Source organism: Schistocerca nitens, chromosome 8, assembly GCF_023898315.1.
Source record: "Schistocerca nitens isolate TAMUIC-IGC-003100 chromosome 8, iqSchNite1.1, whole genome shotgun sequence".
Lineage (NCBI taxonomy): Eukaryota > Metazoa > Arthropoda > Insecta > Orthoptera > Acrididae > Schistocerca > Schistocerca nitens.
Window position 1 is genome coordinate 213,004,624 of NC_064621.1, and position 72,089 is coordinate 213,076,712.

General features: G+C 41.7%; 1 long non-coding RNA gene across 1 annotated transcript; it reads left to right on the forward strand.

Moving 5' to 3' along the window:
• The first annotated feature begins 24,025 nt into the window (after positions 1-24,025).
• LOC126199210 (uncharacterized) lies at positions 24,026-28,780 on the forward strand. The gene is made up of 3 exons (XR_007540131.1): positions 24,026-24,184; positions 26,257-26,371; positions 28,677-28,780. It is a non-coding gene; the product is annotated as an uncharacterized LOC126199210 (long non-coding RNA).
• The last annotated feature ends 43,309 nt before the right edge of the window (positions 28,781-72,089 follow it).

The following is a 72,089-nucleotide window of genomic DNA, read 5'->3' on the forward strand; positions in this document are numbered from 1 at the left end:
ACGACCACGAGATGCGGGCCGTCTTTTATGTTTATAAACATTTTAGTTATGACAGCCCTTTTGTAATGTGCTGTTATTTTATCCACATGACAACCTGGCGTGAGGTCCAACTTAAAATAAAGATCACAAAAGATTTTTCAAGACCTGAGGCTGACAGAAAAGTCTGTCGAAACCAGTTAATAAAGAAACATTTATGCGAGCTCGGCTTTAGAATATTTCTTCATGTAACGGAATTAACTACACTACTGACCATTAGAATTGCTACACCACGAGGGCGACGTGCTACAGACGCGACATTTAACCGACAGGAAGACGATGCTGTGATAGGCAAATGATTAGCTTTTCAGAGCATTCACACAAGGTCGGCGCCGGTGGCGACACCTACAACGTGCTGACGTGAGGGAAGTTTCCAGCCGATTTCTCATACACGAACAGCAGCTGACCGGCGTTGCCTGGTGCAGCGTTGTTGTGATGCCTCGTGTAAGGAGGAGAAATGCGTACTATCACGTTTCCGACTTTGATAAAGGTCGGATTGTAGCCTATCGCGATTGCGGTTTATCGTATCGCGACATTGCTGCTCGCGTTGGTCGAGATCTAATGACTGTTAGCAGAATATAGACTCGGTGGGTTCAGGAAGGTAATACGGAACGCCGTGCTGGATGCCAACGGCCTCGTATCACTAGCAGTCGAGATGACAGGCATCTTATCCGCATGGCTGTAACGGATCGTGCAGCCACGTCTCGATCCCTGAGTCAGCAGATGGGGACGTTCGCAAGGCAACAACCACCTGCACGAACAGTTCGACGACGTTTGCAGCAGCATGGACTATCAGCTCAGAGACCACGGCTGCGGTTACCCTTGACGCTGCATCACAGACAGGAGCGCCTGCGATGGTGTACTCAATGACGAACCTGGGTGCACGAATGGCAAAACGTCATTTTTTCGGATGAATCCTGGTTCTGTTCACAGCATCATGACGGTCGGATCCGTGTTTGGCGGCATCGCGGTGAACGCACATTGGAAGCGTGTATTCGTCATCGCCATACTGGCGTATCACCCGACATGATGGTATGGGGTGCCATTGGTTACACGTCTCGGTCACCTCTTGTTCGCATGGAACAACTGACGTTACATTTTAGATTTGTTACGACCCGTGGCTCTACCCTTGATTCGATCCCTGCGAAACCCTACATTTCAGCAGGAAAATGCACGACCGCATGTTGCAGGTCCTGTACGGGCCTTTCTGGACACAGAAAATGTTCGACTGCTGCCCTGGTCAGCACATTCTCCAGATCTCTCATCAGTTGAAAACGTCTGGTCAATGGTGGCCGAGCAAGTGTCTCGTCACAATACGCCAGTCACTACTCTTGATGAACTGTGGTATCGTGTTGAAGCTGCATGGGCAGCTGTAACTGTACACGCCATCCAAGCTCTGTTTGTCTCAATGCCCAGGCGTATCAAGGCCGTTATTTCGGCCAGAGGTGGTTGTTCTGGGTACTGATTTCTGAGGATCTATGCACCCAAATAGCGTGAAAATGTAATCACATGTCAATTCTACTATAATATATTTGTCTAATGAATACCCGTTTATCATCTGTATTTCTTCTTGGTGTAGCAATTTTAATGGCCAGTTGTGTAATTTTCATACAAAAGAAGTTTGGCTATGTAAATAAGGTAAAAAGAGAGAAAGCAGCTCTTTGTTTTGGTTTGTTCTTTTGATGCGTTGCCAGAATGGCGACGAAGGATGGAGCGGATGGGGCAGTGCGAGCACAAGCCAAAGGCGTTGGCCGGGCAGCAGATGGCCGGCACTCTACAGTATCCGGTCGCAGTGATAAAGAACATTAGTCAAGACCAACAGTGGTGGGGCCGAAGAAGGGTCGGCAGGTGCGACGAACAGGCGTCGCAGGCGGCTGCAGCACTCACAAGCGGAGGCCACGACGTTAGGAACGCGGATTTACTTCGAACTTCGTACACTCGTAGTACTCCAATAGGACAACAAAATGCGTAAGCAGTAGCGTGTACTTCTCAAGCGTTATTGAGTAAATCGCAAGATAATTTCGGTCGTCAAATATACACCTGTGCGTGGCCATGCATACCATGAACCGGCGGCAGCCGACTGTTTCCGGCACGGTAGCTCAGCGTGTTCGGTCAGGGAACTGGTTGGCCTCTATAGTAAAAAACTGAGTGGAAAGTTCAACACAAGAACTTTAACGGATGTCATGTGACGTCCGCAACGACCAAACAAAAGAATCAACAACGAATCAAATTAAAAAAAAAAGTGGTTAGCGTTCAAGCCTCGTAATCGCTGGATCGAGTCCCGTTCGTCAGTTTTTTTTTTATTTCTAACACAGTGATTTTCCTTACTATTTATATTACAATTGATTTAATGGGAAAATACGTGTAATCGGATGAACTTTTATTATTTACAATGTTTTTGTCAGTCTACTAATTTTTACTGTCACAAATAATATAATATTCATAACTATCGACTAGTAAACGACCAAACGCATAAAGTGATACTGAAAATGTATGCTTGTCCGTGTCTTCAAAGCTGTTCGTATTTAATCGAATGAGAACGAGAAATTGTTTCTCGGAAGACGCTATTAAAATACACTCGATACTGTGTGACTAATTATCAGTGACGATATTTAAGGAAATGCTGCGTTATGCATGGTTTGCTTCCAAACTATCCGCTGAAAGAGATATTTTTGAAAATGTTTACGAGGTTTGTTTTTCCATGGGAAACCTCAAAAAAAAAAAAGTTCAAATGTGTGTGAAATCTTATGGGACTTAACTGCTAAAGTCATCGGTCCCAAAGTTTACACACTACTTAACCTAAATTATCCTAAGGCCAAACACACACACACCCATGCCCGAGGGAGGACTCGAACCTCCGCCGGGACCAGCCGCACAGTCCATGTCTGCAGCGCCTTTGACCGCTCGGCTAATCCCGCGCGGCAAAAACCTCAAAAGACCCTGAGTATGAGGAGACAAAAAAAAATGGCTCTGAACACTATGGGACTTAACATCTGTGGTCATCAGTCCCCTAGAACTTAGAACTACTTAAACCTAACTAACCTAAGGACATCACACACATCCATGTCCGAGGCAGGATTCGAACCTGCGACCATAGAAGTCGCGTGGTTCCGGACTGAGCGCCTAGAGCCGCTAGACCACCGCGGCCGGCTATGAGGAGACAGCATTTATTCAATGCAGGTAGTGCCGTTTAACTTTATGTTTTCAATGCTTGTACGAAAAATACCATCCTGCAACTTGTACTCGTAATGTCGAAAGCGACGATTTATTGTACATCTTTCGAAAGCTGTCTGTGCTGGTCAAAACTTGGAGGTGACAAGTCGTTTCGGGCCCCTTCCAAGTATAAGGGATTTCTCAAATCACGGACAAGCATACATTTTCAGTATCACTTTATGCTTTTGGTCGTTTACTAGTTATGAATATTATATTATTTGTGATAATAAAAATTTGTAGACTGCCAAGTAACATTGTAAATTTAATAAAAGTTCATCCGATTACACGTATTTTTCCCATTATATCAATTGTAATATAAATACTAAAGAAAATGACTGTTTTAGCAATAAAAAAAACTGACGAACGGGATTCGATCCAGCGATCCAGCGATTATGGGGCTTAAACGCTAACGACTTTTTTTTAATTAAATGTGATTTTGTTCTTCTTAGTTCGTTGCATCTGTTCGTGGTGGACGTCGTAAGACACCCGTTTCGGTTCGTCGTCGATCTATTAACTCAGTTTTTTTTTTATTATTATTACAGAGGGCAGCGAACCCTCTGACCGAACACGCTGAGCTACCGTGCCGGTAAGCTGCCGCTCTTCGTGGTAAAAATGGCCACGCACAGGTGTATATATTTGACGACCGAAATTATCTTACGATTTTCTCAGTAACGCTTAAGAAGTAAGAGCTACTGCTTACACATTTTGTTGTCCTAATGGAGTACTACGAGTGTACGAAGTTTGCAGTACATCCACGTTCCACACGTCGTGGCCTCCACTTGTCAATGACGAGGGCGCATCGGCGAATGTGTATAGGAGGATGTCGATATAAAAGGGGGAAAGAATTATAGGTAACAGTGGCACAAAATATTGATAGTTTACAGTGAATTATCGAATACTGGTTGTATCACACTCTCTTTTGAACTGACGAATATGTAACACATTATTTTAGTATTTAGATTATGTAAGTTATTAAAAGATCATTAATTGTTTGCTACTCCCCATTATTAGGTTTCCATCATACAAAGTTACATGTTCCCTTAATACAAGACATATGGGGCTTTCAGTATTTCAATTACAAAACTAATGGTTTCATTTACATAGCCGGCCATGTGGCCGAGCGGTTCTAGGCGCTTCAGTCCGGAACCGCGCTGCTGCTACGGTCGCAGGTTCGAATCCTACCTCGGGCATGGATGTGTGTGATGTCCTTAGGTTAGTTAGGTTTAAGTAGTTCTATGTCTAGGGGACTGATGACCTCAGATGTAAAGTCCCATAGTGAAACTTCCCGACAGATTAAAACTATTTGCCGACCCGAGACTCGAACTTGGGACCACTGCCTTTCGTAGGCAAGTGCTCTACCAACTTTTTTTTTTTTAATCTCATTTTGTTCGCTTTTGTTCGTTGCATCTGATCGGGGCGGACGTCGTAAGACATCCGTTTAAGTTCATTATTGATAGATTAACTCAGTCTTTTTATTACAGAGGGCAGCTAGCCCTCTGACCGAACACGCTGATCTACCGTGCAAGCACCAACTGAGCTACCCAAGCACGACTCACGACCCGTCCTCACAGCTTCAGTTCTGCCAGTACATCGCCTCCTACCTTCCAAACTTCACAGAAGCTCTTCTGCGAACCTTGCGGGACTGGCACTCCCGGGAGTGCAGCCTAATATAGGCTGCAGCGTTCACAGTGGTTCCATGTTCAGCAATGTCCACCAATAACACACCATACATATCCCAGAACTCTGTCACAAGAACTGTTCTAGCAGGGTGAGTCACTCTGAATATTTCTTCGTACTGGGGAACCAGCATGTTTCCACTCCACAGAGTCCTGCTTGGTTTCGAGAGCGTAGTGGGTAAGGTGGTCATGTCATTTGGTTTTTGTATGTCATCGATGTACACATCAGAGAGAGAGAGCAAGTTACGTTACTATTAGACAATCTTTGGTCTGGCAGTGACACAGTCTTTGCCTTTTAGCAGTATGAGGGATTTTTAGTTTAAGTGTGGTAGGTGACGGGTGTATCCAGTAGTACTGTGTTGATTTATTGTGAAGGAAAGAAAGCTTGAATTTGGTGTATACATGGATAGGTGAAAGGAATATACATTTTGAATAATGTAATTGTTTTTAAGAGAAGAGCTTTGAGGTAAGACTGCAGCACTGCGCACCTAATTTATTAGAATGTTTATTGTCAGCTAGTAAACTTGCTCAGAGCTGAGAGAAAGACCACCCCTCTTCTCTGAGTCATTTATTATCACGCTATCTGATTATGCTGTTTGTTTTTTACGTAAAATTCTCTGTTAACATCGTACCCTTTTTAAACTATTGTTCACTTTGTTAAGTATAGTATTGTTCAGACCAACGTTATACGTCATGATCACGCGAAGCTATACTTTGTCTTTTTTGAATACACACTTCAGTCTAAAATCATTGTCTTGGAATCTCATAGGAACAGTTACTCTTCCCACCCACTGTATATTATTACGCATTACCACATGTAACAGTGTGAATACGTATTTAAAAACAGAAACGTAACTTAGCCGCTGCCCCCTTGCTGTTTGCTGTTGTGCTTTCGAGAAATCTGCAACAATGTTGTCAAGACGCGAGGTAAGCGGAAGTTTCGATTAGGGCCAGATAATTGTTTTACTTCTGTTACGCATTTAATATAAAGACAAGTTGCATTCAGTAAAAATTAGGTTCTGTTTAGTCAAAGGTTAGCATACGAGTTTTAGTTGGATAACAGTTTGTGGGGACATAGTTTTGATAATACGTAGAGTTTTGTAGAGCGGGAGGTAAAGTCGGGCTAAATTTCAGACAGGTACAAATACAGTGGGGAAGTTACATATGTTGACCTTCTGCCAGGATAGTTCGTTGGTTCTTTTGGTAATACTTACTCAGACAGTGCTGGATTTTTCGAAAACAAGAAATGCCGCTAGGCTAATTTTACTAACGTTGTACTACTCTGACAGGCAGTTCATGTAAACTATTGTGTTCAGTTTGTGTAATTTTGTGTCATGTGTCTATTATCAATTACTTTATTACGTAAACAATTGGTATAATAGTACACGTTCTGTGTGGATTTCTTTCATTGTTGAGTAATTGAGTGCACAATAGTAAAGCTCTGTTTTTGTTTGTTTGGTCATTGCAGCAATTTTGTTTCTCCAAGAAATTGTGTTTCATCATGTTTGGTACAACAGAAAACAATATGAAAGTTCGTCATAGCACAGGACAACAGAGGGCGTTGCAAAATAATGAGTAGGTACAGGATGAGATAAACCACTTTGAGCAATTAGCAAATACCAATAGTTTACTAGAGGCTGCAGGAAATTGAACTAATCCATATTTATTAATCGGTTTAGTGAACAATAATAAAACAGAATAAACAATGGGTAATGAACACGTGTATTCTGAAGTTGAGTCGGTCGGTGATGCGTCGCCACAGACTAGCGGAAGCTTACAAACATCACCAAAATCGTGCAGAACTTTTATAACTGGTAACAGACACATCAAAATCACGTTTTGCGTTAGTGTCTTTTGAACGAACACAACATATAGCACCTACTGTTGTGTTGGCAGAAGAGCCAACACCGTGTTACGAGAGGAGGCCGAAATGCACGCGTTTTAGCTCACGCAGGCTGGCGTGAGGAGGGAAGAACTATACTGACGTGAGGTCTGGAAGATGACAAGGAATTAGAATTCAGAAAGCGGACGTAATTAGTTTGATACTTAACTTTAATCCATTAATGATGAACGTCGCTCTTGACAGTACATGAGTCACGATATTATCTGTTCAGAGACATAGTAACTGAATATGGCGCCTTGTTAGGTCGTAGCAAATGACGTAGCTGAAGGCTATGCTAAACTGTCGTCTCTGCAAATGAGAGCCTATGTAGACAGTGAACCATCGCTAGCAAAGTCGGCTGTACAACTGGGTCGAGTGCTAGGGAGTCTCTCTAGACCTGCCGTGTGGCGGCACTCGGTCTGCAATCACTGATAGTGGCGACACGCCGGTCCGACGTACACTAACGGACCGCGGCCGATTTAAAGGCTACCACCTAGCAAGTGTGGTGTCTGGCGGTGACACCACACCTCTACAGTGAACAAGTATATACACATGTCAAAAAACGTTTTGCATCATCTCGGTTCCCGGAACTGAAGATAGACGTTGACTGTGGATATTCTATCACAGACACAGTCCCTTTGACTGTTCAGAGATCACACTAAACCCGCAAAAAAAAAAAAAAAAAAAAAAAAAAAAAAGAGAGAGAGAGAAGTAAACAACCATGCATGAGCAACGCCTATTAGACGGAGGGGGTCCGACAGCCGATCAGTTCCAGTCATTCCACCAGGAAGGAGGTACACGGCTCTTGTTGTCTGACGTTCAATCATGCTTAGACGGTCAGTACCGTGGTTAGATCGCGTCCGCATTGTTACTTTGTGCCAGGAAGGGCTCTCAACAAGGGAAGTGTGCAACCGTCTCGGAATGAACCAAACTGAAGTTTTTCGAACATGGAGGAGACACAGAGAGACAGGAATTGCCGATGACATGCCTCGCTCAGGCCGCCTAAGGGCTACTACTGCAGTGGATGACCGCTACCTACGGATTATGGCTAGAAGGAACCCTGACAGCAACGCCAACATGTTGCATAATGCTTTTTGTGCAGCCACAGCAAGCCGTGTTACGACAAACTGTGTGTAATAGACTGCATGACACGCAACTTCAGTCCCAAGTCCATGGCGAAGTCCATCTTTGCAACCGCTTAGGATTGGCATCAAGTTCTCTTCAGCGATGAGTGTCGCATATGCCTTCAACCAGACAATCGTCTAAAATGTTCGAGACGTGTTTGAAGGCAACCCGGTCAGGCTGGACGCCTTATACTGTCCAGAGAGTGCTGCAAGGTGGGGGTTCCCTGATGTTTTGGGGTGGCATTATGTGGGGCCGACGTACGCCGCTGGTGGTCATGGAAGGCACCGTAATGGTTCTAAGGTATGTGAATGCCATCCTCCGAACGATAGTGCAACCATATCGGCAGCATATTGTCAAGGCATTCGTCTTCACAAACGATAATTCGCTCCCCCATCGTGCACATCTTCTGAATGACTTCCTTCAGGATAACGACACCGCTCGACTAGAGTGGCCAGCATGTTCTCCAGACATGAACCCTATCAAACATGCATGGGATAGATTAAATAGGGCTATTTGCGGACGACGTGACCCACAAACCACTCTGAGGGATCTACGCCGAATCGCCTTTGAGGAGTGGGACAGTCTGGACCAACAGTTCCTTGAAGAACTTGTGGATAGTATGCCACGACGAATAAAGACTGCATCAATGCAAGAGATGTGCTACTGGGTATTAGAGTTACCGGTGTGTACAGCAATCTGGACCGCCACCTCTGAAGGGATCGGTATATGGTGGTACAACAATGAATGTGTGGTTTTCATGAGCAATAAAAAGGGCAGAAATGGTGTTTATGTTGATCTCTAATCCAATTTTCTGTACACGTTCCGGAATTCTCGGATCAGAGGTGAAGCAAAACTTTTTTTTGACGTGTGTAGAACCGCACTGCGCGAATCCGACAAATTTTCTAGAATGAATTCACCAGATGTTTAAAGAAACACAAGATGTAATTAGTAATAAAAACGATAAAACACAAGATGAAATGAGTAAGAAAACTTACAAGTCACAGAAGAAGTTAGTAAATCACTGGGGGAAGAAATTAAAAATGAGCTTCAACCAATAATTAACAGTTTTGAAACTAGATTACGTGACCTTGAAACAGAAGGTGAAACCTTGAAAATAATTCAGCGTAATGACAAGTACGAATTGTTAGCTAAAATCAATACTATAGTTCTGAATGCGATAGTTACACAGGTGAAAGAACAGAACGAACATCTTAACACAATGGTAAAAGAAATTAGCGAACAGATAGAAACTTTGACAGGAACGAAAAGAACAGTGGAGCACAACTAAAGAAAAAGTTGATGACCTAACAATGAAAATGGCAAATTTTTCAACGAATGCAGACAGAGATTCAAATGGCACAATGCAATACAATTTTCTGACACGGCAGAGTATCAGTCATTAATATATTTTAAAGAAAACCAAGAGAAAATTAATCGGGAAAATAAACCTTATAGGAATACTATTAATGAGAAAGTCGAACGTCTTGAAAGAAAGCTTAACCGCGACGATGAAAAAGACGAATTTGGTCGTGAACATTCATATTCAGAAAACTTGACCATAGAGAACAGAACCACACATCCAAACACTATAATGCATGGCCGATGTTGTGCAATAGAGAACAATCTGGTTCACACAGAAAACACTTTTTGACAGTATGTAAATTCAAAGTTTTTAGGAATTACAGTAACGAAATTCACCCCAAGCTTGAACTGGTCAGTTCCTATGTTCTTTACCACCAAATAATTTGAAGCGAAATACTTTGAAGACACGCTACGCAGAAATCAGTACTTATCAAACTCATACAGTCCGTCGGAATTAATTCGCATTTGTTTAACGCTGCAGTCGCCGCAGCGCCTGTCCCTTGCATCGTAAATCGGAATAACACAGGTACCGCAACATCATACAAAGCCTCTACACTAGGGTAGTGTATGTCCATGGATACTGACCGGGCCAAATACCTCACGAAATAAGCGTCGAACGATAAAACTACAAAGACGAAACTTCTCTAGCTTGAAGGGGGAAACCAGATGGCGCTATGGTAGGCCCGCTAGACGGCGCTGCCATAGGTCAAACGGATATCAACTGCGTTTTTTAAAATAGGAACCCCATTTTTATTACATATTCGTGTAGTATGTAAAGAAATATGAATGTTTTAGTTGGACCACTTTTTTCGCTTTGTGATAGATGGCGCTGTAATAGTCACAAACATATGTCTCACAATTTTAGACGAACAGTTGGAAATAGGTAGGTTTTTTAAAATTAAAATACAGAACGTAGATACGTTGGAACATTTTATTTTGATTGTTCCAATGTGATATATGTACCTTTGTGAACTTATCATTTCTGAGAACGCATGCTGTTACAGCGTGATTACCTGTAAATACCACATTAATGCAATAAATGCTCAAAATGATGTCCGTCACCCTCAATGCATTTGGCAATAAGTGTAACGACATTCCTCTCAACAACGAGTAGTTCGCCTTCCGTAATGTTCGCACATGCATTGACAACGTGCTGATGCATGTTGTCAGGCGTTCTCGGCGGATCACGATAGTAAATATCCTTCAACTTTCCCCACAGAAATAAATCCGGGGACGTCAGATCCGGTGAACGTGCGGGCCATTGTATGGTGCTTCGACGATCAATCCACCTATCATTAAATATGCTATTCAATACCGCTTCAACCGCACGTAAGCTATGTGCCGAACATCCGTCATGTTGGAAGTACATCGCCACTCTGTCATGCAGTGAAACATCTTGTAGTAACATCGGTAGAACATTACGTAGGAAATCAGCATACATTGCAACATTTAAATTGCCATCGATAAAAAGGGGGCCAATTATCCTTCCTCCCATAATGCCGCACCATACATTAACCCGCCAACGTCGCTGATGTTCCACTTGTCGCAACCGTCGTGGATTTTCGGTTTCCCAGTAGTGCATATTATCCCGGTTTCCGTTACCGCTGTCGGTGAATAACGCTCCGTCGCTAAATAGAACGCGTGCAAAAAATCTGTCATCGTCCCGTAATTTCTCTTGTGCCCAGTGTCACAACTGTACACGACGTTCAAAGTCGTCGCCATGCAATTCCTGGTGCATAGAAATATGGTGCGGTTGCAAACGATGTTGATGTAGCACTCTCAACACTGACGTTTTTGAGATTCCCGAATCTCGCTCAATTTGTCTGCTACTGATGAGTGAATTAGGCGCGACAGCAGTTAAAACGCCTACTTGGGCATCATCATTTGTTGCAGGTTGTGGTTGACGTTTCACATGTGGCTGAACACTTCCTGTTTCCTTAAATAACGTAACTATCTGGCGAACGGTCCAGATGCTTGCATGATGTCGTCCAGGATACCGAGCAGCATACATAGCACACGCCCGTTGGGCATCTTGACTATAATAGCCATACATCAACACGATATCGACCTTTTCCGCAATTGGTAAACGGTCCATTTTAACACGGGTAATGTATAACGAAGCAAATACCGTCCGCACTGGCGGAATATTACGTGATACCACATACTTATACGTTTGTGACTATTACAGCGGCATCTGTCACAAAGTGAAAAAAGTGGCCCAACTAAAACATTCATATTTCTTTACGTACTACACTAATATGGAATAAGAAATGGGGGTTCCTATCTTAAAAAAACGTAGTTGATGTCTGTTTGACCTATGGCAGCGCCATCTAGCGGGCCAACCATGGCGCCATCTGGTTTCCCCCTTCAAGCCAGACGAGTTTCTTTCATTGTAGTTTTTTCGTTTGACGCTTATTTCGTGAGGTATTGGGCCCGGTCAGTATCCATGGACTACCCTGTATATGTAGAGAGAGAAGATTTAGTAAAATATTTGTTAATTACTAAACCGTGACTACAACTTGCTTGAAGTAATATTTTTCTATTATACTACTGACAGATGATGAATGCAGTGTAAGTTTTATTGCCAAAAAGGTATTTTTCATGTGGTACAATTACAATTTGACAAGTTGCAGTTTTTTTCCTTTACTTGTACTGTGAAACCTTGCTTCTTGCCACACTTCATGATTCTAGGTCAACAGGACGTGTCCTACAAGTTTTTATGAGTGGGTTCAAGAGTATCAAAATCTTTTATGGTATTGTCTTATAACGTTTAAGATTTTCACCACCAAGTTACGGCACATCTTACCAGGAAAGTACTTTAGCTCGAACAAACACAAATAGACCAAAATCGTGTGAGAAATAATGTAAAGGTCTCTTATTGCACTAGTGATACTCCCGCATCTGCAAAACTCAGCAGTCGTTCGTTAGAGGCCTCTGCGTATGCCATGCTGTATTGCACACTGACCTGCCGGTACGCCAGTAGGGACCAGTAGGGACGGTGCAGTGTGCCTCTGAAGTTGCGTTTTGTGACATTATTTGTGTATTGAAGCGTCAGATGGCTCAGCGGTTGGTAATCAATCCTGCTAATGTATTGCGGTTGGTTGAGATGAAGTTACGAAGAACCCTTCTCCGTGAAGTGGTATTGGTGTAGAAGACGAATCATTCGCATGTTTTCTGGTATCTATTATAGTGCAGAAATATGAGCATAAGTTAGAAACAGATACTGTTGTAACACTAACACATGAAACGTCCCCTTTTGAATAATTATACACGTGACTGGGCTTAAACTGATACAATATTTTTAGCGCAACGCAATCTGACTTTCAAAAATCCCTATAAAAGAATGGCCCTGACTAACATTAACCTATACCTTTCACAAATCACTTACCTCACAAAAATCTTCGTTACTCGAACTACTGCAATACAGCGAGCGCCACTACTGCCAGCTAAATAAAAGATTCAAACTACGGAAGGCTCTAACTTCTAATAGGCATAGTTAGCAAATGAAAGATTTTAATAGAGAACAAACAATGTATTTACCTTAATAGTGTTGAAAAATCATAATATACATAGCAGTTCATGACATCCAGTCTTACAAATTTCAAAACTCCGCCATTTCTCGCCCCACATCCACCACTGCTGGCGGCTCACCTCCAACTGCGCAACGCTACGCGCTGTTCACATCCAGCTCCCCAACACTACAATGGCAGACAACAATGCAAACTAGCTACAGACTGCACACAGCACAGCCAGTGATTTTCATACAGAGCGCTACGTGGCGTTACCAATATAAAAACCTAAACAGCCTACTTACATAGCCCCCATGCTCCCCACAAAAAATTTTACAAATTGTTTCCACCATAAAAATTCTATCCAAGCATGCTTTCTGTATTTATATGTTCACAAATTTCTTACCTCATCATTTGTTTTCCATTATCTTACCTCATCATTTATTTCCGAGAAAATCCTACCTAAACCTGTTGTCCGTAAACCCTACTATTTGGTTCATATCCTCTTTCAAAATACTTTTTTGGCCAAACCATTTTCTTATAGCTTCTCAATGCATTTCTTCCAATTCATCATAGTTGGTTTCTTACATAGTCTACCCCCTCTTAAGCTAACTTAAATCTACTGAGCTCAGATATATATACCAAGGGACGAGGTAATGCAGCAGCACATAACAAATTAACACAAACAGCAATGACAAAAAAATGCAGATTTGCAAAGCAAGCAGCATTATAGAAATTAGCAAAACAATTGCAATATTACAACTAATATAAGGCAATGTGCAGCAAACAAGAAAAATAAATCAGTGGTAAAACTGGCTTAACAGAGTAATACAAAGTCAAATTCAGTAACATTATGCCTGGCAAAGAGCAGCAGCAAATGCAATAACTTATATCTGAACATGACATAGCTCAAGCAGAAAAAATATTACATTAAAGACAACAATGCAGACAAGGGAAATGTATATTCACATCTTAATGTCTATGTAATTAAAGTGGTGCACCACAACTATTTCTACAAAAGAAATTACCAAGTACTTGAAAAGAAAATTATATATGCAATTCCTGTGAAGGGAAATGTCTTTTTATGCTCCTTCGTTTTTTTGAATAGATCAAAAAATTATTTACTGGATCTGTAGGCATAAAATATTTATATTAGTACATCTATTAAATTTTATTTTAACCAATGCTGCAGTGCAGCTAGAAACTAGATATCAAACAAAATGAGTAGTCTCTCAACTAGAAAGACAATATGTGTAAGATGTTTCTCATCATTTCATTAGGCATTTTAGTAAATATCATAAATTAAGAGCTCCACAGTGTTATCATATGTTTTCAAGTTTGAGCGTGTCGTATTTGCGATGTTTCCTACAAAGGAATGTCAATAGCGAGGGTAATGGCCTCCTTTTTTTCTCCACCTGTGCCTCTGAAAGGCACACACTAATGGCTTTTTCTACAGGCGACTGGCACACCTGGGCGCCCCCTGAGTCACTTAGCTTCCTTACTGAAATATTTACGACAGAAGTTTGCACTACAGTGACAGTCTCATATAAAAATTTCACAGGTCGAGAATTTGCGTTACAAATGTGTAGAAACAAAATTCTATAAATATAACAGCGCCCAAAAAATTTTCTCCGGCTTTGTGATACATTCACGCAGGTACATACATTTCATAACTCTTAAAGTATGATCCTTGGTTTCCAACAACCTTTTTCACAAACCAGAGTCCCTAACCACTACTCATTATTCCTTACCTTATTACACATATACATATTCGTCGACACTTCTTCAATATTTCATCATAATAAATACATAGCATAATCAAACTTCTCATATAGCATCAGCTTATTAATCATAAACATACCGCAACAGCATAATACACATCGTCGTCGTAAAAATAACATCATAACACCTCAGTCAAATCTCAAAAAAAGTTCTCTGCTCATTTGAATAGTGTCATCTACCTCAAACGTACTTTAAAATCATGCTCCCTTACCAAATACGTCATTCAAAGCTCTCATAGTATCACAATAGTTCCGAAAAAATATGAACATTTCACAAAGTACAGACGAAATACAATTTCTTACGTATGAAGTTATCTCAACTGTGTTATTGCGTAAACATGTGTCACTGACGTAGTAAAAAAAAATGTTTATCTCTCAGTTAAATGATCAGATAGCTGTGTAATTTGTGTGTTAGAGAAATATAGTACCGATGTGTAAAGTTGTATAAGCAAATACCATATTAGCTAGGGCTCCTTGTGCTTGCCAAACACATGGTACACAAAGTAAGCGTGTACCCCCCTGAGGATTAATGTAATTATACCCTCAGGTGTTACAGATTACAGCAATGGAATGAAATGTATCACGGAAAACTTTCTTTGTAATTCAAAAATATTTAAAAATAAATGTTTTAAGTATAAAATTAATCACTCAAATACGTGTACTGTAGCGCTAAACTGTGCGTCTTGTTGCAACATAATCTCTGTGGAAGTGTCGTAGTTATCGTCCTCCGAAAGCTAAGTTCTGCAGAAGTCAATGTACTTACCTCATGATAAACAAAAGTGAAATGCTTTGCATATAGATATCGTAGTTATTACGCTTATTGCCGTGATGAAGAAAGTACTGTGCTGTAACGTATTGTTGTCCTACGGAAAAGGCTGTCTCATTGTAGCTATACCACAAAAGTTACTACTAAAACACGTTTTACTTTCCAGAATAATACAGAAAAACTGTGCAGATATAAAACAGATACACCGCAAAAGCAATAATATAAATTGTGTCACTCATTAGTAGCGTCGTGATATAATCGTGTAGCTGTCAAAGAAACCAAATACTAAGTCATCTTTAATCTCACAGAAAGTACTTCAAATAAAGAATGTCTTTTCAACTAAACCAAAATGTTTCATTAAAATCTCATTAACAGTACTGGTAAATGTTCTAAGTATGTGAGCCTTATAGTCGTTACGTAATCGTGCAACTAACAAGCAAGAATGTACACACACAATAACACTGTGTCGTCTGTTCACAATAACAATGCATTCGTAATTTCTGTTTAAATAAGTTCTCTTGGTTCTTGAATGGATATTTAACTTCAAACATTGTTGCATGTTAACAGATTCTAATTCTGACAAAGCATACTAGTAATGTAAAGTGAAAAGTTTTATGGCAAAGACAAAGTTAAAAAGCAGATTATCTTTCAATAAACGGTTTTACATGTGAAATGTGGTGTAAACCTTTACTCTTCCTAGTACGCAGAGTTTCAACTTCAACGCAATTATCACGTGGTTACGTCGGTAAGGAACAATGGAATTTTTCTCAAGGTTAGCTTATGTTATTTTTCTCAAGCCCAGCCGGCGCACGTGGCTGCCTGCCGGTGCGAGTCATTGTCTGTTTCTTTGTTGGCGCGCGTCGTTATTAGGATTAGGAGACCTAACTTCTACAAATTCACCTTGTCGAGAGGGCCCTGCCCTGTTTAAATCCCGCCAGTTCTGATGCAATTCAGGTCTGTCGTTACGATCATATCGTCTGTCGTCATGTCAGTAGATTCCATAGTTTCTTTCTTGTCGGTCATGTGGTGGAGAATTTCTCCCGGAATCGTAACTGCGTGGTGGACGTTGCGTTTGAAGTTATTCTGTCTCCCTTGATAATAATTATTTTGGTTCCCATATTGTCTGTTTCTATGATTGTCTCTGTCATATTCATTACTATGGAAATGCGATCTTTCTCTGTAACTATTACTCTGCCAGTGGTTGCCATACGGGTGATGTCTGTTTTGGTCACGATTTACATTGTAAGAATAGCCTTGTCGTGTCCAGTCATTATTTCTGTCGTCACGGAATTGAGACGCATGTGACCTGTAATGATTGTTTTCCTGTTTTTGCATGCTGCGACTGTCTGTGTCAATTTCTAATTCTTGTAAGAGTCCCTGAAGAGCTTCAATGTCGTCTTTGCAACTTCCTGCCAAAATAATATGTCGCAAATGTTCAGGTAATTTGATTAAGCAAATGCGGATGAGTTCTGAGGGGCTGTATGGGTTTGACAGGTACTGATTCTTGTGCAACATGTCTTCAAAATACACTCCTGGAAATTGAAATAAGAACACCGTGAATTCATTGTCCCAGGAAGGGGAAACTTTATTGACACATTCCTGGGGTCAGATACATCACATGATCACACTGACAGAACCACAGGCACATAGACACAGGCAACAGAGCATGCACAATGTCGGCACTAGTACAGTGTATATCCACCTTTCGCAGCAATGCAGGCTGCTATTCTCCCATGGAGACGATCGTAGAGATGCTGGATGTAGTCCTGTGGAACGGCTTGCCATGCCATTTCCACCTGGCGCCTCAGTTGGACCAGCGTTCGTGCTGGACGTGCAGACCGCGTGAGACGACGCTTCATCCAGTCCCAAACATGCTCAATGGGGGACAGATCCGGAGATCTTGCTGGCCAGGGTAGTTGACTTACACCTTCTAGAGCACGTTTGGTGGCACGGGATACATGCGGACGTGCATTGTCCTGTTGGAACAGCAAGTTCCCTTGCCGGTCTAGGAATGGTAGAACGATGGGTTCGATGACGGTTTGGTTGTACCGTGCACTATTCAGTGTCCCCTCGACGATCACCAGTGGTGTACGGCCAGTGTAGGAGATCGCTCCCCACACCATGATGCCGGGTGTTGGCCCTGTGTGCCTCGGTCGTATGCAGTCCTGATTGTGGCGCTCACCTGCACGGCGCCAAACACGCATACGACCATCATTGGCACCAAGGCAGAAGCGACTCTCATCGCTGAAGACGACACGTCTCCATTCGTCCCTCCATTCACGCCTGTCGCGACACCACTGGAGGCGGGCTGCACGATGTTGGGGCGTGAGCGGAAGACGGCCTAACGGTGTGCGGGACCGTAGCCCAGCTTCATGGAGACGGTTGCGAATGGTCCTCGCCGATACCCCAGGAGCAACAGTGTCCCTAATTTGCTGGGAAGTGGCGGTGCGGTCCCCTACGGCACTGCGTAGGATCCTACGGTCTTGGCGTGCATCCGTGCGTCGCTGCGGTCCGGTCCCAGGTCGACGGGCACGTGCACCTTCCGCCGACCACTGGCGACAACATCGATGTACTGTGGAGACCTCACGCCCCACGTGTTGAGCAATTCGGTGGTACATCCACCCGGCCTCCCGCATGCCCACTATACGCCCTCGCTCAAAGTCCGTCAACTGCACATACGGTTCACGTCCACGCTGTCGCGGCATGCTACCAGTGTTAAAGACTGCGATGGAGCTCCGTATGCCACGGCAAACTGGCTGACACTGACGGCGGCGGTGCACAAATGCTGCGCAGCTAGCGCCATTCGACGGCCAAAACCGCGGTTCCTGGTGTGTCCGCTGTGCCGTGCGTGTGATCATTGCTTGTACAGCCCTCTCGCAGTGTCCGGAGCAAGTATGGTGGGTCTGACACACCGGTGTCAATGTGTTCTTTTTTCCATTTCCAGGAGTGTATGTGACAAGACTGGAAAATTCAGATTGTTCAAAGTGTTTCATCATCATGATGCTATGTTTTACTCGGTCTTCTGTAGCTTGAGACCAATATGCTGAGAGGAACGCATGGTAAAATTCTCCTTCACTGTGACAATCGTGAATGACCGATCGCATTCTTTCTGCTGGTTCATTCTCTAAGTAGCCACACATAAATTCTAATCTGTGCTCTAACGACCAGTTGGGAGGAAAACAATGAGAGAATTGATGGAGCCATGCTTGTGGATGAATGTCGTTGCCAGATTTCTTAAATGTTTTGAATTTACGTGTAGTAATGAACAGCTTATAGTCAAAATCATCATGTCGGCGAGTCACATGTCGGTCATTGTTACGTCGTTTCGGCGGTTCCATCTCAAAATTCGGTGTGCCTTGCCAATTTCTTTCATAATTTCCGAAGTGTCCTGTGTTATTATTTTGTGGTTGTTCCGTATTTCTAAGTCCCTCTTCCCGTGTTGGGGCGCGAGTGTCCTCTGAAATACGTAATTCTTGTACTACTTGTGCCAACTGATCTTGTACTTCCCGGATTTCTCTTTTGTGTTGCGTATTAATTTGATTCTGATTTTGTTTGAATTTCTTAATTTGTTCATACTCTTCTGTGTCAGTGATGGCTACAGGTCTTGTGTCATTCAGATCATCATCTACCTTTGTAGATAAGTTAGTGAACTGATCTGAAAGTTCGGCTACTTGATCCGTTAGTGAAATTATTTCCTCTGTGTGTTTTTCTGAACCAGTTCTTTTATGGCTGCTTCGTGATTCTGTAATGCATTTTCATGACGCGAAAAAATAGGTTGGAAATGCTCACAAATTTGTGTGTTTACGTCATTACAGACTTTTTGACATTTCGATTCAATTTTATGTAACTCAGTAGTTAAATCTTCACGTGTTTGTTCAAGTGTGGTGTCTAACTTTTGAAGATTTTGTTCCATTACGTCTAACTGTTGCTGTGTTTGTCTCTGGTGTTGTTCCATTGTGTCTAACTTTTGAAGATTTTGTTCCATTGTGTCTAACTTTTGAAGATTTTGTTCCATTGTGTCTAACTTTTGAAGCTTTTGCTGTGTTTGTCTCTGATTTTGTTCCATTTGTTGCATTAGCTGTAATAACAATGGATTAGTGTCTGGAATCTGTTCCTCTACGCTTTTCGGCAGTGCATTTGCACCGGCAACATTCACATTTTGACAAGCAGAAAATGTGTCTTGACTTATTTGAGTAAACGGTGAGGACGTAAAACCTGAATCTACAGTATTTGCAAAATTGTGTCCTGTCATTTCGGATTCCTGAGGCGAGCTGTTGCCGAGCGATCGATCGATAATGCTTCCCTGTTCACTAATTGTTTCACTGCCTACGCCATTGTTTACCGCCCGCTCCATTTCCCTATGCACAATTACCAAATTACTATGTTGAACATTAGTTAATTCATTACATGGTGGCGCTAACACACTGCTTTCGTCTTCACTGTCATTTCTCAGTTTACTTTGGAGCCTAGTATTACGTTTTTCACACGCCATTATTGTCACAATATTTCACACGACAACACAGAAAAACACAATTTGAAGAGCAAAAATAAGAGAACACATTAACATAGCATCGAAAATAATATCTCGTTAATTGCAAGCGCAGCTGCGAAATACTTGGTGCAAATCTACGTGCATGCCACAACTGTTTTACTGTACAAGAATGAAAGACTGCAACTACAAAGGAAATTCTCTCTATAATTACGCGCTAGCAATAAACAAAAGCTACACTAATTACACAAACTACAAGAAAAAAATCAGTAGATTCCAGTGAGGTATCCTCGGTTAAGGGTCGACATATGAAACGTCCCCTTTTGAAAAATTATACACGTGACTGGGCTTAAACTGACACAATATTGTTAGCGCAACGCAATCTGACTTTCAAAAATCCCTACAAAAGTATGGCCCTGACTAACATTGACCTATACCTTTCACAAATCACTTACCTCACAAAAATCTTCGTTACTCGAACTACTGCAATACAGCGAGCGCCACTACTGCCAGCTAAATAAAAGATTCAAACTACGGAAGGCACTAACTTCTAATAGGCATAGTTAGCAAATGAAAGATTTTAATAGAGAACAAACAATGTATTTACCTTAATAGTGTTGAAAAATCATAATATACATAGCAGTTCACGACATCCAGTCTTACAAATTTCAAAACTCCGCCATTTCTCACCCCACATCCACCACTGCTGGCGGCTCACCTCCAACTGCGCAACGCTACGCGCTGTTCACATCCAGCTGCCCAACACTACAATGGCAGACAACAATGCAAACTAGCCACAGACTGCACACAGCACAGCCAGTGATTTTCATACAGAGCGCTACGTGGCGTTACCAATATAAAAACCTAAACAGCCTACTTATACACATAATGATGATGATAGGGATGATAATGACGAACAGCTCATTGCAAACGGTAGTGCTACGCAAGTGCGGGAAGAGGCGATGGAAGCAGTGACAGTGAATACCAACCGTCTCCCAAGAAGAAGGTTAAAGTTGCAAGTATCATCACGGCGCTTGATGAAACACACTGGAGAACATGGACGATGATTATTACGTAAGAGGTTTTGACACATACGACAATCTTCTGAAAAGATACCCTAAACTGAAGTCTAAAAGCAATATTAAAAACATACTGGATTACGTGGCAAAGAAAAGAGAAGGAACTACAGTTTTCAACGGAAATCGTACACCGCTGTTCAAGACCATCAAGGAGCGTGTAATGACGAAATTCGATGAAGCGCGAGAATGCGGTTCCGCCGTTCATTATTGTCATTTACAACATTGGGCATTGTACGTAGCCAGAAATCTCGGGTGTACAAACTTTACAGCTTCACTAGGATTTATTACTAATTTGAAAAGGGAGTGTAGTATAACTTCACGCCGTATCACGATGCTCCAAGCACGAAAAGATAAGGATGACGAAGAAGAGCTGATTGAAAGAGCTCAAACGGTTGTTGCTGATGTCAATGAGCATATCACGAGAGAAAACATCGATATTATTTCTGTATGGAACTGTGATCAGAGTCAGTTCAACTATGGACTTTCTTGTGACAGAACACTATCCATGTAAGGGGAGAGAAACACTGTCGCGATGTTGCCATCAGTTAACTGTGCAACACATAGTTACACGATCGATATTGCTCTATCAATGGACGCACGATTGGCATACAAACTCTATATTTGCTTCCAAGAATCCAGTGGAATGTTTGGACCCCGCTTGTCAAGGGAAATAGAAACGCGGTGCCCTCCAAATGTCGCCGTCGATGCAAGTGTGGGTGGGAAGATGACGAAACAACATCTGAAGACCTTTTTTCTGTCAGTTTTGAATCCATATTTGTCGAGAAAGTCATTAGTACTTTGTGACTCCTGGTCTGGACATAAGGATGAACGAGTACTACTGGAAGCATCTGGCGGAAAACATGTAGATTTAAAAATCATTCCGCCTAAAACAACAAAATATGAACAACCTCTGGATGTGTATTTCTTCAGGTAATATAAAATATATGCCAAGAGAATAACAGACTTCATTAAACTACGTTCCAGTAATATGCAGCCGAAATTGCACGACAGATTCTTTATTATGAATATGCATTCTGTCATTTACAATCAGTTATCTGCGGGAGTATACAGACCATTGCTTCGTTACGCGTGGCAGAACGCTGGCTACGATATTGGTGAACCAGTGAACAACTTCAAAAGTGTCACTGACGTGGTGTCCAACACTGATATTATAGAATGTGCAAATACGCCATGCGATCAACTTGCATTTCTTCACTGTGCATTTTGCAGTCATTCGTGTTGCTCGGAGCATTTTATTGACATTCCGCATTTACATTTATAGTAAAGATTGCTGCATTGCGTATGGCGTCTACAATTACATCTACAGTGAAACTTACTGGCAGATTAAAACTGTGTGCCCGACCGAGACTCGAACTCGGGACCTTTGCCTTTCGCGTGCAAGTGCTCTACCAACTGAGCTACCGAAGCACGACTCACGCCCGGTACTCACAGCTTTACTTCTGCCAGTACCTCGTCTCCTACCTTCCAAACTTTACAGAAGCTCTCCTGCGAATCTTGCAGAACTAGCACTCCTGAAAGAAAGGATATTGCGGAGACATGGCTTAGCCACAGCCTGGGGGATATTCTGCAAGATTCGCAGGAGAGCTTCTGTAAAGTTTGGAAGGTAGGAGACGAGGTACTGGCAGAAGTAAAGCTGTGAGTACCGGGCGTGAGTCGTGCTTCGGTAGCTCAGTTGGTAGAGCACTTGCCCGCGAAAGGCAAAGGTCCCGAGTTCGAGTCTCGGTAGGGCACACAGTTTTAATCTGCCAGTAAGTTTCATATCAGCGCACACTCCGCTGCAGAGTGAAAATCTCATTCTGGATACATCTACAGTGATATCTAGAGCATGCCTGCAGAGTTTTGCAGAAAAACGACACCCACCAGAACATTCAGAGGTACATAATGGACCTGTAACCAAACGTTCATATAGATCTGTTTGTTCGAGCCCAAGTACTTTCCTGGTTAGTATGTGACAGGAATTTTAACTTGATGCATCTACCCATTCCTAAGCAAAATGGCTTTTAACATATGGACGACAGTCGGATAATAGTTGACAAAAAAAATTTTTTTCGTGTGACTTAATAACAAATTAGCAATTTTTAAATTCGCAAGACGCAATATTTACAAACGAGCAGGAGAAATCGTGACTAAACACTGTCAAAATACGAAACATAATACATAAATAACGAATTACACAAAACAATTCGCCTTACCTTAACATTCACAATACTCTTACCAATATCCACAGGCTCAGCTTAAGTACACAAAAATACGTTTGGCACACAAAACAAATTGTCACAGCTCAGGTCTAGGCAAATACTACAATGGTAAGGCCAAAATCGGGCTTATGCCATGGATTTTACCTGAGGATACGTTACAATGTTTGCAAATAACATTGCGTACTAATTTAGACCTGGTGCTGATTTCGACTGGCAGTCAGAGGAGACACACAATTTAAAATAAAAGTTAAAGTGCATATATAATTTAAATAACAACTAGGTTTGTGTAAATACACCTTAGAAAAATAAAAGAAAAACCCACTGAGGATGCCATTGCTGTGGTGAAACACGTTTGAATGTTAAAACAAAACAGTATTTTCTGTACTCGCAAATAGGCGGACCGATCTTTAGTTCGTTATTATTTTCTGCTAGTGCAGGACAGACCTCGAAACTCCAAAACGATATGTAATTAGCGATCACAATTCTCGTGAGGCCGTCCTTCGTACACAAAATAACTGCCTGCTTATGGTAAAATAATGGAAGTCCCTTATATGGTTGCAAAGACGAATTTAAGATAGAGAAAAAAAAACTATATGATTTAGTATTCCGCGAACACGAAAGAATCGCGCGATGGTTCACGATGACCGGCCATGTTCAGACATAAGTAACACTTGAAAGCTGTTGCCAGAGTTCGCACTCCGGGACAGCTGTAGGCGCTGACGTCGCTGCGGTAAATGTTGTTCACTGCTTCGAAAGAATTAGACTGTTTTCCGCTTTCAGCTCGTAATCGTGACTCATGGTCGACCGCAGAGTGGCGTGCTAGCCTGTGGCATAATTTAGCGTGGGATTCCGTGTGAAGTTCACGGCCCATACCGCAGGTGCAGATCGCTGCGCACGGCACCAAGCTCACGACGCCATCTATATATGCCGTGGCGAGCTGGCGGTAGGCATTCAGTCGTCATCAGACGCCACTATCTCTCATTGAAACTTCGAGCCGCTCACCACAGCCAGCCAACATGCCTGACCCTTGCTGCGGAACTGGAGAAAGTAAGTTAACGTTGCCTTGCTGTATGATACAAATGACGACTAAGTGCCGTTTACATCTGTTGTCCGTGACAGAGAGTGGCTAACATAAATGACTGTCAACAGTGCTTAATCGTGTAGAGCACTTTTTTATTTAAAAAAAATGGCTCTGAGCACTATGGGCCTTAACTTCTGAGGATATGAGTCCCCTAGAACTTAGAACTGCTTAAACCTAACTAACCTAAGGACATCACACACATCCATGCCCGAGGCAGGATTCGAACCTGCGGCCTAAGCGGTCCCTCGGTTCCGGACTGTAGCGCCTAGAACCGATCGGCCACCCCGACCGGCCCTTTTTTATTCCTAGTCCTCTCTGCGTCTTGGTGAAGTCAAAGCGAGGGAGAAATCGTCATTGTTAGTCATCTTCTCTGGACAATCTGTGCGCGAATTCAGCTATCCCTAATTCTACTACTGCGGTGTATTCATGTCATCAGATGATGACAGTTTGTTGTGTTGATTCTCCTCAAGACGGCATCTGACGACCAATAAATTTTGGGTTCCAGCATTCAGGTGCCATCATCTACATCTGAACTCTTCTTCGATAGGTGCTAGTCACTTTCCCAGTTATGTCTGAGATTTCGAAAATTTTCAAAAAATCATTTTGCAATGTCCCACTAACGCGATAAATCTGTCACCATTTGTACTGCCCTACGCTATACACATACAAAGTTCCCTTTTATTCCAGCATGGGTAGTAAAAGTGTTCTCTGAACAATGTTTATAGACGAACTACCGTTTCCTAGCATTTTAACAATAAGTCAGAGATTGGTATTTTCATTACCTACAACACAGTATAGCAGTAGTCACTCTTTACTATCGCTACATCTTGTGACTTCTAGGTTAGGGACACATAAAACTGTTTCATCTATCACAATAGACGAAATATTCGACATCGGCAACTTGTATTTGTAGTTGAAATATTTCTCATATATTGTTCGTTTCGATCACTGGATTATCTTCAGATCTAAATAGTTGTATGTTCAAAAACTCGTACACAATAGACTGGTATGAGTTTCTGACTAGACAAGACGCAACTACTGAGATCTGAAGATGATCCAGATTGACCGAAACACGCAATTTAATTAAAAAATGTGCGACTGAGACTGAACAATAAACGGAAATTTTTTTTTTTGTTATTTAATGATCAGTCGCAAACATCATGAGGCTGTCCTTTATGGACGAAAAACATGTGTGCTTACGGATAATTTATAAAAGTCCCAAAGACCATATAAGCAACTTTATTTGTAAATAATTACGCCAGCACTTTTATGCTTTAAAAATAAGTACACAAGGCTACTTTCTTTCAAGCGAAGAGCTGCTGCTTTGTGGACTATGATTTGATATTACAATAATTTTATGTACAGTACCACTTCTTAGTAGTGTATAGGATACGTCAAGCAAGCTGCATCTAGCATGACACTCCTAATTTAGAGTGTTAATTTCCTGGAATCAGTTGTAATATGGTCATAAGAGATGATCTTTGTAGGCAGTGACGAAGAAAATAGTCATTTGGTTTATCAGTTTGGCTGTAATCTCGAACGTGTTGCAGGAACTTGTTAGTCGTGTGATGGCGGTAATATTCATGAGATTATATTTCAGACAGATCGTTAAGGTTATTGTGAATCAAATCGGATGCTTATTCTGAAATATTGCTGAGGCCGACTGCAGTAATAACGTCGCATTTTTTTCGGTACTATTAATCAATGTTGTTGCTGCATAGGTAGGTGAACAGTGAAGCTTCAAATTCAGCAGCTTTTGATGTTGAGATGGTTGTCTCATATTTCCATGGCTTGATCATCCCAGTGCTTACACACAGTATATTCTTACTGATCTAGTCTTAACTGTCAGTCATTTACCGAAAGTGTGTCTTTATTTTACAAAATTACATGTTAACTTCAGTGACATTTAAATCTCTTGAAGCTCCTGTTTACCAGTGAATATCAAAGTTAGGGAAAAACACGTAAAATTAGCCGAGGTTGTCACTGTTATCCCTGTGTTTTCTGAGTACGTTCTGAAGTGGTCTGTTTTGTTTTACAGCTTGCCAGGGCTCCAGCTGCAACTGCGGTCCCTCGTGCACCTGCACAAACTGCGCGTCTGGCACCAAGGGCTCTGTCACCTCCAAGTGAATGACTGTTTCCTTAAGTCCAACACGGTGAGCACCAACGCAAAAGGAAACGTTTGCAGTTGCTAGTTCTAATATTAGAGTTAATGCCGAATACATTATTCACATTATCCGAATCACACCATATTTACAGTTTTCTTCGGTGGTATACTAACATTTTTATAATTTTTTTATTAAGTGACATTGACACTATGTACGTAATGAATTTCGTCTTGATATGACTACCATCGTTGGCATAACCTAACTTATATTATTTTCAAGTCCAAGTAGTGATATCAAATAATCGATACTAGCATAGAAAATACATATCGAAAGGCTTGTTGCAAGAACGCCTTGAGATGTTATGACGTGATTCATAAGACATTCACAAAAGATTAGATGCCTCTTTTGCAGGCATGAATCAATTAGTTTACTGCAATGATTATGTTCTATCGAGTCTCAGAGTACGTACTGAAATATTTTGCCATATTTCTGCTTCTTTTCTGAAACTCGCTGCACACAGGTGAGGTGTAGAACTTGTGATCCAGGAAGTAGAGACACAAAGCACAGGACCTCTTTCTGAAGCACAAAAGTTCCATATTATTATATGCTTCTAACATCACTTTTCTAATCTCACCATTGGTGGTCCTGAGATTAGGTACAAACGTTTATTACAACCACGTAGCCTTGCTCTTTCACCCTCTCAATCGTCACGTTTCAAACACTGTCAAATGCAAACGAGCACACGTCTTTCCAATCAGAAATATGTTCAGCTTTTGATACAAGCGACAGCTTCTTGATTAAAGATGTGAACTTTGAAGTACATTAGATACGTTACATCTTGTTACCAAATAGCTGTAAAAGTTCTTGTGCGTCATGCACCTTACTGCCTACTCTAGAGCGTCATTTCAGCGTTTGGAATTATCAGACGGGTCGGACAATAGACATTTTATGAATCTCGAGATGCACTGCTGCATTGTAACAGGTCGGTGTAGCTCACATGAAAGTATAACAGAAATGCTCAGAGAAATTAAAATGCAATCCTTGGAAGAAAGACGACATAGTTCTCACGAAACTCTGCTCAGTAGATTTAGCGATTCAGATAATCTGAATTCGAAGAAGAGTGAGTGACTATTATGCTGTCACCATTGTATGTCTCACGTAGGAGTTACGAGAGTAAGATAAGAGAGATGCTGGAAGTTTAGAAAATTATCCGGTATTGTCACTAAATAAAAGCGCAGAATTTCCAACAAAGTTGCAGCATTAGAAAATTGCAGCGAAATGCAGGAAGGTCTGCAGCGGATAGGCACTTGGTGCAGGGAGTGGCAACTGACCCTTAGCATAAACAAATGTAATGTATTGCGAATACATAGAAAGAAGGATCCTTTATTGTATGATTATATCGTAGCGGAACAAACACTGGTAGCAGCTACTTCTGCAAAATATCTGAGAGTATGCGTATGAAACGATTTGAAGTGGAATGATCATATAAAATTAATTGTTGGTAAGGCGGGTGCCAGGTTGAGAGTCATTGGGAGAGTCCTTAGAAAATGTAGTCCATCAACAAAGGAGGTGGCTTACAAAACACTCGTTCGACCTATACTTGAGTATTGCTCATCAGTGTGAGATCCGTACCAAGTCGGGTTGATAGAGGAGATAGAGAAGATCCGAAGAAGAGCGGCGCGTTTCGTCACAGTGTTATTTGGTAAGCGTGATAGCGTTACGGAGATGTTTAGCAAACTCAAGTGGCAGACTCTGCAAGAGAGGCGCTCTGCATCGCGGTGTAGCTTGCTGTTCAGGTTTCGAGAGGGTGCGTTTCTGGATGAGGTATCGAATATATTGCTTCCCCCTACTTATACCTCCCGGGGAGATCACGAATGTAAAATTAGAGAGATTCGAGCGCGCACGGAGGCTTTCCGGCAGTCGTTCTTCCCGCGAACCATACGCGACTGGAACAGGAAAGGGAGGTAATGACAGTGGCACCTAAAGTGCCCTCCGCCACACATCGTTGGGTGGATTTCGGAGTATAAATGTAGATGTAGATTACTCTGCGTTGTTTCATTTGTTGATCCCGAAAAAGTTCGATTACAGTCACAGCTGCAAATATGGAAAGAGGTATCTCTTTACGATGTTTCTTGGAGTTCTCTGTGGCTAACCTCAACACTTCAAGGTTAAGTTTTCTAAAATGCCCCTGGCTGAAAACCTGAGGCAGCAGACTTCTGCTGTTACTTTACAATTGGGTTTCCGAGTGTAAACGTTTGGATAAATGCTTTGTTTGTGAGTTGTGTAACCATGTATATGTTTTCCTTTTCGAAAGTATTCACTTCGCTCTAACGAATTATTTCTTTTGTTACAGGTGTGACAACCGTCTTGCTGCATCTCACTCTATTTAAATTTCACTGCACTATTTAAATGTTTCTTGCTGCATTTATTCATCAAAATAAAATGCTAAAAATCTAAGTCTTTGTGTACCTTATTGGTTCAAGTATAGCTCCCAAGTTACGATTTCTTTTGCTATATTACGACTAAGCAAGCAAGTGAGATATTCGTTTCCAGATATATGACAGATAAAAAGCTCGCTATAGAGCCACGCACCACTGCTGCAGGCAAAATTGAAATGTGGAGTGAGGTAGGGAGGAAGAGGCAGGTTAAACTGAAAGGTAATCACATGTGTCTGGGTGGTTTTTGTGGAAATCCACAGCCCGCAGAAGGCAAGTACACTGCTTGAAGTGCGATCCAACTCTGTGTGTAAATGCAGACTATCTGGAGATGTCCAGTAAGATGAGGTGTTAACAATAGAGTGCGAGTGAGGGATTGCCTGTAGCATAGTTGCACCAAACATGGAGAATCTGAATATTTCTGCTAAGAGATTACTTGCACAACTAATTTCCAGAAAAGTTCAGTAAACCCAGACCTCTGACAAATTCCTGTAATTTCCAGTCTTTCCATCAGGCCTGTCCTACAATATATGTTTTGAAAAGAAACAGCTCCTGAATAATTATAGATACTGTATAGGCAATTAGTGGAAAAACTAAAAATGCTATGTTTGAAAGCTGTAAGGCTTTGGAGTTTGAGCACGTCTATTAGGTTGCTAAAATCAAGAGATTACTTTTTGTTAAAAATTATATCGTCTGACACGTTTTGGGTTTAGCCCAACATCAGAACATCTGTCAAAATGAAAAATGGTTCTCATGAATGCACAAGCGCAACAAATATGTGATATTAAGAGTAAAAATACTTAAAAAGACCCACAATTAAGTTTACATACCATATAAAGTAAATTAAGGCAAACTATTGTGTCGCATAACTGCATTCCTGATATTGATTCTTAACTGATGTCGAGGTTCTGTTTCAAAAACTGACTACTATTGCTGGCTTCCAGGTGGTATGATCACATGGTTGTAGTGGCATTAGAAACTTAAATGACCAGAAGATGGACAAATTAATTACAAAAATAGTATATGAAATATAGTAAATATAAGGAAAATTAAAAACAGTAGGCAAAAATGTTAAAAACAAAAGTACATCGATAAATCAGGTGCTTCGTTTGAGCACTGATGGGAAGGGGATGAAGCGAGAACAGTTTTTTAGATGTTTACTGTGTACGCTTACCACCACAAAAGTAAGAGAGCGGGAAAATGATATGGATTTGATAGCGACCTAATGAAACAGTGACATGAGACTTTCTCCAAATTTACACAATGGTCGCAGGGCCTCTGCGCGGCCTTACATCGCAACGAAAGCCGTTTGGTGCTTTACATAAAAATATAAGTAGCTTGTTAAATAAAACATGTAGGCATATTATTTCAGTACAGGAACGTGAAAAATTTTAAAACATTTTTCTACAGATATACTATGCATGAGAGAATACTATCTGCAAGTAACTAGATTACTTTACTTTTCCGTGTCCAGATCAAATTTTATTTTTCCAATAGTTAGCCACCGCTACGGCTTTGTCGTTGGCTTGTAGCAGGTCACTAAAACTGCAGGGCTCCGGCAGTAGTCGGCACATGAGCAGACGTGCCTCGTCTTGTACCTCTCCGCATCCGCAAATAACGTCGTCATCGTTAGTCAGCAGTCCCCACTTGCACAGATTAGTTTTGCATCTGGGTACACCAGCCCTCAGCCTGTTTAGTGTTTCCACACTGTATAAGGAAGTTTGTTTCCCGGTGCCATTTGCTCTTTTGGTATTATCTGCAGTGCGGTTTGTTCATTCTCCCATTTACGGACTCTATTATCTTCCTGTGAACTGTCAAGGATCTTGGTTCTTGCAATAAAGCTATTTCTAGACTTAAGCCTCCGAGCCTGAGTGACGTGTCCATTCAGTGGGTGTCGAGAATCTGTTTCTTTCTTTGTTCTCTCAGCGTCTGCTGCCACCTGCCTTCTGATCTTGGATGGGGCAATTCCAGCAAGTAGGTACAGATTACCCATTGGTGTGGGTCTGAGACAGCCTGTAACAATTCGCATTGTCTCATTTACTCTTACATCAACCTGTTTAGCATGTGCAGATGCTTCCCTTACTGGTGCTGCATAGTCTGCTGCAGAAACACACAGAGCAAGTGCTGATGTTCTCAGTACAGATGGTTGAGCTCCCCATTCATAGTTTGTCAGCCTGCGGATGATGTTATTCCTGGAGCAGACTTTAGCCTTGGTGTTTTGGCAATGCTGCTTGAAGGAAAGCGTTCTGTCAGGTACAACCCCAAGGTATTTAGGTGTTGGACAGTGCTTTAGCTTCTTACCTTGCCATGTAACGTCGAGCTCAACTCCAGCATCTCTATTGCGCAGGTGGAAAGCACATACTTGGGTTTTGTCAAGGTTCGGCTTGAGGTGATTGGCGTCGTAGTATTGAGCCAGTTCTTCAAGCGTTCTAGAGAGATTTCCAGATGTTGCATCAAAATTGGACCACCACAGCTGTGTCATCAGCATATACGAAGTCTTGCATCTTGAGGTATACGTTGGTCATTAGTGTACACATTATAAAGGATGGGAGAAAGTGCACTTCCTTGTGGTAAGCCATTCTTCTGCAGTCGCCATCTACTGTTCTTACCATTTAGGGAGACATAAAATCTTCGATTCTGCAGAAGACTACCAATAACCATCGTCAACCTACAGTCCCCTGTGAGGTGATATAAGTTGCGCAATAGCTTTCTATGGTTTATCGTGTCGTATGCAGCAGTAAGGTCTATGAAAGCTGCTCCAGTTATTAATTTTGTTTCAAACCCATCTTCTGTATGTTGCGTCAGATTAAGTATTTGCCCACAACAAGATCTTCCCGGTCTGAAACCGGCTTGTTCCTTTATGAGCTTTCCACCTATAGTTTCTGCCACCCAGCTGAGAATCATCCGCTCCAGTATCTTATATAGATGGCATAGAAGTGACACTGGTCTGTAACTTTTGGGCTCCTTTATCTCCTTGCCAGGTTTTAGTAAAGCCACCACTCTCACCTGCCGCCATAGTTTTGGAATATTCAGCTCTTTAATACAGGTGTTCATCATTTGTAGTAACAAGTTTCGACCTTTGGGCCCAAACTGTTTTATCTGCTCCGTTCTAAGGTCATCAGTTCCAGCGGCCTTATTCAGTTTCATACTTTGAATGACGTCTTCCAGTTCGGTTGATGTGAATGAAGCATTGAGGAGTCCGTAATCTTTTTGTTCTTGGGGTATATTCCCTTTCTCTTTTACCTTTGGTTTTCCGATTCTTCAGAAGTTGGCTAGCAATCTGATTTGCTGTTACCCCGTTGTTCTTCTGCTGGTGGTCAGTTGGGTCCCCCCTTAAGTTTTCCAATAATTTCCATGCACGTCTGCTGTAACTAGATAAGAAGTGCCTAGATGGGTGAAAATTAATATCACATTACTGTAGTTGTAAGGGGGAAATCCTGTATACACGAATGGAGTAAAGTCACAGGCCACAGACCTAATTTAGTATTGCACTAAATGCCTCTTTGAGTGATCCATTTCACTGATACTGGGTAGCAGTTATAACAGCTCACATGTCCCCAAGAGGACATGTTTTAAACTTCATGAAGCATTTTAGATGGAGCACAAACTGAGAAGTTTTCAATGCGATAGGGTCCGTAGCTCCCATGAACTTTTTGATTGATTTCTTGAAGCCTTCAGCTGCCATTTTCTTTACTTCCTGTACGATTGTACATTTTCAGCCTTAGGCCATTTTAAACTATTTTATGGATGATTTTTTGGTAACAGATTATATCATATACGTCGTTGCTCCTACGACATCCTGTTATGCTCATAAGTTAATTCGAGGTGTTCACGTTATTTTAGAAGCACGTTACTTTCGAGCAGTGAAATAAAGAAAATGGCTGGTGAAGGCTTCAAGAAATCATTCAAAATATAACTGAGAAGTGAGTGTATGTGGAGATTCCAATATTGATTTTATCTCAGATACTTCTCGTACAGGGCGTTTAGAGTTACTGGTGGCTGATGGTCGCTCTTGGTTTGATACAAGCAGTAACATTTCCAATAAGAGTAAGACAAGGTGCAACAGCGATTGATAATTTAATCTAAATCAAACTGGTTTTCACGAAATATGTCTGGAATCTATAATGAATGGTTTGTTTGACAATAATAGTCGAATAGAAGCAATCAGTTTCCAAAAAGAAGGGTAAAGTGCAGTTTCACAGAATGGTGAGTGCTGGCGCAGCTCCACTACCGAGGGAAGTTTACCAACGACAGTCGATAGATGAGAAATTTGAGTATAAGCCAGAAAATATTTTTGTAAAACAACGATTCCAGTTTTTTGCAATAAATCAGAGACAATGACAATGCAAGCCGAGGAAAAGAGTAAATAACATCTGCCGTGAAAATATACAATGCAAGCCGAGAAAAAGAGTAAATGATATCTGGCATCAAAATATTTTGCAGTAGGAAGAAACAGCTTCATTTAACGCAGAAGACTAAGCTCTAAACAAGGCTTACAAGTACACTCCAAACAGTGCTGCAAAATTCTTCAGTGTATGAGCAAAAAGGAAAACCATGTATTGCGCACAAAAAATTCAGTAAAGACAGTTTGGATTAGTTTTAGGCATGAAACGAATAAACACCATAACACAAATAAAATTCGACTCTCTGATGACTAGCCGTGAACCAGATGGTGTTATATTCGAATCATGAGCCACCAGGTTATATAGATTCTCCCCAGCAATGCGGAAAACACTCGAAAACAGTTACCGAGCGAGAGGGCGCAGTGGTTAACACGCCGGACTTTCATTCGAGAGGACGACGATTCAAATCCCCGTGTGGTTCTCCTGAATTAGGTTTCGTGTGATTTCAGTAACGCTGAAAGCAAATGTTGGTTTCTTTGAAAGGGCACGGCGGATTTCCTTTCCATCCTTCTTCAATACGAGCTCAAGTGACCTCGATATCGACGGGACATTAAACACAAATCTTCCTTCCTTTCAAGACAGGCCGATAACATTTACTGAGACAGGCATTACATATTACAACAGCACACATCTGTTTTTCCAACTCAGCTGTTGAAGAAGGCACGAAGCTCATGAGATCACACATTTAGCTCCGATGCTATCTGAGGCAATGTACAAAAACCTTGTGTTGACTTATTGGCCCCTTTGTAATTAATCTATGATTCAAAGTGTATTTCCTGAAATACTAAAATATTCAGTGGTATCACCCATTCGTAGTAGTACATATAAGACTTCCTATGTCTTCAAAAATAATTTAAAAGGTAGTTCTAAACTCTATATTGTTCTGTTAGGTTTCTGTAAGGATTCTCTACAGAGAAAACAAAATATGATCTCGCAAACTCTGCTGTCGTGGAGACAAAGAAAAAAATTGCCTTTGAACTTATTAAGGGCTTGAATGGCCTGCATCAAGAAATTCAACTTGAGGAAACTAAAATATTATGGCGTTATAGGGAAGCTCCTTAATGGACAGACAACAGAAAACTGGTAGCTTTAGCAAGTGATGCCACAGAAAAAGATCAGAACGGAGTAACATTTAATATGACGTTCTGACAAGTTCGGTAGTTGGGCCACTCTTTTCTTTGACCTACATAAATGTTTTAGCAGTAAAGTTGGAGGGCTCTTAAAAACTATAACGTTAACTGGTTACAAGTACATTCTAAGAAAAAAATAAAATAAAACTAACGAAGCTTCGCAAAGGAATTATCCGAATGGGACGGAAATCGTTAGAGGTGATGTATGTGTGCAGACAAACAAATGATTACTGAAATAATAATTAAATGGACACCCTAGCTGCAAACAGGCATTTATGTACTTCATTGGGGACATGTTGAAAATGTGTGCCCCGACCGGGATCTCCTGCTTACATGGCAGACGCTCTATCCATCTGAGCCACCGCGGGCACAGAGAATAGTGCGTCTCCAGGGACTTATCCCTTGCACGCTCCCCGTGAGATCCACATTCCCAACATGTCCACACCACTACATTCCTAGTGCGCCTAATAGATGTTTGCCCATCATACAAATGATTGCAATTTCAGAAAAACTGTATAATTTATTCAAGAGGAAGAGCTTCACAATCGTGCAAGTTAATCACGCGTTGGTCCACTCTGGCCGTTATGCAATCAGTTATTCGGCTTGGTATTGAATGATAGAGTTGTTGGATGTCCTGAGAGATATAGTGCCAAATTCTGTGCAATTGGCGCTTTAGATCGTGAAAATCCCTGGCGGGTTAAAGGCTGTTGTTTATTTGTTTAAAGTGCTCCAGACGTTCTCGATTTGGGAGAGATCCGGTGACCCAGCTGGTCAAGGCAGGGCTTGGATAGCACGAAGACAAGCAGTAGCAACTGTCGCTGTGTGCAGGCAGGCATTATCTTGCTGAAATGTAAGCCCAGTCTGACTTGCCATGAAGGGCAACAAAAGAAGGGCGTAGAATACCGTCGACGTACCGCTATGCTGCAAGGGTGCCGCAGTTGACGACCAAAGGGCTCCTGCTATTTAAAGACCATTTCACCTTGTTGTCGGGTCGTATGGCGAGCGACAGTCAGGTTGGTATCCACCACTGCCCAGGGAGTCTCCAGACACTTGTTCGGCCTGGAATATCATTGACTGGATTAGAATCGTTTGCAGCGATAAGTTCTGATGCGAAGTGAGCCCCAATGACCAGCGAAGACGCGACTGGAGACGGCCTGGACAGTGGTGGAGTACCAACGAGACTGTCGCCAGCTACGTGTCCAGGAGTGATGGTCTGGGGTTCCATTTGTTTTCATAATTAGACCCGTTTGGTTCTAGACTGAGACACCTTTACAGCATAACAAGTACGTCGACGATATCCTACGCCCCCTCTATTTTTATCTGTCATGTCAAGCCATCGTGGGCTTACATTTCTGCAAGAGTTTTTACAGCTTGTCTTTGTGTTTACCAAACCTTACCTTGCCCAGAAAGGTCACCAGATCTCCCCCGAACTGAGAAATTTTGGAGCATTATTTGCAGGTCTCTCCAGACGGCTCACGATTTTGACCATCTAACTCGCTAATTGGACAGAATATAGCACGATACCGCTCAGGAAGCTATACAACACGTCTGTCAGTCAATACCAAGCTGAATAACTACTTGCGTAACGACTAAGGTTGTCACTTTTTGATATAAAAAAGGACATTTACCTAAAATACGGTATTTTTCACAAAAAATGAGACACGATTCAGAAATACTTGGAAATCAAACGTTGTATAAACTTAAATTACCTCATAATTTATTTCATTAACAGAATGAGATTATTATTGAAATTCGTAAAACAAAGTAACTTACATCGTCTAATAAAATGCATAAGGTATGACTAAACATGTAGAAAAAACTTTCATAAGATTACATTATTGTCTCCACCTATACTTCACGTTTGAACTAGCTGACTCTAAAATTGCACTTTCTATTTTTATCATGCAATGGAACTCCCTACAAGACATGTTCATGTTCATAGTAATTAATAAGTTCACTTGCAGTCAGATATGATGCACACCTGTTTCTACTGTTTCGCCACTTGTTAGACATTAAAGAGAAAATGCGTTGAACGAATGCATTTGACCCTGGAACGCACAAAAGGTACAAGTTTTTCCAATTCTCTTAATTTCTGTTGTCCTTTATGACTAGTAAACACTGACAACCACTTGTGTGAGAAATCTTCTGTGCTTTCCAAAATACTGGCAACAAGACAAAACTCTTCATACAGTTCCCCCATATCAGTTATTTCAATCAATTCGGGGGATTCCACTGGAACTTTCAGGAAAGAAAAATCTATGCTTCTGTTTAAACAAAAAAATTGTAGCTTCACCCTAACATTCTCCTGCGAGAAACTGTACAATTTTCGAAGGTAGTTTATGGCGTCTTGATAGAACTGCATAAAGTATGTCTTCAGATTGGTTCTTTCTGAAAATGATTGAGATCCCATGGCATTCGTAATTGCAATTCCGAAGAACTGAACTTCTTTCCTTTGTTCCAGTGTTCTCTTCAGTAACCACATTTCGTCATAAGCTTCACCCATAGAAACAGTCCTCTTTCTTAGATCTTGATGCACAGAACAAATATTGTAACTACATTGCTGCAGAATAGTATATGTATTTCTAGCAACAGATCGTTAAGGTCATCTTCTGGATCCCAATACTTCTTCAGATCTTTGCAGGAGTCCTTTCCCAGTAATCTGAAATAGCTTTTAATGGCGGGCCAGTTGTGGATTAATCTATCTACTCCACATTCTAAATAAAGCCAGCGAGTCCTAACGTATCTCAATATCTCCAGCTATTCAACGTCTTCGAACTCGAAATAATTCTTCAGATCTTCGCGGGACTTCGCAGACGTGGAAAAATGACTGTTTAATGTCAGAATAACATTTTCTATGCCTATATCAAGGCATTCAGTTGCATGTCTCATTGTACTATGTATAACATGAGCTAAGCAATTTGACTTCAAAATTCTGCAACGTGCACCATAAAGCAGATTAAAAATAGAATTGTGCTTATACTAAAATGTAAACTTTCACGGCCGGAAATATCATGTCCATTATAATTATCCGGGCTGTTATGGCGTGGTCGGTTGATGAATTCTGAGGTGGTCCAGCCGGAGGACATATTGGTCAGCTTCGATGTGGTATCGCTGTTTACCATGGTTCCACTTAATGATGTATTGGAACAGCTGGATCGAATTTTTCCTGCCGATATTTTAGAGCTGTTTAAGTGTTGTTTGACGACCACATACTTCAAGTGGAATGAACAGTTTTATGAGCAAACGGATGGCGTAGCTATGGGAAGCCCCCTAAGTCCCGTAATTGCAAACTTCTTTATGGAGAAATTCGAAGAACAGGCCTTAGGTACTGCCAGCAAGAAACCAAATATATGGTTCCGATACGTGGATGACACGTTCGTGTTGTGGAGACATGGTAGGGAGGAACTAAGCCGGTTCCACGAACATCTGAACAGTATAAACTCAAGAATTCAGTTTACTATGGAGGAGGAGGTGGACGGCAAACTACATTTCCTCGATGTGCTTGTGTTTAGAAACGAAAATGGTAGTTTGGGCCACTCAGTGTACCGCAAACCCACGCACACGGACCGTTATTTGCACCGGGATTCGAACCACCACCCACAACAGTAGCGGGGTGTTATCAAGACGTTAGCGGACAGAGCTAGAAATATTTGTGAACCTGAGTTGCTCGACGCTGAGATGGAACATCTCCACAATGCACTAACGAAGAACGGATATTCGTCCGCCGAAATAAAACGTGCGTTGAGGCAGCCACGCAGAAATCATACTGACGTACAGGCTACTGCAAAATCTAAGGTTTTCCTGCCGTTTGTTAAAAATGTAACGGAAAGAATAGGGAGGATCTTGACGAAGCGGAATATTACCGTAATTTACAAGCCCACCAGGAAGATACAGGAATACCTTAGGCCTGCCAAGGACGCTCGCAAACCATTGGAAAAATCTGGAGTGTATAGGATCCCATGCAGCTGTGGTGATGTTTATGTGGGTACCACCAAAAGAACTGTTTCTAAACGTTTGGAAGAGCACAAGGGAAATTGTAGAAGAGGAGAAACGGAACGATCAGCTGTTGCGGAGCATGCTTTCCAGCCAGGGAACCACAATATTCGTTTCGAGGAGACGCAAGTACTAGCGGCCACGAGCGGATACTACGAAAGGCTCTACAGGGAGGCAATCGAAATCGCTAAACACCCAAATAATTTCAACCGAAAGGAGGAGGGCGTCAAATTAAACGGTATATGGATGCCGGTGTTAAAGAAGATGTGTACCACTCGTCCACTACTGGGTGATGGCAACGGCGATCGACGGCGACGGACAGCGGCCAATTGCACTGACGTTTTCAAAACACGTGACGTCACGCCGCGGCGCGGGGGCGCGCGGACACGGAATTTAGCGGCAGTCAGTAGCGAGCCAGTGTGTGTGTTGGACCATCAAGCTACGCACCCCCTTGAAGATGTCTCCCGCAGTCGGAGACGAAACGTTGGGAATCACCTCAGAATTCATCAACCGACCACGGCATAACAGCCCGGATAATTATAATGGACAGAATTGTGCTTACCTTAATTGTCTTTAGAGTAGTCTTCAGTATAGACATTAATCTTGTCTAAAGACAGGCCATTTTCATTAACTACCTTAATAACACACACACGAATTAAACTTACGGTTTCATTGACACTTGTTTTGTACACAACTTGTAGATGTGAAGTATATTTCACAGATAGGAAACATTTTACTATTAGCTTTATTGCTGCCATCTGTTGCAATTGAAAAGAAACAGCTTTTATAAATAAGTTCAGTCACAACATCTTTTGGAGACTTTGGAGCCAATATACCTTTTCTTCCACACGAAACAATGTTAGAAACACTGGAATTCCCAAAAATATGAGACATGGGTTTATTCGAACAATACAAGTTGGCGTAACTCTGGTTATGTTTTATAGTGTGTAACACTATTCAGCTGCAGTCACATTATCTTACTGTGTTTGACAGCTCACTTGATTAGCAAAATACGAATCCAGATTCTCAGTTTTGTTTTATATCTTGTATTTCCTTTATGGGTCTCAAATCTAGCATGTTGCTTAAGATTGACTCATCACCATGAGATACGTAGAATTCGTGCGCACAGATGGAACAACGCCCCTTTTGGCATTGTCCAATAACATGTTTACCCACGTGTATGACGATTCCCAGCTAGTCTGATGTGACGTTACTTGTTTAATTCTCTTCGTAGGGACTGTACTCAGTGAATTTGATTAGAGTGTAACATCTTAACACTGATGTTTTCGACTAGCTATAATAAATTCACAATAAGATTTAGCCTAACAGCCTGAAAAGTCACATTGGAAATTAGAAGGGAAGACCTACGGAAGTACGCGGCGGAAGATCAGGTGAATAACCCAGGATGTTGGGTTTTACCAGCGAATGACGAGACGTCACAAGATTTTCTTCTTCTGAGACACTAAAGAGAAAAAAATAGTAGAGCCATTTTGAAATTCGACGGCGCTCAAATCAAACATGGATTTTGAAATTTTCAGAGGCCAAAAAAGACAAACGCTCGTTTTTGCGGGACAACAGTTTATAGTATGCGACGCAAAATTTTAACCTCGAATATGGGATGTCCCGGGCAATATGGGACAGGTGGCAACTCTAATAAGGGCCAGAGGCGGATCAACACATTATTGACTCGCTCAGCTTGTGAAGATCTTTCTCTTGGATAAATCAGCCATTTTTTCTGAAATTGTAATCATTTGTTTGTATGTACATGTACATCACATCTACCGATCAACGTCCCATTTGGATAGCCGGCCGCTGTGGTCGAGCGGTTCTAGGCGCTTCAGTCCGGAACGGTGCTGCTGCTACGGTCTCAGGTTCGAATCCTGCCTCGGGCATGGGTGTGTGTGATGTTCTTAGGTTAATTAGGCTTAAGTAGTTTCAAGGCTCGGGGACTGATGACCTCAGATGTTAAGCCCCATAGTGCTTGGAGCCATTTGAACCATTTCCCATTTGGATAAATCCTTCATGGTGCGTCATTTTTTTTCTTAGAGTGTATTTTGCTAAAAGATCCACAAAAATTCATTTCAGACACAAACGGGATATTAGAGGAATAGAATTGTAACTAGTCAGGGGAAACGTATTTACCCATAATCTTACAAAAACTTATCCAGTGCACATTCATAAAAGTAGAAGTTACTTGCAGGTACCATAAACTCCCTGCACGAAACTCTTAGCCAGTGAGGTGGGTAACAAACTGAGGTGGCATCAGCGTGATCAGCGCGTGGATATGCTAAGCAAAAAATTCAGTTACTTCTGTTTTGCGCTCTCAATGCATTGTCTTACAGAGTGGTAAACTAGTGTAAACTTCTATATCGTGTACTTTACACTGTCTTGTGACATAATGTTCTGTGACAATACAGTTAAGAAAATTTCCGCAAAGGTTTAAAACAACTACACGGTCACAACCCTCCACAGCTACAAAGCTCTAATCAAAGCCGCTCATGTTTTATGGTAACGTCTCTTGGGTTTCCATTCTATGCCTCCCTCCAAATATTCGAATATTATTCACTCCCACCTCGTCTACCATGTCCATCTCTTCTCCGTCTCGTCAATTCTGTATTAGCTATTGATTCCCCCATTTCCTCTCCCAGGGGTGGAAAATTGCCGAAAGGCGGAAGAATCAGCAATGATCAACGACATGAGGATGCAGAAGGCAATGGAAACCACTGCATTAAAGACACGGAACGTGTATCCACAGGACATGTGGCCTGTAATTGAAGAAGTGTCATGATGATCTCTCCATTGGCAAAAGATTCCGGAATAGTCCCCCATTCGGATCTCCGGGAGGGGACTGCCAAGTGGGAGGTTACCATGAGAAAAAGATTGAATAATCAACGAAAGGATAACGTTCTACGAGTCGGGGCGTGGAATGTCAGAAGCTTGCACGTGGTAGGGAAACTAGAAAATCTGAAAAGGGAAATGCAAAGGCTCAATCTAGGTATAGTAGGGGTCAGTGAAGTGAAGTGGAAGGAAGACAAGGATTTCTGGTCAGATGAGTATCGGGTAATATCAACAGCAGCAGAAAATGGTATAACAGGTGTAGGATTCGTTATGAATAGGAAGGTAGGGCAGAGGGTGTGTTACTGTGAACAGTTCAGTGACCGGGTTGTTCTAATCAGAATCGACAGCAGACCAACACCGACAACGATAGTTCAGGTATACATGCCGACGTCGCAAGCTGAAGATGAACAGATAGAGAAAGTGTATGAGGATATTAAAAGGGTAATGCAGCATGTAAAGGGGGACGAAAATCTAATAGTCATGGGCGACTGGAATGCACTTGTAGGGGAAGGAGTAGAAGAAAACGTTACAGGAGAATATGGGCTTGGGACGAGGAATGAAAGAGGAGAAAGACTAATTGAGTTCTGTAACAAGTTTCAGCTAGTAATAGCGAATACCCTGTTCAAGAATCACAAGAGGAGGAGCTATACTTGGAAAAGGCCGGGAGATACGGGAAGATTTCAATTAGATTACATCATGGTCAGACAGAGATTCCGAAATCAGATACTGGATTGTAAGGCGTACCCAGGAGCAGATATAGACACAGATCACAATATAGTAGTGATGAAGAGTAGGCTGAAGTTCAAGACATTAGTCAGGAAGAATCAATACGCAAAAAAGTGGGATATGGAAGTACTAAGGAATGACGAGATACGTTTGAAGTTCTCTAACGCTATAGATACAGCAATAAGGAATAGCGCAGCAGGCAGTACAGTTGAAGAGGAATAGACATCTCTAAAAAGGGCCATCACAGAAGTTGGGAAGGAAAACATAAGTACAAAGAAGGTAGCTGCGTAGAAACCATGGGTAACAGAAGAAATACTTCAGTTGATTGATGAAAGGAGGAAGTACAAACATGTTCCGGGAAAATCAGGAATACAGAAATACAAGTCGCTGAGGAATGAAATAAATAGGAAGTGCAGGGAAGCTAAGACGAAATGGCTGCAGGAAAAATGTGAAGACATCGAAAAAGATATGATTGTCGGAAGGACAGACTCAGCATACAGGAAAGTCAAAACAACCTTTGGTGACATTAAAAGCAACGGTGGTAACATTAAGAGTGCATCGGGAATTCCACTGTTAAACGCAGAGGAGAGAGCAGATAGGTGGAAAGAATACATTGAAAGCCTCTATGAGGGTGAAGATTTGTCTGATGTGATAGAAGAAGAAACAGTGGTCGATTTAGAAGAGATAGGGTATCCAGTATTAGAATCGGAATTTAAAAGAGCTTTGGAGGACTTACGGTCAAATAAGGCAGAAGGGATAGATAACATTCCATCAGAATTTCTAAAATCATTGGGGGAAGTGGCAACAAAACGACTATTCACGTTGGTGTGTAGAATATATGAGTCTGGCGATATACCATCTGACTTTCGGAAAAGCATCATCCACACAATTCCGAAGACGGCAAGAGCTGACAAGTGCGAGAATTATCGCACAATCAGCTTAACAGCTCATGCATCGAAGCTGCTTACAAGAATAATATACAGAAGAATGGAAAAGAAAATTGAGAATGCGCTAGGTGACGATCAGTTTGGCTTTAGGAAAAGTAAAGGGACGAGAGAGGCAATTCTGACGTTACGGCTAATAATGGAAGCAAGGCTAAAGAAAAATCAGGACACTTTCATAGGATTTGTCGACCTGGAAAAAGCGTTCGACAATATAAAATGGTGCAAGCTGTTCGAGATTCTGAAAAAAGTAGGGGTAAGCTATAGGGAGAGACGGCTCATATACAATATGTACAACAACCAAGAGGGAATAATAAGAGTGGACGATCAAGAACGAAGTGCTCGTATTAAGAAGGGTGTAAGACAAGGCTGTAGCCTTTCGCCCCTACTCTTCAATCTATACATCGAGGAAGCAATGATGGAAATAAAAGAAAGGTTCAGGAGTGGAATTAAAATACAAGGTGAAAGGATGTCAATGATACGATTCGCTGATGACATTGCTATCCTGGGTGAAAGTGAAGAAGAATTAAATGATCTGCTGAACGGAATGAACAGTCTAATGAGTACACAGTATGGTTTGAGAGTAAATCGGAGAAAGACGAAGGTAATTAGAAGTAGTAGAAATGAGAACAGCGAGAAACTTAACATCAGGATTGATGGTCACGAAGTCAATGAAGTTAAGGAATTCTGCTACATAGGCAGTAAGATAACCAATGACGGACAGAGCAAGGAGGACATCAAAAGCAGACTCGCTATGGCGAAAAAGACATTTCTGGCCAAGAGAAGTCTACTAATATCAAATACCGATTCTTAATTTGAGGAAGAAATTTCTGAGGATGTACGTCTTGAGTACAGCATTGTATGGTAGTGAAACATGGACTGTGGGAAAACCGGAACAGAAGAGAATCGAAGCATTTGAGATGTGGTGCTAAAGACGAATGTTGAAAATTAGGTGGACTGATAAGGTAAGGAATGAGGAGGTTCTACGCAGAATCGGAGAGGAAAGGAATATGTGGAAAACACTGATAAGGAGAAGGCACAGGATGATAGGACATCTGCTAAGACATGAGGGAATGACTTCCATGGTACTAGAGGGAGCTGTAAGGGACAAAAACTGTAGAGGAAGACAGAGATTGGAATACGTCAAGCAAATAATTGAGGATGTAGGTTACAAGTGCTACTCTGAGATGAAGAGGTTAGCACAGGAAAGGAATTCGTGGCGGGCCGCATCAAACCAGTCAGTAGACTGATGACAAAAAAAAAAAAAAAAAACATCTCCTTACTTTGAAACATTCCTTGGAGAATTGCCTCGCACAAGGTGGCTCTCGCCTTTCGGCTGGCATTTCTATAATTGGTAGTACATCGATCGGAAAGCTGCCGCTAGAGACTCCAGTAGCACTGTCAAACTTCGCACGTGTATTTCTATGGAAACGATTTTGCGTCTACATTTAGTAATTGCTCGAGCTCCCATTTGTAAATGAACAGAAGCTGACAAGTAAAAATTAACTCTGCATTTCTCTTAGATTGGAACACTTGAGTAAGTGTATGAGGTAATACGAAATAATAATGTGTTGCTGTCCTGAAATAGATGGGCCGTCGTCTGCGCAACATCAGTCAACAGTGTCTTACCTTAACGAGATGAGGACGGCCATGCTTCAGAGTCGTGTTGGCCGCTCACTGCGCCGACGTGGATGGAGCGGGAGAGAAACAAACCGGGCTATGGGGTGGCACCATCCTGGCAGGCTTATGCTGTGGAGGGCGTTTGGCTTCCTGCCATTTTCCCGGAGTCACCAGATTCGCCACAGAACAGCTACTCATATCGTACCCGCTATCTGGATAACAACCCTCTTATGCGTAACAATGCTTGTGGGGTTTGGGTCATTTACTTGTTTCGAAGTTTCTTTCCGTGGTGGCTTCGTACCCTTCGTAACTATGTGCTTGATTCAAAGCACGTCCTTAACGCTGTTCTGTAATGGTCTCCGTTCGACAGACAAAAAGATGGACGAGGTCTTGTCGATTCTGAGATCTGTACGAGGCCCGACAATCAGGTGCAAAACTGGCAGCAGAAGACAGGGCCTCTTGTCGGTGGCGATGGTTATTTTGATGCTCGCCGTTTGGGCCCAACGTGTTCACATGTCAAAGACGAGCAGATATTTTGCCTGCATAACAGCGGTGAACACTTTGGACGTGCTGATCGTGATGTCGACAGTAGTCTGGCTGGACCAGTTTGTGTGTCTGCTGCGAGACATCGAACAAGGACTGGATGCATCGAGACAACAGCTACTGAATCGACTCGGTGTAAAATCATCTTTCGACATGTCGCTGTCTCAGAAAGGTACGAGTTAACAGAAGAGTTTAATACTGTGCAAAGTTGACTTGTCCATGCCAGGGGAAATCCACACAGGGAAGATCGGAGAATGTTGACCATGTTAAAAGATTATCAATGCATCCAATTACAGAAATTGAGTTTCCTCACAATTATTAGAAAACGGCTCACATATATAAAAACTAGCTCCTTGTTTAACGATGTCTTGTTACACAGGGTGTTACAAAAAGGTACGGCCAAACTTTCAGGAAACATTCCTCACACACAAATAAAGAAAAGATGTTATGTGGACATTTGTCCGGAAATGCTTAATTTACATGTTAGAGCTCATTTTAGTTTCGTCAGTATGTACTGTACTTCCTCGATTCACCGCCAGTTGGCCCAATTGAAGGAAGGTAATGTTGACTTCGGTGCTTGTGTTGACATGCGACTCATTGCTCTACAGTACCAGCATCATGCACATCAGTACGTAGCATCAACAGGTTAGTGTTCATCACGAACGTGGTTTTGCAGTCAGTGCAATGTTTACAAATGCGGAGTTGGCAGATGCCCACTTGATGTATGGATTAGCACGGGGCAATAGCCGTGGCGCGGTACGTTTGTATCGAGACAGATTTCCAGAACGAAGGTGTCCCGACAGGAAGACGTTCGAAGCAATTGATCGGCGTCTTAGGGAGCACGGATCATTCGAGCCTATGACTCGCGACTGGGGAAGACCTAGAACGACGAGGACACCTGCAATGGACGAGGCAATTCTTCGTTCAGTTGACGATAACCCGATTGTCAGCGTCAGAGAAATTGCTGCTGTACAAGGTAACGTTGACCACGTCACTGTATGGAGAGTGCTACGGGAGAACCAGTTGTTTCCGTACCATGTACAGCGTGTGCAGGCACTATCAGCAACTGATTGGCCTCCACGGGTACACTTTTGCGAATGGTTCATCCAACAATGTGACAATCCTCATTTCAGTGCAAATGTTCTCTTTACGGATGAGGCTTCATTCCAACGTGATCAAATTGTAAATTTTCACAATCAACATGTGTGGGCTGACGAGAATCCGCACGCAACTGTGCAATCACGTCATCAACACAAATTTTCTGTGAACGTTTGGGCAGGCATTGTTGGTGATGTCTTGATTGAGCCGCATGTTCTTCCACCTACGCTAAATGGAGCACGTTATCATGATCTCATACGGGATACTCTACCTGTGCTGCTAGAACATGTGCCTTTACAAGTACGACACAACATGTTGTTCATCCACGATGGAGCTCCTGCACATTTCAATCGAAGTGTTCGTACCCTTTTCAACAACAGATACGGTGACCGATGGATTGGTAGAGGCGGACCAATTCCGTGGCCTCCACGCTCTCCTGACCTCAACCCTCTTGACTTTCATTTATGGGGGCATTTGGAAGCTCTTGTCTACGCAACCCCGGTACCAAATGTAGAGACTCTTCGTGCTCGTATTGTGGACAGCTGTGATACAATACGCCATTCTCCAGGGCTGCATCAGCGCATCAGTGATTCCATGCGACGGAGGGTGGATACATGTATCAAAAAAATGGCTCTGAGCACTATGGGACTCAACTGCTGTGGTCATAAGTCCCCTAGAACTTAGAACTACTTAAACCTAACTAACCTAAGGACAGCACACAACACCCAGCCAACACGCGGCAGAGAAAATCCCTGACCCCGCCGGGATGGATGCATGTATCCTCGCTAACGGAGGACATTTTGAACATTTCCTGTAACAAAGTGTTTGAAGTCACGATGGTACGTTCTGTTGCTGTGTGTTTCCATTCCATGATTAATGTGATTTGAAGAGAAATAATAAAATGAGCTCTAACATGGAAAGTAAGCGTTTCCAGACACATGTCCACATAACATATTTTCTTTATTTGTGTGTGAGGAGTGTTTCCCGAAAGTTTGGCCGTACCTTTTGTAACACCCTGTATATAGCTTTTTATTTTCGTGTAATCACAATTATTTTATCAACTGTGGAAGTTAATCAAACTTTGACAATAGACGAAAGTTTTATACATTTTTATTCTTGAAAGTATAAGACAGTTTTTTAATTAGTTAAACACTGCTATGTATTTGTAACAAAAAAAATTAAAAAACTGTTATTCTGACTATCAGATAGTCAGGCAGCAGTTAGAGTTGACGCTAAATTGAGTTCATGGTTCAGAGTAGTTTCAAGGGTAAGACAAGGCTGCAACCTGTCTCCACTGTTGTTGATATTATTTATGGACCATATGTTGAAAACAATAGACTGGCTGGGTGAAATTAAGATATGTGAACAAAAACAAGCAGCCTCGCATATGCGGATGACTTAGTTGTGATGGCAGGTTCGATTGAAAGTTTGCAAGGTAATATTTCAGAGCTAGAGCAGAAATGTAAGGACTATGGTATGAAGATTAGCATCTCCAAAAAGAAAGTAATGTCAGTGGGATAGAGGTATAAACTGATTGAGTGCCAAATAGGAGGAACAGAGTTAGAACAGGTGGACGGTTTCAAGTACTTAGGATGCATATTCTCACGGAATGGCAACATAGTGAAAGAACTGGAAGCGAGGTGTAGCAAAGCTAATGCAGTGAGCGATCAGCTACGATCTACTCTCTTCTGCAAGAAGGAAGTCAGTACCAAGACTAAGTTATCTGTGCACCGTTCAATCTTTCGACCAACTTTGTTGTATGGGAGCGAAAGCTGGGTGGATTCAGGTTACCTTATCAATAAGGTTGAGGTTACTGATATGAAAGTAGCTAAGATGATTGCAGGTACTAGTAGATGGGAACAATGGCAGGAGGGTGTCCACAATGAGGAAATCAAAGAAAAACTCTATAGATGTAGCAGTCAGGACGAACAGGCTTAGATGGTGGGGTCATGTTACACGCATGGGAGAAGCAAGGTTACCCAAGGGACTCATGGGTTCAGCACTAGAGGGTAGGAGTCGGGGTAGACCAAGGAGGAGGTACCTGGCTTCGGTTAAGAATGATTTTGAAATAATAGGCTTAACATCAGAAGAGGCACCAATGTTAGCACTGAATAGGGGATCATGGAGGAATTTTATAAGGGGGACTATGCTCCAGTCTGAACGCTGAAAGGCATAATCAGTCTTAAATGATGAGGCTGATGAACTGTTATTCTGTTGGAGTTTCATGTAACTGCCATCAGTGTTTTTCATTGCCAAAAATTTATAAACAAATTTGTCCTTCAAAGTATGAGCTATCCTTATCCCACCGTGCGTATCATATTCACCATTCTAACCAGTTTTCTTGTCGAGACTGAATGTATAAGTGGCAGTCAAATGAAATCGAGGGTGATGGGAAAAAAGTAAGTTAACCGTTTATTACTTCAACAGTAATCGCCAAAACTCTTAACGCATTTATCCAGTTTGAGAAGAACACTGATGCCCATACCTGCAACACTAGAGAGAAAGATTGCCTTTATTACTCACTGTTAAAACTGTCAGTGGCTCAGAAAGGAGCTCAATATGCAGCAGTAAACATTTCTGGTCACATGTCCGATAACATAAAATGTCTAACAGGTAGCGAATCTAGTTTTAAACATACCGTAATTTAAATCCTTTCTCTCCGACAACTGCTTCAGTTCCATTGACGATTTTCTACTTAAAAACTGGCAGCCAATACAGAATAAATAAATGAAAAAGATTAAGTGTAGGATTAAAAATAAAAAGAATGTATTGGCTTTGTATTCTCTGTCGGATTCTTCTTATGTTCTTCTTCTCTATGTTGTATGAAGCGGATGAGATCGAAGATAAGCTGAGGTCTGTTCCTTTAAATACTGTAAAAGATAGTAATAAGTGGTCAAAAGAAAAATATAACGTAAAATTTACAAAATAGAATTCTAGTGTACGGACTTTTATTTGTAACTAAATAACCAACTATGAATGTGTTAAGTTATGTGTCCGCAGCAGTCCAGGCTGTGCTTTGTTTGCCGCCATTACGTGAGCGCATGGAGCGGTAATTTTAAACTGCAGAGATAATCAGACACAATTTCTTTCGATCGATACTACAATATTTGAACTCCGAGGACAAGAACCCACAGGAATTTAGTATTTTTCTATTGTAAAAGTGAAAATAACATTCAGTAGAGCAATCTTAGATTTTACGTAATGAAATAATTTTATGGCTGGTGCGTAAGATTAATTTTTCCAAAACTAATTCGTCAGTGACTTTAAACAGAAATACTTGCGACACTAGTGTTGTTATGGGTAGAGGTGGTGGTGTGATATATTAGTTATTTGATGCATACATTTTAATGTCAAGTATGGAATTATTGAAACTCGTTATGGTCGGGCTCAGCAGCACATAAATAAGACTCATCAGAGTTTATTTATTTCTGTCAAATAATACTCGTACTGTTATTCTTTCTGCTACATGTTCATTAATGTTAACACTAATTGTGTGTACATATCCTGTAAACTGACTCGTCACACACCATTTCGACAAAAAGTTCGTGCCGCGTGGGATTAGCCGAGCGGTCCAAGGCGCTGCAGTCATGGACTGTGCCGCCGGTCCCGGCGGAGGTTCGAGTCCTCCCTCGGGCATGGGTGTGTGTGTTTGTCCTTAGGATAATTTAAGTTAAGTAGTGTGTTAGCTTAGGGACTGATGACCTTAGCAGTTAAGTCCCATAAGATTTCACACACATTCATTCATTCGTTCAAAAAGTTCGATCTATGGAACATGTAACTATTTTTTATTTATTTATTTATTGTTCCGTGGGACCAAATGAAGGAGAATTCTCCATGGTCATGGAACGAGTCAATACATGAAATTATAACACGATAGTAGAAACAGATAAAATGAAATACAAGAAACATATTCAGGCGACAAGTCGTAAGTTTAAATAAAGAAAATCAACAGTGTAACACTGGAATTTGCTTAATTTTTCAGCTCTTCCAGGAGCTCCTTGACAGAATAGAAGGAATGAGACATGAGGAAACTCTTCGGTTTGGACTTAAAAGTGTTTGGAATACTGCTAACATTTTTGAGTTCTTATGGTAGCTTATTGAAAATGGATTCAGCGGAATACTGCACTCCTTTCTGCACAAGAGTCAAGGAAGTGCATTCCACATGCCGATTTGATTTCTGCCTAGTATTAACTGAGTGAACTCTTGAAATAAGCTAACATTGCTAACAACAAACGACATTAAAGAAAACATATACTGTGAGGGCAATGTGAGAATTCCCAGACTATTGAATAGAGGTCGACAAGAGGTTCTCGAACTTACACCACATATAGCTCGAACAGCCCGTTTTTGAGCCAAAAATACCCTTTTTGAATCAGAAGAATTACCCCAAAAAATAATACCATACGACATAAACGTATGAAAATATACGAAGTGAATTACTTTTCGTGTTAAATTGTCACTTATTTCAGATACTGTTCTAACGGTAAATAAAGATCCTGAACATGGGCTTTCCACAACAGCTTACTATCTATCCGAACACCTAGGAACTTGAACTGTTCCGTCTCGCTTATAATATGCCCATTCTGTCTGATCAAAATATCGGTTCTTGTTGAATTGCGGGTTAGAGGCTGTAAAAACTGAGTCTTACTGTGATTTAGCATCAAATTATTTTCCACAAGCCACGAACTTATTTCATGAACTATATTATTTGATACTGTTTCAGTATTACACACAAGATCCTTCACTACCAAGCTGGTGTCATCAGCAAACAGAAATATTTCTGAATCACCTGTAATACTAGAAGGCATATCATTTATATAAATAAGAAACAGCTGTGGCCCCAGCACCGACCCTTGGGGAACGCCCCACTTAACAGTGCCCCATTGGGACTGAACACCACTACCACTCTCAATATTGCGGAGAATTACCTTCTGCTTTCTGTTCTTAAAGTAAGAGGCGAGCCAATTGTAAGCTACATCTACATCTACATCTACATCTATACTCCGCGAGCCACCTTACGGTGTGTGGCGGAGGGTACTTATTGTACCACTATCTGATCCCCCCTTCCCTGTTCCATTCACGAATTGTGCGTGGGAAGAACGACTGCTTGTAAGTCTCCGTATTTGCTCTAATTTCTCGGATCTTTTCGTTGTGATCATTACGCGAGATATATGTGGGCGGTAGTAATATGTTGCCCATCTCTTCCCGGAATGTGCTCTCTCGTAATTTCGATAATAAACCTCTCCGTATTGCGTAACGCCTTTCTTGAAGTGTCCGCCACTGGAGCTTGTTCAGCATCTCCGTAACGCTCTCGCGCTGACTAAATGTCCCCATGACGAATCGCGCTGCTTTTCGCTGGATCATGTCTATCTCTTCTATTAATCCAACCTGGTAAGGGTCCCATACTGATGAGCAATACTCAAGAATCGGACGAACAAGCGTTTTGTAAGCTACTTCTTTCGTCGATGAGTCACATTTTCTTAGAATTCTTCCTATGAATCTCAACCTGGCGCCTGCTTTTCCCACTATTTGTTTTATGTGATCATTCCACTTCAGATCGCTCCGGATAGTAACTCCTAAGTATTTTACGGTCGTTACCGCTTCCAATGATTTACCACCTATGGCATAATCGTACTGGAATGGATTTCTGCCCCTATGTATGCGCATTATATTACATTTATCTACGTTTAGGGAAAGCTGCCAGCTGTCGCACCATTCATTAATCCTCTGCAGGTCTTCCTGGAGTACGTACGAGTCTTCTGATGTTGCTACTTTCTTGTAGACAACCGTGTCATCTGCAAATAGCCTCACGGAGCTACCGATGTTGTCAACTAAGTCATTTATGTATATTGTAAACAATAAAGGTCCTATCACGCTTCCTTGCGGTACTCCCGAAATTACCTCTACATCTGCAGATTTTGAACCGTTAAGAATGACATGTTGTGTTCTTTCTTCTAGGAAATCCTGAATCCAATCACAAACCTGGTCCGATATTCCGTAAGCACGTATTTTTTTCACTAAACGTAAGTGCGGAACCGTATCAAATGCCTTCCTGAAGTCCAGGAATACGGCATCAATCTGCTCGCCAGTGTCTACGGCACTGTGAATTTCTTGGGCAAATAGGGCGAGCTGGGTTTCACATGATCTCTGTTTGCGGAATCCATGTTGGTTATGATGAAGGAGATTTGTATTATCTAAGAACGTCATAATACGAGAACACAAAACATGTTCCATTATTCTACAACAGATTGACGTAAGTGAAATAGGCCTATAATTATTCGCATCTGATTTATGACCCTTCTTGAAAATGGGAACGACCTGTGCTTTCTTCCAGTCGCTAGGTACTTTACGTTCTTCCAGAGATCTACGATAAATTGCTGATAGAAAGGGGGCAAGTTCTTTAGCATAATCACTGTAGAATCTTAAGGGTATCTCGTCTGGTCCGGATGCTTTTCCGCTACTAAGTGATAGCAGTTGTTTTTCAATTCCGATTTCGTTTATTTCAATATTTTCCATTTTGGCGTCCGTGCGACGGCTGAAGTCAGGGACCGTGTTACGATTTTCCGCAGTGAAACAGTTTCGGAACACTGAATTCAGTATTTCTGCCTTTCTTCGGTCGTCCTCTGTTTCGGTGCCATCGTGGTCAACGAGTGACTGAATAGGGGATATAGATCCGCTTACCGATTTTACATATGACCAAAACTTTTTAGGGTTCTTGTTTAGATTGTTTGCCAATGTTTTATGTTCGAATTCGTTGAATGCTTCTCTCATTGCTCTCTTTACGCTCTTTTTCGCTTCGTTCAGCTTTTCCTTATCAGCTATGATTCGACTACTCTTAAACCTATGGTGAAGCTTTCTTTGTTTCCGTAGTACCTTTCGTACATGATTGTTATACCACGGTGGATCTTTCCCCTCGCTTTGGACCTTAGTCGGTACGAACTTATCTAAGGCGTACTGGACGATGTTTCTGAAGCTACTCCCCTTACTCCATAATGGTCCAACTTCTGAAATAATATTTTGTGGTCAACACAGTCAAAAGCCTTCGTTAAATCAAAGAAAACACCTAGCGTTCGCAACCTTTTATTTAATCCGTCCAAAACCTCAAAGAGAAAAGAGAATATATCATTTTCAGTTTTTAAACCATTTCTAAAACCAAACTGTACATTTGACAGCAAATTATGTGAATTTAAATGCTCCAGTAACCTTGTATATACAACCTTCTCGATAACTTTAGCAAACACCGATGACATAGAAATAGGTCTAAAATTGTCAACATTATCCCTGTCTCCGTTTTTATAAAGTGGCTTCACTACCGAGTACTTTAATCGGTCAGGAAACCGACCACTCCTAAAGGAAAAGTTACAGATATGGCTAACTACTGGGCTGACATACATAGAACAATACTTTAGTATTCTGCTAGATACCCAGTCATATCCATGAGAGTTCTTGGTCTTTAGTGATTTAATTATTAACTCAATCTCCCTCTTGTCACTATCATGGAGGAGCATTTCAGGTAACAGTCTCGGAACACTTTTTTCTAAGAGCGCTATATGATTCCCTGTTGGGACTAGGTTTCTATTTAGTTCACCTGCTATATTCAGAAAGTGATTATTAATTACTGTACATATATGCGACTTTTCAGTAACACGGTCATTCCCACTACGCACTGATTCTGTATCCTCGACCTGTCTCTGCAGACCAGCCACTTCCTTTACGACTGACCATATGGTTGTTCTAATGTTCCCTTGGACTCTCGTTGGAAAGAATACGGTTTGCATAAGATTATATGAATTAAGGAGGTCTACTAGCATCCTTTTCCTTGCACAATCACTTATACAATTAATATTGAAGTCACCACATATAATTAACTTTTCGTATTTCCTATAAAGTGAACGAAGAACCTTCTCTAGCTTTAGCAAAACTGTTGTGAAATCGGAGTCTGGGGATCTATAAACAACAACAGTTAGAAGTTTAGCTCCACTAAATTTAACCACACCTGCACAACATTCAAACACCTTTTCAGTGCAGTACTTTGAAACATCAATTGACTCAAATGGGATGCCGTTTTTCATATACATGGCTACTCCCCCACACAGCAAAGAGCTCCTAGAAAAGCTGCCAGCCAACCTGTATCCTGGTAAAGGAAGCCTCTGAATTATCTCCTTATTTAAGAAGTGTTCAGATATATCAATAATTTCAGAGTCAACATCTATAAGCAGTTCACTAACTTTATCTCTAATACCTTGTATATTTTGATGACATATACTAATTCCCTCATTACTCGGATACCTAAGCTTTGTCGAAAGTGGTTCCTTTGTTGGAGAGACTTCCCTTAAGCAGGAATACCTATCAGCTGTCTTCAATCTAACGCCCACTACTACAGGAATTTTCCCCTGAGTGATCCCACCACCCCCACCTATGCTGTCACCTATAAGCTTTGCCAACCTACCCTTCCCATACCTGTGGAGGTGCAGGCCATGTCTAGTGAAACACGTCCTGCTGATAGACTTCGCCGACACCACTGAAGTGTGACCCATGCCTTCTGTCATCAGCGCACCCCCAAGTCTCTTGTTATTACGCCTGACGGCTGTATTAAGATGAGGCCGATCGTGACGCTGAATCAGTTCCACTAAATGCACTAATCATGTATACATATCCTGTAAACTGACTCGTGACACATCATTTCGACAAAAAGTTCGTTTAAATGATCTATGGAACATGTAACTAAGTAACAAACCACAATGAAAGAAGACGGTCAATGCCTTCACGGAAAAATGTTTGCGGTTGCCTACGGAAACGTGACTGTGGCCAGGTGTGCAAGTATTCGTTCGAGGCAAATCTAAGGACACAAATATCTTTCTCCAGGGCTCTAAAAATATGGAAATGTCATGGGGTGAGATCGGGACTGTATGGAGAATGTTTAATGTCTTTCCAGTGAAACTTCTGCAGCATACTCACAACAACAGGCACGCCAGCTCCCGGGAAGGTCGTGGTCACCTTTTTCTTCGAGTGCAAAGGCCCACTCCTCATTGATCTTCTGGAACACGGCGCCACAATTAACACACTACAGTACGTGGACACTTTGCAGAAACCGAAGGGCGCCATTTAGTCCAAACGCCCAGGAATGTTAACGAACAGCAGTGTTATGTTGCAGAATAAAGCCCGTCTACATGCTGCCAAGGCTGTTTCCACTACGCCGCAGAAGTTTCGCTGGCAAGCAATTAAGGGGTTCGAAGAATGTGAGATTGACTGTTATGGTCGCCTTGTCTTTGACGAGCATCGTTTTGCTGCGGCGAAAACCACAGACTGTGTTTTTATTATCGACCATGCAAAAGCTGGAACTGGTTCTGCTCAAACACATTCTCCATACAATCCCGATTTCTCCCCATGTGGCCACGTGGTCTAGGGCAACTTGCCACGGTCTGCGCGTCTTCCGCCCGTCAGAGGTTCGAGTCCTCCCTCGGGCGTGGGTATGTGTGTTGCCCTTAGCGTAAGTTAGATTACGTAGTGTGTAAGCCTAGGAACCGATGACCTCAGCAGTTTGGTCCCATATGAACTTACCACAAATTTCCAAATTTTCTCTCCACTGATATCCATATTTTTGGAGCCCTAAATAAAAACATTCTTGGCCGTCGATTTGCCTCGGACGAAGAGGTGCATGCCTGAGTGCAATCATTGTTCTGTAGGTAACCGTAAATGTGTTACCATGAAGGCATTCGCCGTCTTGTCTCACAGTGGGACAAATGTAATGGGATTACTTTTGCAATACTAAACAGTTTACTTACTTTTTTCTGTCTGCCTCGTTTTCATTTGACTGACCCTTACAGGTCTCTTCACGTGCAAAAAACTGCACTATACTTTATTTGCAAGTTTGTAATTGCTATTTAAAATGTTGTTTTTCACCTTATGTGCTCCAACATCGATTTTGTTGGTGAGTTTGTTAAAACACGCACTCTGCATTGAGTGACTTTTCCCCTTTTCCACATTTGTTTAAGCACGAATTAAAATGAAAATACTTTCACAACTTTTTGCTTTAATAGGAGCAGCATGTGTCGAACATCTTCGTTCTTCAATATGCTCTACCTCATGTTCACCCGAAGATAAATTGATTTCTGTGGGTTTGCGTGTAGGTACTGCACCCTGAGCGGAAGCAGTGCGAGCGTCATCATGGTCCATAACAAAAACACTGTCTGTGATTTTCGCCGCAACAAAATGATGCTCATTAAACACAGAGCGATCATAAATGTCGAGCTCACATTCTTTGAATACCTCGTCTGCGTTACCGACTGTGCTTGTTTGAAAATAAGCGGTTCTCAATAGGTAACAAGATCGTTGACTTGCCCTTGTTTGCTATTTAAAAATTGTTTAATTTTTGCATTAGAATAACCATATCACCAATGGTAATGTTACCGATGATAGCGCCAATGAAGCGTAGTTATTAAACATAACACGTTTCTTGTAGTGGCCATTTTCGCAGCAGCTGTATATAAATTGCATTTGTTTAAAAGAAAACGCCATTTTTGCATGGTGCACATCGAAATTTTTATTATTATTTATGCATCCAGACGCGTTTCGCCTTTGTTACAAGGCATCTTCAGTGGGTGTCCCGAAATATTACATGATTTGTCCATTTTTAGACATAGGTTATGGTTTCACATCTAGGTTATAGATTTAAAAACAGTTCCTTAACTTTTTTTAAGAAATTTAAAGGTACTTACAGATAACTGCTAATTCACTGCAACTAAGCAAACAGCTTTTTCTCAACTGGCAACCAGGTGGACGTCTTACAGTTCACTTTCAGTTCACTGCTATCTTTTAATACAGAGTTTCATTTGTTTTTCTAAGTGTTATCAACATTCTCAGTTTTGTGCATTCAACTGTTTTGTGAATATGTGCGTGTGCGTGTGTGTGTGTGTGTGTGTGTGTGTATTAGAGAAGGAGAGAGATTTTTTTAATAAAGTTAAAATTATTTATTTTATTTTTAATACTATTTTTTATTCATTTATTTATTCTTAACAACAACAATAATAATAATAAAAATTATTATTATTATATTTCCTGTATATACTTATGAGAGGAATCAGATGTGCAATCATTTGTTGGGATTTATGTCTATTATATGATCAATCAGCGTAAACCGTGAGTTGTTTCGCACTCACTGTTCCTCTCTTAAGTATACACAGGAAAATATAATAATAATAATAATTATTATTATTATTATTATTAGGAATATATAAATGAATAAAAATGGTAATAAAAATGAAATAAATCATTTTTATTTTATTAAAAAAAATCTCTCTCCCTCTCTAATACACACACACACACACACACACACACATACATTCACAAAACAGTTGAATACAGAAAACTGAGAATGTTGATAACACTTAGAAAAACAAATGAAACTCTGCATTAAAAGATGGCAGTTACAATGATGTGCAACGTAAACAGTGAACTGAAAGTGAACTGTAAGATGTCCAGTTGGTTGCCAGATGAGAAAAAGCAGTTTGCTTAGATACAATGAATTAGAAGTTACCTGAAAGTACCTTTCCATTTCATAAAAAAAAGTTAAGGAACTGTTTTTAAATCTGAACCTAGGTGTGAAACCAAAACCTATGTGTAAAAATGGACAAGTCATGTAATATTTCAGGACACCCACTGAAGATACCTTGTAAAAAAGACGAAACGCGTCTGGGTGCATAAATAAAAATAAGAATTTCGATGTGCAGCTTGCAAAAAAGGTAATTTCTTTGAAACAACTGTAATTTATTAAACATAGTTTTCTGAAAGTCATTCACCAAAGAAGACGAAGCAAATATTTCAGAACTCAAATCTAGAACAAATGCCAACACGAGTAACTTAAAAACAGATACCCTCGGTGTGACGAAGCAACTTAAAGCACATAATAAAGGTAAGTCTGTCGGTCCAGATAGCAGACCAATAAGATTCATTTCAGAATATACTAATACAATAGCCCCATGTTTAGCAGTGATATACAACCGCTCGCTCGACAATTACTCAAGACTGGGGATAGGAATAATCCTCTGAATTACACACCCATACTACTAATGTCGATGTGCAGTACTACTCTGGAGCGTCTACTATGTTCGAACATTATGAATCAGCTCGAAGGTAACGGTCTGCTGACACACAGTCAGAGCGGGTCAGAAAATGTCGTTCTTGTGAGACACAACTAGCTCTTTATTCGCAGGAAGCAATTACTGCTGTCGACGGGAGATCTCAAACTGATTCTCCATTTCTCTAGATTTCCAGAAGGCTTCTGACATCGTTCCTCACAATAAATTCTAATTCAATTACGCATCTATGGAATATCGCTTCGGTTGTGCGATTGGATCCATGATTTCCTCACAGAAAGATCAGAGTATGCAGTATCAGCCCGAAAAGCATCGAGTAAAACAGAAGTGATATCCAGCGTTCCGAAGGAAGAGTTATAGGTCCTCTGTTGTCCCTGATCTACGTAAACGATTTACTGCTTAGTAAAGTCTCAAAAGATCAAAAATAATTGAAAAATGACTTAGACGCGACATCTAAATGGTGCGAAAAGTGGCAGTTGTCTCTTAATAAGGAAAAGTGTGGTCATGCACATGAGTATAAAAAGAAAACCGTTAAATTTGGATTACATGGTAAATAGCTCGAATTTAAAGGCTGTGAATTTGATTAAATATCTAGGAACTGCAATTAGGAACAACTTAAAGCAGGAGGGAAGAGATGAGTGTTTTACATCCCATCGACAATGTCGTCATTAGAGACGGAGCACAAGCTCGGATTAGGGAAGGATGAGTACGGAAATCGGCCGGCTCATTCAACGGAACCATCCGGCATTTGTCTGAAGCGAGTTGAGAGACATCACGGAAAACCTAATTCAGGATGGCCCGACGCGGGTTTGAGCCCTCGTCCTCCCGAATGCGAGTCCAGTATACTGACCACTGCGCCACCTCGCTCGGTGGTGAACAACTTAAGTTGGAACGATAACAAAGATAAGGATGCGGAGAAGGCAAGCACGCAGAAGGTGCAACAGGTCTACTAAAGAGACTGCCTACACTTCGCTTTTTTATCCTCTTCTGGAGTATTGTTTTGTGGTATGGGATCCTTACCAGATGGGATTGACAGAGGAAGCTCGAGCGATACAAATTGCTAGCCAAGTTCCGCATATTTCGTACCCTTATTAGCTTTAAAGCACTATTCTGTTGCTGATTATATTGTGACTATAAAATAGGTTAGCCAGGTTCTAACATACTGCGTGGTGTCTGTTTGTTCTATATCGTGTCTCCCTACCACTTTCGCGCAACGACGCTCTGAGCGTGTTTTTTAGGGAATTGACTAGTTTGAACCTGGGACCTGTTGCTGGTAAGGAGACGTCAGACCACATATGACATGTAGAATTCGGAAGAGTTCAGTGAGACTAGCGATGATATAACCAAATACTTAATGATTTCAGCTTCAGCTCCACTGCACTCCCTGTAAAAGAATCTTAATACTAACTAAATTTAGTGGAAGGGGTTCAAGGCTTTCCTATTTTTAGTTAGCTGGTAAAATAACATCGAAAAAGCAGTTAAGTTTACCATTGGAAATTTTATTCTACTCACAAAACATTGTTTATAAATTGCACTATTGATAAAAGGAAATGTTTTAATACAGGATGGTAAAACCAACTGCGTTCAACTAAAATGTGAACGAATATTCCCTGAATGGGTTTATAAATTCTACAATGGATGACATCTATAATCTAGGTTTAAATTAAGTTTCACAAAAGAGAAAACTATCAAAATGGTCTACAGTGACCCTCAATTATCTTTAATTACTTATCTAACTTGTCGTAAATTACAGTGGCTGATGTGGCTTCTCAGTAACTGTATAACAGAAAAAACATCGCGTTTCTGTTTTTTACTTCAAGTAGCAAATGTGAACACCATGAGCTTTGCCGGCCGCGGTGGTCTCGCGGTTCTAGGCGCGCAGTCCGGAACCGTGCGTCTGCTACGGTCGCAGGTTCGAGTCCTGCCTCGGGCATGGATGTGTGTGATGTCCTTAGGTTCGTTAGGTTTAAGTAGTTCTAAGTTCTAGGGGACTTATGACCACAGCAGTTGAGTCCCATAGTGCTCAGAGCCATTTGAACCATTTTTTTTTGAGCTTTAATTGACGATCGACACTAGTATTACGCAAAAAGGGGGTGTAACAGATGAGACTTCTGCAGTTCTGAGTGAAGCTTTATGCGCTGTTATGCGGCATCATGTGCGTTCATTACCTTGTCGGTGTTCGTCAGGGGGCGGCTGGCAGCACAGCTCCGCTCACCTCGCCGTCTCGGAAGCAACTCTCTCCTAACTTCTCCTTACTACAATTTACCGAAGTTGGTTTAAAAAAAACTATCTGGATGTGTTTTCATCTAACCAATCAGGGTCTCAATGTTAACCTTACGTTCCGCCTACAAAAATTCTGTCCATCCAATGAGAAACGTTATACTTTTCGTGGTGGGGCAATGTTTTTAAAGTTTGCAACGTAACAGAGACGCGAAAAAGTCTCACGCTAAAACTTGCGGTTGGGGTGTGGACCTAGCGGTTAGTTGGTGACGTGGGTGTCCGTCCCTTACCGTAGGGCCTTCCACCTTAACACAGTTCTGCTCTCGTCTTCTGTTCTCGTTTCTCCCCTCGGAACTGCGTCTGTCTCACGGTGGGAAGGTATGACATGCATTTAGGCATTCTTGTGTTTGTCTGTGGTATTCCATTTGCTCACTCATTACTCGTATTACTTTGGTTAATTTAATATCACGATTTATTCGGAGCTATGTGACATACTACTGGACTTGCTTATCATGTCAGGATTTTCATGGAAGGTGTTGGATTTGCCTGACACCTTACAAGGTTATGACCGAAATGCGGACTTCCTGTTTTCCCCAACAGTCTCATTAATCTTTTTTTCACTTGAAAAAACGTAACATCATCTTTGATAAAATATAATTTTGTTCCATGATAAATTAAACTCTTCTCTTTTCATAAACTAGTTACATACATATTATATGAAAAAAATACATTTATCTTAATTAAATCTTCCTTACTCATAAAATGTAAAGTTGAGTTCCTTTTTGTGTCGTATAGTGTAAAAAAAGGGAAATAGCCTGCCTGATGATAGGAATGAAGATACAGAAGGCCTGCAACAGCTACGAAATGAAGATCTTGCTAGATATGAAAATGATGGAACAGTCCTCCCCTTCTCTAAGAAGGAGGTTGCTGCTCTCATCAAGTCACTAAAAAGAGGAAAAGCTCCCGGGCCAGACAGCATTGTGGCGGAGGTGGTGCGGTTCTTAGCCCCACAGCTAGTTGCACCACTTACACACCTTTTCAATGAATACCTCAGTAAGGGCGGATTTGCGAAGATCTGGAAAGTTGCGAACGATGTAATTATCAAGAAAGGCCCTGAGAAAGACCCTGCCAAGGCCAAATCCTACAGACCCATTTGTCTGTTGGATGGCTTTGGCAAACTCCTGGAGAAACTACTAGCTGACAGGCTGACTGCTCACCGAGTGCTGCATGGGATGAGCAGCAGGCAATTCGGTTTCAGGCCTGGGCGATCGGCATCTGATACAATCGTCTTGGCGGCCGAGGTCTGCGGCTCAGCCCCGTGCAAGTATGTTGTTGGCATCATGGTGGACATCAGTGGCGCCTTCGACAACCTGTGGTGGTCTTCGTTCTTCTCCTGTATGCGAGAGAAAGAGTGTCCAGGGCTGCTATACGGCTGTCTGAGGAGCTATTGTGAGGATCGGGACGTCTGGCTATCATCCCCTAGCGGGAAAGTCGGGAAAACTATTACAAAGGGATGCCCCCAGGTTTCCGTGTTGGGTCCCCTTTTCTGGGACATCCACATGGAGCCACTTCTGGACAGCTTGTAACAGAGCGAAGAGGTGCTAGAGGTGATAGCCTACGCTGATCTTGCGCGATATTGATCGGCGGCCGAAGTCGCGAGGATATAGAACCAAAGATAGAGAGGGCTATGGCAAAACTACAACTGTGGTGCCGTAGTACTAAGATGACCATTTCACCCACTAAATCAACTTACCTTTTACTAAAACAACAGCTAGTTAGAAATCCAACCGTGAGAATTGAGGGCACACCGGTTCTTCGGAGACGGGAGACACGTTACTTGGGAATCATCATCGACGAAAGGTGGAACTTCGGAAGACACATTGAACCCAGAAAGCTTTACAAATATTGAATAACCTCATTTCCATTGGACACAAAAGATTTCACCTTCCACCTCAACTGATAAAATTATATCATAACAGCATGTTAATGTCAATAGTGGGTTACGGCTCGGGAGTCTGGGCACACAGGCTCACGAGGGTGGTGCCCGCCATGACGGTGAGAAGAGTACAAATGAACATGCTACTAAGATCTGTAGGGGCTTATAGAACATCCCCAGGGGGAGCCCTGTTAGTCGTAATGGGGCTCTGTCCTCTGGACATCAAAATCAGAGAGCAGGCCGCATGGTACTGGGCTAAGAAAGACAACATCACAAAAATAGAAGAAATTATGGAAACACCTTTTAGGGATAAGGGTGAGATAAGGAGGAGGGGTGAAGATTTATGGCAGGAGTTATGGGAGATGGACGAAACTGGCAGAAGGACTTTTCAGTTCTTACCAAATGTAAGGGAGAGAATGGGAATGAAATATTTTGAGCCGACTCGGGGATTGTTCCAGATCCTCACTGGCCATGGCCCCTATACGACATATCTATGTCGGTTTGGGAGGAGGGAGATGCCCGCGTGTGACTGTGGAGCATCGGAGGGTACTCCTGACCATGAGGTTTACGAGTGCCCCCTTTTCGGTGATGTAGCAACCCCACTACGACAGCAACTGCCGAGTAACAATACTTGCGACCTACTGAGACAAGAAGAGACTTTTCAAACACTGAATACATTAGCCAACGAGGTACCACGAAAAGTATTGACAATATTCTTGAGAGACTTTCGTGACTAGCTGCTAATCACCAGTTGTGTCCAGCACCCCGATCCCGTACCGTATGTTTGTGGATAGGTCGACTAAACAGTTGGAGTCCGCCACGTGCAGGACTAGGGGGACTGGGGTGATCTATTTCACGGACTTGACACATGCACCGGATATGACGTAGATCAGTTAGAAGTTTAGTAGAAGAGAATAGGATAGTAGACTAGGAACCCGCAGCGACAATAAACTTCTTGCCTGCCTTGTGTCAGGGGCACGCTCATCGGGTTTAGCTCGATGAGCAAGGCACTCAAGTAGGTTTATACTAACACTGGCACACATGTAACGCTGCAGGCAGTTAACATTAATCACCAGTAGTCATTAGAAAGTAATGCTAACATTAGAAATAGTCTGCCCATTAACACAAGTAATACTGTCTGTAGTCTTGCAAATTAATATGAAGTAGCTGCAATTTAAATAACATTGTAGAATATTATGACCCACAAATCATTAAGGTGGTAGGTTATTCTTGTATAATTATTATGATTGGAAATAAAGAATTTTTTTTAATCTTAATTTAGGATATTGATATACACATGGACGAGGATTGCTTTCTAGATCTCGTCTAATTGTCTGTCACTATGTTCTTGTGTAGCTGCCGGTATGTTTGTTATCAGTTGTTTGTAAACCACACCTTCAAAGCTGACTCACACAGACGTTTCAAGCTGTGATCTCCGATCAATGCAGCCAGAAGTTTTTCCTCGGGGTATGTTGGAACAGCACCGCTGAGGAACGGATTTTGATGGATAAATATGAAACACTTAGTCATGCCCTGGCGTGTGTTTACATATGAGTAGTCTAATGGTTCTCAGGACATGACAGGAAAGAACAACCACAGCCCGAAACTTTTCCTTCTGTAAAAAAAAATTAATTACGCTTCATGAAGAAATATTAGCCACAAGAAATGAATTTCAAAATCTTTATTAATTTCACACACCCTAGGAAGGTCATATAATTCGGTTTCTCCTCAAGTACAACAGGAAAAGAACATTGTCTCTCTGCTTCTTCTTTCAAGCAAATAATTCGTAGGAGGAATTGTCTTCTTTTATGAAGGATAAATCTTCTTTAGCAAACAAATTCTTTAGAGAAGTGCTACATGCACACACATTACAGTCAAGCCATCATACAGTGCATGGCGGGGGGTACCACGTGCCAGTGTGTGTATGTGTGTATTGAACTGGGGACCTACAAACGGCGGAGAGGCTTCATCACGCCGTAGCCCTCAGTGGTTCACAACCCCACAACAGGCCACAGCAGTCCACCCACCCCACCGCCACCCCACACCGAACCCGGAGTTATTGTGCGGTTCAGCCCCCAGTGGACCCCCACGCCCCCCCTGGAACGTCTCATAACAGACGAGTGTAGCCCCAACTGTTTGCGTGGTAGACTAACTATGGTGTACGCATATGTGGAGACAGTGTTTGCGCAGCAATAGTCAACATAGTATAACTGAGGCGGAATATGGGAAACCAGCCCACCATTCGCCGAGGCAGATGGAAAACTGCCTTAAAAACTACCCACTGGCTGGCCGGTAAACCAGACCTCGACACTAATCCACCGGGCGGATTCGTGCCATGGACCATCATGCCTTCCCACTCGGGAAGCAGTGTGTTAGACCGCGCGGTTAGCCGGGCAGGCTATCGTATGCCAGTGCTAATCATCCACTCTGAAACGGAGTGACTGTCTATTTGCTTCTGTATGAGCCTTCCTTCTTTTCCGTGGCCATTATACCGCTCGCGAGCATGAGCGCAAATTTAGAATGAAAATGTATGAAAAGAGCTGGATCTGAGGATGTGATGTTCATAATGAACTTTTTTGCTTCCCATGTTTGGTATTCAGGAACAGTGATACAGGGAGAACAGGGAGAGTGAAAGATGTACGGCATATTAATGCACTTATAAAAGAAAAGCATAGCAGGACTTATAAACAAATAAACAGTACACTTGACATTAGTGCTTTAGGTAAAGCTAATTACGCAACAATATCAAGTCTCGCCTTCTGCAGATGTCAACAGTTGCAGGCCGAACTCCGACAGCTCCGTTTAACTGTATTTTGGTTATTTGAAGTCCAAGTGCACCAGCGGAATTTTCTGCCCTGTGGCCGTTAGTATTCAAGTTACCTGCCCTGGCCATTGATGGAAAATTCAGGCAGTTTCCTTTCCTCACCGTGTTGTCGTGTAGTTTTGACAGCTTATGCATACTTGGTTGTGGGCGACTACGCCTTTTACGTTTTGGCTTTGGAGTTCCTTGTGCACTGGTCGGATGGAAGGCAAGTTGTCTTGTCGGTGGGTCCGTTGACTGTCTCTTGGTTGGGTTACCGGCGGATCGGATATACCTGGGCCGACTACGTATCTCCCCTAAGCAAACGTTAATAATTCAAGTGCAGACAGAGCCCCGGAAACTTCTGAGCGACGCTGGCTGTACTGCCTTTTCTTATTGTGTTTGATTGTGTATTTTAATGGCTCATAGCCGATGGTTTGAATCTGTAAGCTTTTAGTTGGGTTTTAAATAATGGACCTTCAGCCGCTTTAAAATTTAAATTCCTTACTTGTTAAATCTTACATTGTTTGGGCCTTCAGTCTGTGTAAAATATTGGGCCTTCCGCCTTCTAAAAATTATTTTAGTTGTTTCAAGTCATCGACCTTCAGCCGTTTTTAAATTAAAGTTCTTGGCTTTCAAGTATCAGACTGTGTGGGGCCTTCAGCCTAATTCAAGATAAGCCCTTCTGTCTTGTGTTTTTGTTTTTTTAATTAGGTTAACCTGCTGTCTTAAATCATGGGCCTTCAGCCGCCCTAAATTAAACTTGTTTGCTTTTCAAGTGTTAGATTTGTTGGGCCTTCAGCCAAGGTACAGAACTTACTTAGGTGAGGCCTTCTGCCTTCTAAATATTCTGTTTTGAGTCTGAATTTTAAGTTAATGGCTTCCAGCCGTTTTTAAATTTCGGTGGTTGTGCCCTTAAGGCATTAGATAGTGTGGCCTATTCAGCCGATAACTAAGTTCAAAAATTTTTACTGTATTGTTTGGACAACTAAATAAAGCTATATCTGTTTCAGTGTAAATGACAGCGCCCATTTGGTCTCTTTCTACAATTCCAACTACCTGTTCTGTCCTGCGGATTTAAGCGGGGCGTTGCAGACCCCTTGATTCCAGTAACATCATGTACTTGGATGTCAATGACTTAAATGGGCACACCAAGCAACAATGACTATCGATTGGGGCATGTCGATGGGTGTCTGAACCTATATGCAAGGGATTCAGACCCCTTGATTCGATTACCATCATGTATTTGGATGTCAATGACTTAAATGGGCACACCAAGCAACAATGACTATCTATTGGGGCGTGTCGATGGGTGTCTGAACCTATATGCAAGGTATTAGGTGGAAAATCGAGGGTATGGCGGTTTATTCTGATGTGGGGAATATGGTGGAGGCAGAACTGACATACCCTACCAGTTTGCATGATACGCTACGTCCGAGGACCTAGTTCTGCGAGGAGACTCCACCCCAAAACTGATGACAATGATGGGGAGTAAGTGGAAACGCATTATTCACTATCATAATCTCTAGCTTTGTCTCAGAGTGATGCCCACTCTGAGACAAAGCTAGAGATTATGATAGTGAATAATGCATTTCCACTTACTCCCCATCATTGTCATCAGTTTTGGGGTGGAGTCTCCTCGCAGAACTAGGCCGCAGCTTGTAACCGCTGTTTAGAGAATGGGTATTCAGAAACGAATATTAGATTAAATTCTGTAATACCAAATGGCCCAAGAGCCAAAAAATGGTAGTTGTATTTCGAATTAATAGTTAGACAAAATTTTACAAAGAGTAGATATTAGAAATAGACTAACGCAAAATAGTACAAAGGGAATCCAAGGAAGACATAACAGAGTTGCGATTTGTTTTGAATATAATATATAAACTAATGCGCAGCATTGTTAGCTCTCTTGAGTCTTTGTTTACAATGGTGCTTGTTCGCAGTATTCCATGGTAGTCGAAAGTTAGGGATTATAAGCCTAATTAAATATCATTCTGATAACTGGATTAGACACTGGAGTGGTGGATAATAGATTACTTCGAGATATTGGAGTGGTGGATAATAGATTACTTCGAGATATTGGGACAGAAAATAGTTAGACCTTATCATACTAATATCTTTGCCGGTCGTTGTCAAGGTGATTCTGCTAATAAACGAGACGTGAGATATAGTGCCCGTGAAAAGACTAAATTTGTGCTGAACAGACATTGAAACAACTCGAACTTATAATTAATATCTTGACGTGAGAATTAAGAAGCTTAGTCATTGTAAAGCCAGAGACATATTTATGATTCATCAGGTATTAATCGTAAAGGACAGTTTCATGGGAAATCATATCTTTGGTGATAGGAACGCGAAAGAGTGTGATACAGACTGACTTATTATACCGAAACGATGCATACTAGGATCAACTAATTCTTCATTGATTACCCAGTGCCATCTCTCATAAATTTAAGAAGTGAATTCTGTCAATAAAACAGAATATATACGAGACTTTCTCCGTGTTTTCTAAATCCCAAAAAGCAGCTAGCTAGTACATAGGCAACCATATCTGTGAACATTCAAGGGTTATTGAGTAAAGCTGATCAACCTGTTACAAACAGATAATAGGATTTAACGAAGGCATATTGACTACGAAGGTAACTAAATCAAATTATTTGGTGGAACAAAACATAGGAAAAATAGACTCGAACCCGATTGTTATGTTATTCCCGAGTAATAAATAAAACCACTGTCTTTGGATACGTCGTGGTTGAAAGTGTATGAAATATCTCTGGAGATGGAAAACGAGATCAATTTTCTACTGCTAGTTCACACAATTAGATTCACAATGTGATTCAAAGATGTTTTATGCTTAACCCACATGGCAGGGAATGGTTCTCTACGAGCCGGGACAATATATATATAATTGTGAGCTGAGATCCGCTGCTGAAAAGGGGGGGGGGACGTCGAAGCGATATCAGTGCATTTGCGACAACGGTGGGCGTGCGGGCATAAGCTGGTTAGACTCACCCAGGCTATCTACTTCAAACAGCCCCTTGGTTGAAGGAGTATATTGATTTGAATACGTCACCGAGGCCTTCTCTGATATGTAACTTTGATAAAGCTTTTTTAAATTAATGAATACTTCAATCTTCGGTAAAACAATGGAGAATTTGAGGGAACATCATGAAATTTTGATTAGAGCCAAATGAGACGGCAGTTGGAGCGTAAGAAAATGCATCACCTGACTAAATTTTAAACTGGTCGCAATATTCAATGAGAACTTTGTTGCTTGTTTGTATAGAAGAAGAAGTAAACAAGTCGCTGAGACAGGGAATGGTTAAAAAGGAGAGAGAAACATGCAGTACATCTGAAAACCTCACTCACACTCAGAAATTGATGATTACATAAACTTTCTGAGGATGGACAGTGAAACTTTTAATAACTTGTGCAGACATTACTCCACTCCATTTGGGCCGTAAACAGCAACAGTGGTTTAGTGTTTCACAAATAGAAAAGTCTCTGTAGCAAATGTTTTACTAAAGTGCGCGTCATTTATGTTGGCGGCCGAGTTTAGGTTCGTTCTGCGCATCTGACGTCACAAAACACAGTCAGCCAATGAACAGAGAACGACGTTGCCAGATTTCGACTGCAGTGCATAGCATGGACGAGTGTCTTCAGTTTTACAGACGTTCAAAAAATGGTTCAAATGGCTCTGAGCGCTATGGGACTTAACATCTTAGGTCATCAGTCCCCTAGAACTTAGAACTACTTAAACCTAACTAACCTAAGGACATCACACACATCCATGCCCGAGGCAGGATTCGAATCTGCGGCCGTAGCAGTCCCGCGGTTCCGGACTGCAGCGCTAGAACCGCACGACCACCGCGGCCGGCTACAAACGTTCAGTCATAAATAAAGTAATAGAACAAAAGTTTTGATAGCAGACTTTCTTTTATAGAAAGTTTGGAAAAAGCATTCTTTATACCAATTGCTTCATATTCTATTAATTAATTAAACCAAACAAGCAATAAGACTCCTAATTCAGGCGATAGCAAGGAAAGGTGTTGGTATCAACCTCACGTACCGCTTTTTCGCAATAAAGAACGGCGGTAATAGTTTATTTCCTATTGTACTTCGACGAAGCGTGAGTAATTCATAGTCATACCAAGTGTTTGTCAGTATTTTGCGTGTCGTGTCACAGTCCTCATGGCGCCTGTAGTCAGACGAGCTGCGTTAGCGTAACGGTTAAGGTGTTGGGCTTCTACGCGAAAGGTTACAAGTTCAAACCTCATGCGCTGCTTTTTTCATTATTTAAAAACAATATCGAAGTCCCTTACTTCACGAATTATATTCGTTTGAATGCATATTTTTTTTTTAAATTTCTAGTGCTTTGTCTCTTCATTAACCCTTTCGCTGCTGCAGACACGTGCTCCCCGCATTCCGCGCTGTGCGCGATTTTGTCATCACTGCACTGCTCGCCTGTGCAGACACATGGTGTTCCCACTGCTTTGACACACTTATCATTCGATTTCACAAAAACTATTTGGCACAAAAATTTGATTTTTACACGTCTTCTTGACTGACACCTTCCCCCCATAAATGACTTAATTTTGTTTCGATGTTCAACGCAGTTATTATGCAGCATTACATGTAGTAATTTTATATGAAATTTAAATATCTTGTCCACATTTCATTCTCAACATTGTGGCAACTAAAATCGACCATATGGAAAGTATACTCTATGGACTTTTACCTCTGCGAACTCTTCAAAATTTCGTCCAATGGTTTACTATATTTAATGCGGCATAATAACTGCGTTGAACATCGAAACAAAATTAAGTCATTTATTGGGGGGAAGGTATCAGTCAAGAAGACATATAAATATTTAATTTTTGGGCCAAATAGTTTTTGTGGAAGCGAATGAGTGTCAAAGCAGTCGGAACACGATGTGTCTGCACAGGCGAGCAGTGCAGTGACAAAATAGCGCACAGCGCGGAATGCAGGGAGCACGTCTTTGTAGCAGCGAAAGGGTTAATGCGGCCGTGGTGGCTTTACTTCATGTCATGAACTGCGCGCTCCCCCCTAAACGTAAGCTTGCGAACTATGCTATACTATGGCGCTGCTTCTATTGGCGCGTGTGTCGTGTGCAACTGGCAACGCAGCAATCTCCCGCGTCTGGGCGGGCATGCGCGAGCCGCCAAGATAGAATTGAACTATAATCTCCGCTAGACTAAGGGGAGGGAGGATTAACTTTGTGCTCACCTTTCGAAAACATTGTATTCTAGTCAATTAAAAATTTATAATTTGGAAGACGGCGGGTTCCGGTGGAGGTTCGAATCCTCCCTCGGGCACGGATGTGTGTGTTTGTCCTTAGGATAATTTAGGTTAAGTAGTGTGTAAGCTTAGGGACTGATGACCTTAACAGTTAAGTCCCATAAGATTTCACACACATTTGAAAATTTTTTTTTGAAGAAAAGGTATTTATTGCTTTTGGTGAAGTCTTTTACCGTACCCATAAAAATTTTAAATTTTCGGTAAAACAATGGAGAATTTGAGGGAACATCATGAAATTTTGATTAGAGCCAAATGAGACGGCCGTTGGGGCGTAAGAAAATGCATCACCTGACTAAATTTTAAACTGGTCGCAATATTCAATGAGAACTTTGTTGCTGTGGAGATGGCGAAGGTTGCAGTAGAGTTCTGTCTATGTGGGGATCTGTATGCTAGACCTATCCAAACTCCACAAGCACTGCTTTCATTATGAGTTTGCACAAGCTCGTTTCACTGATCCTAAATTACTTTATGTGAATGCAGATAGCTTCATGTATTGGGTGAAGAACTGTGATCCACATGAAGTAATGCGGTGCCACGATGAAGAATTCCACATGTCATCACACACAGCTGATAATCCTTATGGTAACCAAAGAACAAGAAGGTTATCAGCCTAACGAAAGACGAGGCAAATGGGTCACCGATTGTGGAGTTTGTAGGTCTCCGAGAAAAATGTATAAGTTTCACACATCAGAAGGTGCCATCCAGGCATGGAATATTGGTGTGTGTCATGGGGCATTGAGAGCCCTCTCTATCATAGACTATTTGCAGTGTCTGTACTGTGATGTTCACAGTGCCCCGTGCCCCGCTGCAACCATAGCACATGGTACAGAAGCTGGTATTCAATCAAGAGGACATGAGGTGTACCCTGTGCTGCAATCTAAACTTGGCCTGTCGCCTCATGACGATAAAAGCGTCATTTGTGGTGATGACATTGAAACACTCCTGTACTCACACTATTCAGTTGTTGAGAGAGGGAGGGTGGAGTACTCTGATTGAGTGAGAGGGAGAGAGTGAGACTGTGTATGTGACAGAATAGTATGGTCCTTTTATCACAGTGTGAGTAACTCTGTGTGTGTGTGTGTGTGTGATGTAAATATGTATTTATTTACGCACATTATGTGAGTGAGGAATGTGTACTGCATTCTTTAATTTTAATCTGCTGTTAGCCTCAAAGTCAAGTGTAGTTGAACATATACACAGTTCACAGTCCATCAAAATTGCTTTATAACAACCATGTAACTGCTATTTTTGTCACTGTTGTACCTCTGCATTAGTTTTTAGCACAGATTTATATATCTGAAAATTGAAAATATTTGAACCAGTGAATTTTTTGTTATTGTGTCAAAAAAGTGTCTCTGTATGAATATTAAAACCAAATTGTATCTCATGAGCCTATTGTATTGTATGGAACTGGGGAACTAGAAACGACGGAGAGGCATCGTCCCCGCTGTAGTCCTCAGTGGTACAGAACCCCACAACAGGCTACAACAGTCTACTCACCCCACCGCCACCTCACACCGAACCCAGGGTTATTGTGCAGTTCGGTCCCCCATGGAGCCCCCCGGGAACGTCTCACACCAGATGAGTGTAACCCTAATGTTTGCGTGATAGAGTAATTATGGTGTACACGAAAGTGGAGACAGTGTTTTCGCAGAAATTGCCGACATAG